The sequence below is a fragment of the Vicia villosa genome, unplaced genomic scaffold, assembly GCF_029867415.1.
Source record: "Vicia villosa cultivar HV-30 ecotype Madison, WI unplaced genomic scaffold, Vvil1.0 ctg.000011F_1_1, whole genome shotgun sequence".
NCBI classification, from domain to species: domain Eukaryota; kingdom Viridiplantae; phylum Streptophyta; class Magnoliopsida; order Fabales; family Fabaceae; genus Vicia; species Vicia villosa.
The window spans coordinates 22,947-75,397 of NW_026704941.1; the positions used below are offsets into that span (position 1 = coordinate 22,947).

The 52,451-nt window shown below is 39.4% G+C and overlaps 1 protein-coding gene and 1 pseudogene across 1 annotated transcript; both read left to right on the forward strand.

The window, feature by feature from the left end:
- Positions 1-17,343: 17,343 nt before the first annotated feature.
- Positions 17,344-22,236, forward strand: LOC131621732 (mediator of RNA polymerase II transcription subunit 8-like; annotated as a pseudogene).
- A 5,219-nt stretch (positions 22,237-27,455) lies between these two features.
- On the forward strand, positions 27,456-33,587 carry LOC131621779 (WRKY transcription factor 71-like). Its single transcript, XM_058892823.1, has 3 exons — positions 27,456-27,664; positions 27,972-28,364; positions 33,533-33,587. Exons 1-3 carry the CDS (start codon positions 27,528-27,530, stop codon positions 33,585-33,587), a joined length of 585 nt encoding a protein of 194 aa, XP_058748806.1. The 5' UTR covers positions 27,456-27,527.
- The last annotated feature ends 18,864 nt before the right edge of the window (positions 33,588-52,451 follow it).

Consider the following 52,451-nt stretch of genomic DNA (forward strand, 5'->3'; position numbering starts at 1 on the left):
GTTATGAGGGTGAAACCCCATACAAACTTGAACCTGTTGATGAAATGAAAATTACATACAAGCCATTGTATGATCAGTTCAAGTATGGCCACTCACATGATATTAGGCACACCTCACATGCACAAAGTTTTCACATTACACACACTAAGAAGCATGTGACACAACCTAGGAAATATCATGAAACTCACATTAAGAATTATCATGCTGTTCCTCCTATTGCTTACAATGTTAAACCCAAGTTCAATCAGAACTTGAGAAAATCTAACAAGAAAGGACCCAAAAAGATGTGGGTACCTAAGGATAAGATTATTCCTATTGCAGATATCCTTGGCTGCAAGAGGGACAAAGCACAACATGTCATGGTACCTGGACTCTGGATGCTCGCGACACATGACAGGAAGAAGGTCTATGTTCCAAGACCTGGTGCTTAAGTCTGGAGGAGAAGTCAAGTTCGGAGGAGATCAGAAGGGCAAGATAATTGGCTCTGGAACTATAAAATCTGGTAACTCTCCTTCCATCTCTAATGTACTTCTTGTAGAAGGATTAACACATAACCTTTTATCTATCAGTCAATTAAGTGACAATGGTTATGATATAATCTTTAATCAAGAGTCTTGCAAGGCTGTAAATCAGAAGGATGGCTCAATCCTATTTACAGGCAAGAGGAAGAATAACATTTATAAGACAGATCTGCAAGATCTTATGAGTCAGAAGGTGACTTGTCTTATGTCTGTTTCTGAAGAGCAGTGGGTCTGGCACAGGAGATTAGGTCATGCTAGTTTGAGAAAGATCTCTCAAATTAACAAACTGAATCTTGTCAGAGGACTCCCTAATCTGAAATTCCAATCAGATGCTCTTTGTGAAGCATGTCAGAAGGGCAAGTTCTCCAAACCTGCATTCAAGTCTAAGAATGTTGTTTCTACCTCAAGGCCATTAGAACTCTTGCACATTGATCTGTTTGGACCAGTCAAAACAGCATCTGTCAGAGGAAAGAAATATGGATTAGTCATCGTAGATGATTATAGCCGCTGGACATGGGTAAAATTCTTAAAACACAAGGATGAGACTCATTCAGTGTTCTTTGATTTCTGCATTCAGATTCAATCTGAAAAAGAGTGTAAAATCATAAAGGTCAGAAGTGATCATGGTGGTGAATTTGAGAACAAATCCTTTGAAGAATTCTTCAAAGAAAATGGTATTGCCCATGATTTCTCTTGTCCTAGAACTCCACAGCAAAATGGGGTTGTAGAACGAAAGAATAGGACTCTTCAAGAAATGGCCAGAACCATGATCAATGAAACCAATATGGCTAAGCATTTCTGGGCAGAAGCAATAAACACTGCATGTTATATTCAGAATAGAATCTCTATCAGACCTATTCTAAATAAGACTCCCTATGAATTGTGGAAGAATAGAAAGCCCAACATTTCATATTTCCATCCTTTTGGATGTGTATGCTTTATTCTGAACACTAAAGATCATCTTGGTAAGTTTGATTCCAAAGCTCAAAAGTGTTTCCTTCTTGGATATTCTGAACGCTCAAAAGGCTACAGGGTATACAATACTGAAACATTGGTTGTAGAAGAATCAATCAATATCAGGTTTGATGATAAGCTTGGTTCTGAAAAACCAAAGCAAGTTGATAATTTTGCAGGTTGTGATATTGACATATCAGAAGTTGTTGAGCCAAGAAGCAACGCATCAGAAGCAGAGCTCCTCAGAAGCAAAGAATCTGAAGATCAAGTAACAGCTTCTCTGGAGGATCTAAGTATTTCTGAAGAACCATCTGTCAGAAGATCATCCAGACTCATCTCTGGTCATTCAGAAGATGTCATTCTTGGAAAGAAGGATGATCCAATCAGAACAAGAGCATTCCTTAGGAACAATGCAGACTGTCAATTAGGTCTTGTATCTTTGATCGAGCCAACTTCTGTTGATCATGCTCTAGAAGATCCAGACTGGATAATTGCTATGCAAGAAGAACTAAATCAGTTTACAAGGAATGATGTTTGGGATCTTGTTCCTAGACCAGATGGATTCAACATAATTGGTACAAAATGGGTCTTCAGAAATAAGCTTAGTGAGAGAGGTGAAGTGGTAAGGAACAAAGCCAGACTGGTGGCTCAGGGTTATAGTCAGCAAGAAGGGATTGACTACACAGAAACCTTTGCACCAGTGGCCAGGTTAGAGTCTATTCGTCTATTAATTTCTTTTGCCACTCAACATAACATCACTCTCTATCAGATGGATGTTAAGAGTGCCTTCTTAAATGGTTATATAGATGAAGAAGTTTATGTCCATCAACCTCCTGGTTTTGAAGACTCTATGTCTCCTAATCATGTTTTTAAACTTAAGAAATCATTGTATGGATTGAAACAGGCTCCCAGAGCTTGGTATGAACGCTTAAGTTCTTTCCTTCTAGATAATGGTTTCACTAGAGGAAAAGTGGACACTACTCTCTTTTGTAAAACCTTTGAAAAGGATATTTTAATTTGTCAAATATATGTAGATGATATTATTTTTGGAACATCTAATGCTACACTTGGAAAGGAGTTTGCTGAGTCTATGCAGGCTGAGTTTGAAATGAGCATGATGGGAGAACTCAAGTATTTCCTTGGAATACAAATAAATCAAACATCAGAAGGAACGTATGTTCACCAAACCAAGTATGTGAAGGAACTTCTGAAGAAGTTCAATCTTCTAGACTGCAAAGAAGCCAAAACTCCTATGCATCCAACATGCATCCTAGGTAAGGATGAGGTAAGTAAGAAGGTAGATCAGAAGCTATACAGAGGTATGATTGGATCTCTTCTATATCTGACTGCTTCTAGACCTGACATTCTGTTCAGTGTTTGTTTGTGTGCTAGATTCCAATCGGATCCTAGAGAATCTCATTTAACTGCTGTTAAGAGGATTCTAAGGTATCTGATAGGTACTACTAATGTTGGTTTAGTTTACAGAAAATCTAAAGATTACAACTTAGTAGGATTCTGCGATGCTGATTATGCTGGAGACAGAATTGAAAGAAAAAGTACTTCAGGAAGTTGCCAATTTCTTGGAAGTCACTTAATCTCCTGGTACAGCAAGAAGCAAGCAACCATTGCTCTATCAACCACAGAAGCAGAATATGTCGCAGCTGCTAGTTGTAGTACACAGATGCTCTGGATGAAGAGTCAGTTAGAAGATTATCAGATATTTGAGAGTAACATTCCTATATTCTGTGATAATACTTCTGCTATATGTTTATCTAAGAATCCTATTCTTCATTCAAAAGCTAAACATATTGAGATAAAACATCATTTCATAAGGGACTATGTTCAGAAGGGTGTTATATCTTTAAACTTTGTTGATACAGACCATCAATGGGCTGATATCTTTACAAAACCCCTGGCTGAAGATAGGTTTAAGTTCATTCTGAAGAACATCAGTATGGATTTATGCCCAGAATGAGAAGATGAGAATTTCTCATGTATGAGTATCTTCTGAAATGAATGTGGAACATTTTTTTTTAATCAGAAGTTCTGATTGAATTCGTTTAGAAATTATGATTCGGTTATTACTAACGTTTCATTGTCTAAGTTGATTCAGAACATCTTGTAAAGCAAAACAGCTGTTACGCTTTATCTCGGGATGGTAAACCTGCCGTTACTATTCATGGATAAGCGCGCGTGCAGTTGAAGGGACGCCGACCATAGGTAACTGTGCCAGTCACTTCATTTGTCTTTATTATCTCTCCTCACGTCACGTAACATTAAATGCTTTTCATCATTCGTTTCATTTTATTTTCCTTTAAATACTCTTCAAAATGGTTTTCGGTTTCCTATCTCTTTGTTTTCCTCTTAAATTTTTTCTCTCTCTCTCTCTCTCGTTTTTCTTTTCTTCTCTCAAAACCTAGCATTCACCTCAAGCCTGTTGAAGCTCCATGACTCAAAGGCGACAGATCTCTGTGCATCTCGGGATGGCTCTTCTAATACCGCTCAAGTCAGATCCTTCTTTGATGTTGTTATCAACTTTCATCCAAAGACAGAAGACTTTCTTGAGTTGTGGGAAGATAGGCTCAACGTCTATGTTGAGGGAAAGCCCCGTTTGCAACATTAGCTCTCTGTCTGTGAACTGTCCCTCACTTCCTCCTTGGTTCTGGGATCTCTCCTACAGTGGAGGTTTCAGTCTGGAAGACAAGAAGTCCTCCGGGATTCTTGATGGGTTGACACAGAGTGTGTCTTGCTAGGGCTCTGTTTTTAATTTTTGTAGTGATTTCCTTTTTGGAAATCCTTTTTTGTATTTGCTAGGAATGTTTTTCATCTTGTTAAACATAGGAACCTTTTGTAATATCTTTTGATTATCAATAAAAAAAGTTTCCTTGTGTTTTACATTCCAGTAAATGTTTTCTTTTGTCGTTTTATACATCTGAATCTTTTTATATATACTTTTTGATGTTATGACAAAAAGGGGGAGAAAGATAAATGATAAATGATTTGATTAAATCTATCAGTTGCTGGGTAAAGGCTCCCACACATTCACTAACATAAACTGCAAGTTCTATATGGTTTAAGTGTTTTGCAGGTACAAAGAAGTGAAGTGAATCTTCAAAGCAAACACTAGAAGCAAAACCATTGAAACTGAAGCAAGCTGAGTGCTGTCAAGCTTCAGAGATCAGAAGCAAGAAAGAAGAATGAATCAGAAGCACTGATAATAGAATTTGAACATTCCTGTTCTGACAAAATTCTATTTGCCCTGATACACATAATGTTATGGCTCTGATACATTATTTGCTCTGATACATGTTTTTAGCCTAAAATGCTCTGATACATTTGGCTCTGATACATATCATGTATTTGAATATACATTTTATGTTCTAACTCGTTCATGCTGACTTTTGTCGTTTAGTTTTTGTTCTGTAACATTTCAGGATGTAGAGATGCTCAGATGATGCTCTGGTACATTCAACAATGTTCTGATACAAATCTAGCATGAAGTGATGTTAGTAGACATTCAAAGTTCTGAAGCTATCCGAGGGAAGCAGAAATCAGAAGATGTGAATGTTCTAAAAGATCCAGAAATTCAAGTTCTGAAGCTGTCCTGAATGGAAGCAGAAGTCAGAAGCTGTGAATGTTCTGAAGATCAAAGAAATTCAAGTTCTGAAGCTGTCCTGAATGGAAGCAGAAGTCAGAAGCTGTGAATGTTCTGAAGATCAAAGAAATTCAAGTTCTGAAGCTGTCCTAAATGGAAGCAGAAGTCAGAAGCTGTGAATGTTCTGAAGATCAAAGAAATTCAAGTTCTGAAGCTGTCCAATGGAAGCAGAAGTCAGAAGCTATGGATTCTCTGAAGGCAGAAGCTCATATGATCGTCTCTACCGAAATAATCAGGGAAGTCTTTTATTAAAGTTCTTCGAGTATTTATTTCAGGGGGAGATTATTTATCTCAGGGGGAGATTGTTAATCTCAGGGGGAGACATATTCATATGCTTATGCTATAGCTGTGTAATTTGTCTTTTGCCGTCTACTCTTTCTGATCGCAAATTCATATCATTTATATATGTTTTTGTCATCATCAAAAAGGGGGAGATTGTTAGAACAAGATTTGTTCTTATCAATTATCTTAGTTTTGATGATAACAATAATATGAATTTTGCTTAAGATAATATGGTACTCTAATCCAATGCAATTTCCCTTTCAGGAAATATATATAAAGAGTACGCATAATTCAGCGCTAAGAAGATGTGTCTCAAATGGTTCAGCATGCAACATCAGAACATGGTCTGGCAAGACATCAGAAGATGGTCGAAGCAGAATCAGAACATGGGTCTATGGAAGCATCAGAAGAACATGAGATCAGAAGCACTGAAGATCAGAAGATGGTATCACGCTCAGAAGCACTTCAAGGTCAGAAGATCAGAAGATGCTGTGCACCAAGCTGTTTGACTCTGATGATATTCAAACGTCGTATTCACAAACATCAGATCAGAAGGAAGTACACGTGGCAGACTACGCTGACTGACAAAAGGAACGTTAAAGCTACTAAAGGCTACGTCAGTAGACACAGCGTGAACAAGGCTCGAGGTAGTTGACAAAAGCGTATAACATTAAATGCAAAGCTGTACGGAACACGCAAAGCATTAAATGCATTCAACGGTCATCTTCTCAACGCCTATAAATATGAAGTTCTGATGAGAAGCAAGGTTAACGATTTTCGCACCAATACAATTCAAATTCACTTGCTGAAACTCTGTTCAAATCAAAACTCAGAATCTTCATCTTCATCAAAGCTCACTACATTGCTGTTGTAATATCTTAGTGAGATTAAGCTTAAATTGTAAGAGAAATATCACAGTTGTGATTATCGCTTTTAAGAAGCATTTGTAAACTCTTGAATAGATTACATTAAGTTGTAAGGAACTAGAGTGATCAGTTGATCAGTATACTCTAGGAAGTCTTAGCAGTTAGCTGAGCAGGAAGTCTTGGCAGTTGGCTGAGCAGGAAGTCTTGGCAGTTGGCTGAGCAGAAAGTCTTAGGAGTGAACTAAGCCTAGAGTGATCGTGTTGATCAGTAGACTCTAGAAAAGTCTTAGGAGTGAACTAAGCAGTTGTTCCTGGAGTGATCAGGTTGTGATCAGAAGACTCTAGAAGACTTAGTTGCGGCTAAGTGGAAAACCATTGTAATCCGTGCGATTAGTGGATTAAATCCTCAGTTGAGGTAAATCATCTCTGCGGGGGTGGACTGGAGTAGCTTCGTTAACAGCGAACCAGGATAAAAATAATTGTGCATTTTATTTTTATCGCTCAAGATTTTAAGTCACACTTATTCAATCCCCCCCCTTTCTAAGTGTTTTTCTATCCTTCAACAAGGACCCAACGAACCTCTTCGGGACTACCTTGAAAGGTTCAACAAGGAGGCCGTCCAAGTACAAACGGCCGACTACATGAAAAGATACCTCTTGGAGCGAGGATTACTCCCCGGCAGTGACTTCAAAAAGGCCATCAAGATCGAGAAGGTACACTCGATGAACGCCCTCCTTCGCAAAGCAAAGGCATTCATCGACTTTGAAGAAGGCGAGGCAGCCGCAGTCAAAGCCTCGAGGGGCAGTGACGCTGCTCGTAGTTCAAACCTCGACGACCCGGGGTCGCGCCGAGGACAAGACAAAAGGAGGGACGACAGGTCCCGAGATGTCAAAGAACGACGAGGACCGGCGGGACGATTCAACGACTACACCCCGTTGAACACCTCCCGGGAGAAAATCCTGAACGACTGCCAGAACGCCGAATTCAAAAAATCCAACATCAGGCCCCCGAAGTCAAATCCTACAAGACCGGGGACGGACAAGTCCAAGTACTGCAAGTACCACAAGAGCCACGGGCATCTGACCGAAGAGTGCATACACCTTAAGGATGCCATAGAGACCTTGATCAAAGAGGGCCACCTGGCGAGATACACGAAGAGGGGAGAACCCTCCAGAAGAGACGTCCCTCGAAACTCCGACGACGGGAACTCGCCGGACAGCAGGCCTCTTCAAGTTGCGCTGTCCATAACCCGACCGGAAGACTTCGTCCCATCGGTCGGCGTGACGACGGCTTTCAGCGTCTGAGAGAATTTCCCAACAGCAATGGTCATCTCCAACGGCGGCGACCCCGGCTCCCTCACCATCAGCTCGGTAAAAAGAAAATTTGATGAGCTGATCAGCGCAAACTCGGATTTCGCCCCCACTCTGCGGAAGTTTAAAGGGAAGTCGGACCCGATCACGTTCTACTTGGAGGAACTACCGGGCGGCGCCCCGAACGCCACAATTCCTTTACTGGTCCGAGCCAGAATGGCAAATTTCGACGTTCGGCGAGTCCTGGTGGACGAAGGGAGCTCGGTTGACATCATGTACTCCCACCTGTTCCGGACACTTCAACTAGACGACTCTCACCTCACCCCCTACGTGGGTTCCGATCTCCAAGGCTTCAACGGTGCTACCACCAAGCCATGGGGATACGTCGAACTAATCGTCACGTTCGGGGAAGAAGAAGCATCTAGACAGGTCAAGACCAGATTCTTGGTAATCGACTGCAAGACCCTCTACAACTGCATCATCGGACGTCCTACTCTGGCCGAGCTCACCGCTGTCCCCTCCACCGTGCACCTGAAGATGAAATTCTACACCAGGCGAGGACGAGTGGCCACCATCAACGCCGACATCGAAGCAGCCAGAAGAATCTTTGACGCCTCCGTAAAAGGTTTGCAGCTGATCGCCCCTCCAGCGGACCTAAACAAGAAGCCGAGGGTAGAAGAGAGTCATCCTCAGGAAGATCAAGTTCCGCCGGACGTCAGCTCCATCGACTTGGACGCTCGGTTCACTGACGAAGAGCTGAAGAATGCCGAAGAAGGAAAGCCGAATTCGACTCATCCCATCAGGCCCGTCCCAGACGGAGAGTTCGACCTCATCCCGCTGGGCGACAACCCCGACAAAGCGGTAAAGATCGGCAAGGACATCCCAGATCTTCCGAGGAAGCAGCTCGTAGCATGTCTTCGAGCCAACGCCGACCTATTCGCCTGGAGCGCAGCCGAGATGCCCGGACTCGACCCTGAGGTCGCCTGCCACCACCTCTCCATCGATCCAGCCGTGAAGGCAGTAGTTCAACGTAGGCGTCGGCAGTCTCCCGAGAAAGCGGAGGCTGCCGAGAAAGCTGTAAAAGACCTCCTAGAGGCAAATTTTATTTCCGAGGCCAAGTATTCAACTTGGCTCTCAAACGTTGTACTCGTTAAAAAATCTAATGGAAAATGGAGAATGTGTGTTGATTATACTGATGTTAACCGGGCATGCCCCAAAGATGCTTATCCTTTACCTAACATTGATAGACTGGTCGACAACTCGGCCGGTTACAAATTATTATCGTTCATGGACGCCTATTCAGGTTACAACCAAATTCCCATGGCGAGATGCGACAAGCAATGCACGGCATTCATGACCGAGTCGGGCAACTATTACTATAATGTAATGCCGTTCGGACTCAAGAACGCCGGAGCTACATACCAGCGGATGATGAACAAGGTCTTCCGAGGAGAAATCGGCGACACCCTCGAGGTGTATATGGACGACATGATCGTCAAGTCTCGAGAAGACGCCGATCACACGGCACACCTGGAACGAGTATTCAAACAAGCTCGGTCCTGCAAGATGCGTTTCAACCCTGAAAAATGCACTTTCGGAGTGCGGGCGGGCAAGTTCCTCGGTTTCTACCTGACCGAGCGAGGAATAGAGGCCAACCCCGATAAGTGCCGAGCGTTCTCGGAACTCCCTACCCCCGTCAATAAAAAATCCATCCAAGTACTGAACGGAATGCTAACGGCACTATCCCGCTTCGTCGCGAAATCCGCTCAGCATGCTCTCCCGTTCTTCAAATTACTTCGGAAAGAAGCGACCTTTGAATGGTCCGAGGAATGCGAGCAAGCGCTTTCCCACCTCAAACAAGTTCTCTCCAAACCACCCGTCCTCTCCCGACCAGATAACAACGAGATTCTGTATCTCTACCTGGCCGTCTCGAACGAAGCAGCCAGCGCGGCCCTAATCCGAGAAACCGAAGACGGGCAGAAACCAGTGTACTTCACGAGCAAAGCCCTGCAGGGACCCGAGGTGCGGTATCAACAGATAGAGAAAGTCGCCCTGGCCCTAATAACAGCTGCTAGGAGACTAAGGTACTATTTCCTCGCCCACACCATCGTCATCCGGACAGACCAACCCATCAAGCAACTTCTCAGCCGACCAGACATGGCCGGACGAATGCTGAGATGGTCCCTCGAACTGTCCGAATTCGACATACAATACGAGGGCAGAAAGGCACTAAAAGCCCAAGCGCTCGCTGATTTCGTGGCCGAGATGGCCACCATTTCCAACTCCCAAACCCCAACTGAGAACAAATGGACCATCTACGTGGACGGCGCTTCGAGCTCCTCAGGGAGCGGAGCCGGCATTATCCTGGAAAATGACGAGGGACTCATCATCGAGGTATCCTTGGTCTTATCTTTTACCACGTCGAACAACCAAGCCGAATACGAAGCTCTCCTAGCAGGTTTACGTCTGGCCGAGGACATAGGAGCTCGAGAGGTCGTGATCTACACTGACTCCCAGCTCGTCGCTTCCCAAGTCAGCGGCGACTACCAAGCAAAAAACGACACGCTGGCCGAGTATCTTACTCTCGTCAGAGAGAAAATAAAAAAATTCTCAAAGGTCAGCGTCGAGCATATTCCCCGGGAGCATAACTCGCGAGCCGACATACTGTCCAAACTCGCGAGTACGAGAAAGAAAGGCGGAAACAAGTCGGTGATCCAAGAGATCTTGCCCAGACCGAGCATAAGCGAGAATGCCCAAACCTTGCAAGTGTTAGCCATCGGGGACGACCATTGCTGGATGACCCCGGTATACAACTTCCTCACCAAGAACGAATTACCTGCCGACGCGAAGGAAGCTTCGACTATCAAGAGACGAGCCTGTTCGTATACGATCGTCGAGAACAAATTATACCGACGGGGTTTCTCCATCCCTCTCCTTAAATGCGTCGACACCTCACAGGCGTCCGAGATACTCCACGAGCTCCACGAGGGGATCAACGGCCAGCACCTAGGCGGCCGATCACTAGCAAGGAAAGCCCTCCGGGCTGGCTACTACTGGCCGACCATGCAACAAGATGCAAAGGAACACGTCCGTAAATGCGACAAGTGCCAGCGTCACGCCGACATGCACTTGGCTCCCCCAAACGAGCTCAAGTCTCTATCATCGCCTTGGCCTTTCTCCACCTGGGGAATGGACCTCCTCGGACCATTCCCAGTCGGCTCATACCAAAACAAGTATCTCGTGGTTGCTGTCGATTACTTCACGAAGTGGATCGAAGCCGAAGCGCTCGCCAAAATCACATCTCAAAATGTACTCCGTTTCTACAAACGAAATATACTCGCCCGGTTCGGGGTCCCCCAGGCCATAGTCACCGACAATGGCACCCAGTTCACCGACAAAAAATTCCAAGAGTTTGTAGCCAAGCTCGGCACAAAGCAACATTTCACTTCTGTCGAGCACCCTCAGACTAACGGGCAAGCCGAAGCGGCGAACAGAGTCATCCTCCGAGGGCTAAAGCGAAGACTCGGCGAAGCCAAAAAAGCCTGGGTCGAAGAGCTGCATAGTGTGCTTTGGGCATACAGGACGACCCCCCACTCGAGCACAGGCGAGACTCCATTTAGACTAACCTACGGCACCGAGGCCGTAATTCCCGTAGAAATCCGAGAGCCTTCTCGACGCACCGAATCCCCCCTCGACGAAGAGCTCAACGACGAAGCGATGAGGGAGGAGCTCGACATGGTCGAGGAGATCCGCACGGGATCTTCCCTCCGAGAAGCAAAACTGAAACAGCAAATAGCTCTCCGCTATAATGCCAAAGTTATCAAGCGCGAATTCGAAGTCGGCGCCCTAGTGCTCCGCAGGAACATGAAGGATTCACGCGAGGGCAAACTAGCCCCAAACTGGGAAGGCCCATACCGAGTTTATGACAAAACCGAGAATGGCGCCTACTACCTCGAGGATCTCCTCGGAGTAAAACTTGCTCGGCCTTGGAACGCTGAAAAGCTCAGACGTTACTACAGTTAGATCCGACCTAACACCCCCGGACATCCGTATCCATCACAGGTGCTAACCGGGCATGGAACCGCGTCATCGGTACGAACGCGGGAACTCCACGACAGCGACGGTCGGAACCGACCACCAGATGGGAGAACCGACCACACGGAAGACTCTACACCTAGACCCTCCGTGGAAGTACCTGCACGGCAGAACCCCAGCTCGCGATGGGATCGTTCACGCCGCGAGAACTTGGCCGTAATCACGGTCTCGTACTCGCTAACAGCGCACACCTGCTCTGCGCACCCGGACCGTAGCCAACACGCCCGGGCAATCATGCCTAGCCGAGCACAGTTCATAAAAACGAAAATGTCCCAAGTGTGGAGGTAACTCCTCGGAGCATACGAATATAGACCAGCAGTTACCTAACACAAAAACCTTCCCGGCGTACCCGAGCATAGCCAGATGCAAACCAGAAAATCCTAAGTATGGAAGAAACACCCCGGTATCCGAGCGCTAATAAGTGTTATCAAATACGAGCATACAACAGTAATACTTTAAAAAGCGAGTAAAACGAATATAGACAAGCAAAGTTATAAAGCATTAAGGTTGCCGACCAAATTGGCCGGTGGTGTTCAAAGATTACAATCATTGCCGGGCACGCAGGCCCCAAAAATTATCCGGGCATAGCCCAACAAAAAGAAAAATGAAACGCAGGCCGGGAAAGACGGACACGCAGGCCCGGAACTACATTTTCTACTCCTCGCTCTCCGGGGACTCAGGCACCAGCACGCCATCCACGATCCTCGAAGAGAGCCCGACATTATCCTCCTTCAAGCCAGGGTTCAGAAGCCTCAGCTGTTGAAGGGCACGCTCGAACCCGACGTCGGCCATGTCGGCCAGGCTTACCTTCAAGCTGTCTATCTTCTCCACAAACTCGGCCCTAGACTTTAGAGTTACCACATCCGACGACTCATCAGACGAGGGGGCCCATTCAAGTTGAAGATCAGCCAGCTTTTTCTTCTCAGCCGCAACCTCCGCGTCTTTCTGCTTCAGGAGCGCGTCAACCTTCTTCCTCAACTCCTTGCGCTCGGTCTCCATTGTCTTCATCTTGTCCTCGGCCACCTTCTTAGCCGCCTCGGCCTCCTTCAGAGCCTCGGTCGAGCCCGAACCTCCACTGGCCAGCACTTGGGCCATCCCCAAAACCCTCATCACGGCGGCACCATCGCACGCCAACTGTTTCTGGAGGGACGAGGAGCCCATGTCACTGATTCGACGAGCTTCGTCCGGGGAGACAGCCAAGGGGAACTTCTCGAAATAACCTCCATCCTTGTAGCAAGGAGGCAACACGAAGGCGCGCCCGGGACCTAGGGTCGACTGATCCGGATGTACCCCCTCGGAAGGACGAGATCTCTTGGTAGACCTCTCGTCGGCATGAGTCTTGTGAGGAGAGCCTGCCGAGCCTGAGTTCTCTCCAGCTCCGGTTCCCTGGTTCTTCTTCTTCCTCCTCGCGTCCAAAGCCTGTTTCAGAATATTATCCTCCTTCTCCGGCATAGCCTCTGCAAAGAAAAAATAAAACAAGTTAGCAAAATACCGGACAGAGATCACAAAGCAGGGTAAATGGGCACAACCTAACAACGTCCTGGTCTCCTCGGGAGTCCGACAAGCTAGCAAAGCCTTGGTATTAATAGGCCGCTGCTCCGTGACCGGTACACCCTCCTCGTCCAATACGAGATCCCCGTTCCTCGTCACCCAACGAGACATAGTAAATCTGTCTACGTATTTGCAGAGGACCGAGTAGGACTCCCGGTCTTGATCATCCAAATCATCGTCCTCCCAAACATAGTGTTTCGGGGGAGAAGAGAAGTGACCCTTCCACCAGAAGAACGGGAACCTTGTACAGAGCTCCCTCACCACATGTCCGTCCTCGTCCCTTAACACCTCCCCGTCTTCATCACGCATGACCACGAGGTCCGATACCTCCGAGTAGGTTGTTCGGCTGATCGGCTGGATGACAAAATACCGATCCTTGAACCCTTTCACGGAGTCAGTATACATCCCGAAGAGCTTTCGCTCAGCATTTCTGAACGAGACCCAGCTATATCGACCGTTTGCCGCCTGCCTCTGGACGCGGAAACACCGGCCGAACAATGCGGTCGTGGCACCAATCCCCAGATAGTTACAAACGATCTCGAATGCTCGCATGAAAGCAAAGGCATTCGGATGCAGTTGGGACGGCGCCAAGTTTAGAAATGCCATCGTAGATCTCTGGAAGTCGGAGAACGGCAATCGGAAGCCGAGTTCCTTGAACACATACTCATACATTGCAAAGCCGTCCCCGTCAAATCGAGAACATATACGCTCGTCCCTCGACGGGCAGACCACTCGGTAGTTCGGCGCTTCACCCTCCCTTAATGTCTCGATTTCTCTGAACGCCCCATCCAAAGACCCAGTATACCGAGAGGCGACCGTCAAGGCCTCGTCGGCTATCCAGTCGAACGCGACCGTACACACGTAACTAAATAAAGGCATGGGAGAGACCCCTCCCTCGGCATCCGAGCCCAGTGACTCATCATGGTCCTCTGGAGAGGGCGCATTTGGGTCTTCGATGATTTCAACCCCAGAGCTTGTGGCCGTCGAGTCGTCCGAACTACTCGTCCACGAGCCAGATTCCGAGCCAGATTCCGAACCAGACTCCGAACTAGCACTCGATTCAGATTCACCTGCAGGCAGAAGGGAAAAAATGAATTCGACGGTCATCAAATCCACCCCTCCACCGCGATACAAGCGAAAGGGTAGAGCAGGAGCATCTGAGCCCCCGGCTAAACCCCCATCGAGGAAAACGCTCGTCTGCCGAGGGCTCACCAATGACACCAATGGAAAACGTATCTAAACGACTTAACACCAACGCCCTTCGGTCTGCCGACCCACACTAACCCCCGGGCATCGCTTAGATAACCCGGGGAAGACGTTGGTGGCGAAGGCCACCGAAGCAGAATGCACAAATCTCATGAAAAATAGTAAAGCAAGGACGAGCTAGACGAACTTACTATTAGACATGACGACGATGGCCGAGGAGAATCCTTCACTGGGAGACGACCTTGGTATGATGAACGAGCCGGGAAATTATTCTCCGAGGAACCCTTGATCGAAGCCGAGCAGATAAACAGAGAAAGGAAAGTTCCCAAATGAGAGAATCCGCCCCTTTTTATAGGTAAAAAGCTCGGAAGGCGAAGCGTCACCTCTCCTGACAGGCGCCGCCTCCTAGACCCTAGGCCATTATTACCTATGCCACGTCAGCGCGTGCTTCCTACGCGCGACGTTTCGTCCATCACCGGACCTTCTTCCGAGCACGAGGCTTACGAGGATCAATTCACCGAGCAACTACGAGGATAGGGGTCCGAGCATTGAAATAAAGTCACAGCTTCTTAACCAAAAAACTCCGACTTGGGGGGCTCCTGTTCTGGACTGGGCCAAGATAGGCCCAACACCGCTTCCGGCCCAATAAGCCTTAGAGGTCCATGAATAGTTCAGTGCCTCCCCAGCACGCCTTGCTCGGCACTAACACCCTACTCGTCCCGGAGATCTTGCTCGGCGTCATCCTAGCCGAGGACCCTGCTCTGCGCAGGGCTCCTTCATATCCAACCCTCCGAGTATCCCGGATCCCACGTGGCTCCTAAAAGACCGCGTCTTCCCTTGGACTTCGGAGCGGTTAACCAGGACAGAGGGCGTACGCGCACCTCCGATATTTCCGCTCAGGAAACCTGGCAGTCTCCTAGTTGGGCTTGGGAATCCAACCCAATAGCGAGATCATGGCCCAGCGCTGGGGGCTATATATACCCTCTTTAACTAGAGGGTCAGGTATTCACTTCTTTCTAACCTTTAGCTAGTACTTGCACTCCCTTGCTCGTCTTCTCACTTTGGCATCGGAGTACCTTGCAGGTACACCCCCCCTCTCTCCTTCCTAGAAGATCTAGTCCGAGCAGCCTACGACGATCCTTCTGGTCAGGTACGATCAGGTACCAAGGCTATTACTATAATAAATAATTTGACTAAAGGATTATTTCCCAAAATAATGGTGCCAAATGGAGCTATTGTAACCTGTAATGACTTTTAGACATGTTTCTTATCTATTATACTACTTTTATGGTTGTTCTGAAAAGGCCTGTACTCGTAGTTTTTTGAGCTAAAGTTATTCGAAAGGGATCATACTCTGTATGTTGTTATTATAATTATGAGAAATAACCTTCTGCAGATTTAGACGATACTTGGTATCCTCTCAGATACTTTTACTTATATTTCTTTCTTTCATGAAAAATGTTATAACTGCATAACTTTTTTGTTTGTTTTTGAAAATATCTGTATAACTTGTGTATATGAACCTACTTTATCTGCTGCTTGTTTGACCTCGAGCAATTTCATTTTATTGAAATATACGGTTGCTAAATGATGAGTTTGAACTGTTCCTTTTTCATCCATGGATTGTCAAATAGATGAACGTCAGAACGTGGATTACTTTACGTTTGCATCTACAGTCCTTTCTCATTAGACTTACATGTATTCGAACATGTTATATACTGGTATTTATTGAAAAGTCTGATCTTTTGATCCCAAGAGGAATAAGCGAAATTATCATCATTTTGTTATGGAACTTCGAGGGATAAGAATAAATACATTATGAATGAAAAGGTGTTTTTTAATGAACATTTTTTAAAAATACATTAAGAATAAATTACCACATCAAAAAAAATACAAGAATGAACTTACGGCGATTTGTTTATTCTTACTAAACTCCTTTTCGATAAATCGCCATAAGTTCATTCTTAGTGTATTTTTTTGTGATGCTTATCAACATGGTGGTTAAAATCCTGATTTTAATAGTAAAATAAAATCCCATGATTTTGCAATTATACTTGCCCTTAACAATTATGACTTATGAGTTTATGCATAATCTTATTTTGGTGGGATCGGGTGCAATTGCCCCTGTTAATCGTTGAATCACATACTCTACGATCTTTAAAATGTTTATATGATTATGCTTATGAATAAGGGTGATTTATATAAGTATTTGAAGGGTGTTTGAAGGATTTATTTATCTTACTTGTGAGCTATGCTTATGAATTTAAATTTATGCAAGTGTTTCAAGTGATTTAAAGTGTTCACTGTCTTACTAATGCTATTTTATATGCATATATATGAATTTATATGCATATTTATGTGTTTCAGAATTTTGTATAATCTTACAGTTATTGTTACGATTTTACTTCCCATTTCCAATTTTGCGTGAAAAAGAGGGCAACTGGGTATAACAGCCTCTAACCAATAAACACTATTACTCATACATATATAGGCTTAATATCCAACTGTCCTCCATCATATTCAGTTTGATATCATAGAACCCTCTTTAAAAATCCACAATGCATTCAAAACACTTTCTGTTTCATAAGAATGATCTATGAATTGAAAAAGTGGAAACTACTATTAGTTCTGCCTTTCTCCATATTTGGTTAAGTAGTTGTTGGACACTTTAAAAAAAATGACAAAGATAACTTTATTGTAAGATAATATAACACTATAGTCTATAGATAACTTAGTTGCTAGATTTATCTGTGCGTTTGCTTTTGTTTTCGCTTGATTTGGGAGTTGTAGTGCTTTAACTTTCAGTCTGTCTTCAGGTTCATCAGACTTTTTGTTTCTTTTATTCACTTCAATTGATTTGAAAATTGTTTTTCTGATTCTTTTAAATGAGTAGTCAATTGATTGATGTTCATAAAATAGGAGAAGAATGGAGGGTGAGTTGGTGCAGCAGCCGCAGCAGCAGCAGGAGAGACTGAATCAGGCAGTGCAGCAGCAGCTAAACCTAGAACAAGTAAAGACGCGTGCTATCAGCCTGTTTAAAGCCATATCGAGGATTTTGGAAGACTTCGATGCCTATGGTCGTACCAACACCACTCCCAAATGGCAAGATATTCTTGGTCAATATTCTATGGTCAACCTCGAGCTCTTCAACATTGTTGATGATATCAAGAAGGTCTCCAAGGCATTCATAGTCTATCCCAAGAATGTCAATGCCGATAATGCTACAAGTATGAATACATATCTATATAATTCTAGTATCTCATGTGTATCGTATGCTTTCATTCATGCACATTTCAAATCACCATTACCGTGTTTTCTCAGTACTCCCTGTTATGCTTTCCACAAAACTACTCCCTGAAATGGAGACGGAGGACACCTCCAAGAGAGATCAGTTGCTTCAGGGGATGCAGAACCTCCCAATTGCCACTCAAATTGACAAGTTGAAGGTCATTCCCACTTTCCATTTCACACTTACCTTCCCTCTTCCTTCTTCCTTCTTCATTTTTTATTTCCTTTTGCAGGCTAGAATTGATATGATTGCCGCAGCCTGTGAAGGTGCTGAAAAGGTATTGGCAGACACTCGTAAAGCTTACTGCTTTGGAACTCGTCAAGGCCCTTCCATTGCCCCCACTCTCGACAAGGGCCAGGCTGCCAAAATTCAAGAACAGGAAAATCTACTTCGAGCCGCCGTCAACGTTGGTGAAGGTAATCATTTTACCTGCTGCCTTTTATTATATTAAATATATTACATATATTTCACAACCATTGATCACCCTGATTCGATACACATAGAGATCTGAAACTGCTTTCATATGGATAATTATGCTTTTGTAAACTTGTACACAGTTCACATTAAAACTTAGTAAAATTCTTAAGCACTTCTTGAATACAACAAGGTGCTATTGGTTGGCTTGCTTTAAAGAACGCTTTTGTATACTGAACTCAATAAACTTTCATGTCAATCACTCTCCAACTGTGTTCTTTATAACGATCATTTGGATATAATGGAATTTCATGCAGGATTACGGCTACCTGTAGACCAGAGGCATATAACTTCTTCGCTTCCGATGCATTTGGCCGATGCATTCACTGTCAACGAGACTGCACAACCTTTTCCTGATGGTTCTAGCAATAGTAAATCACTCTTAACTCCTCATCTCTAGAATATTGTGGGTTTTATATTTTTGATGCCAAGTGGCACTCATGTATGTTACTTTCAGATGTATATATGAAGAATACCCCATTGTCATCAAATAATATGGGAGGCCAGAATACGATGTTACAGGTGAGGTCATTCACATTTCCATGAAAATTTTATAAATGTGTATTGACTATCTTCACTCTAGTTTTTTAATACTGTATATGAACTGTGATTACTTGTGATCTTGGATTTTCTTCCTTCAACATTATTTGCATATCTAGTTTTGTGTTTGAAATATTCCTGTGCCACACTCTCATATTTTACTTTTATATTTGAGAACCCAACTAATCCTTATTAGGTTGAACTTGAAGGACATTAAAATTTGTTAAATTGCACAGCTCCTTTAAGCCATGCTGCACCATTAATTCTTCATCGTTGAAGTATTCTATAGTTTCAGAGTATCTTTATTCCAATGAAAATGTACTCTTTGTATTGGAGAGGGGAGTACATAAATACACTCCACAAATTAAGTAGTTTAAGGAATTAAAATAAAACACAGTATACATAAAATCAAATAGTATCGTGAATAATAATGGCTTACTATTTCAACACTCATCTAGCCTTATTTGTCTTTGCCTATTTGATATTTATCTCACGCACTTTTCTCACTGATGAACTTTTAAACCTATGAAATGAGTACTAGTTACTTCATTTGGTGGTTTGAAATTATGAAAAATATTTATTCTTCTACTTCTAACCTTTTTAATCTTCTCTCATTATTGCGCAAATGTAGGCAACAGGATCACAACTTTTGGGAAGATCAGCTGCATCTCCTTCTGCTGCAACAAGTGCCACTTCATTTGACAATACAACAGCTTCACCAATTCCATATGCCAATTCACCGAGGTCTTCTACAAATATGATGAATACACCATCTCCTCAGCAGCAAACCTCACAAATGCAGCAACAACAGCCAACAGCACAGCAACAGCAACAGCAACGGCAGAAACTGATGCAGCAGTTACCTCAACAGCAGCAACAGCAACTTCTTGCTCAGCAGCAGCAACAGTTCAGGCAATCTGCAATGCAAGGAATGGGGCAGGTAACATTTTCAAGATTAGTGTTCTGCATTGAGCGAATACAACCTTGAAATGACCTAAAGAACTATGGTTGAAAAGGCATTCAAATTGATAAATTATGCATGTCAGTAATTTTTCAATCATATGGTGGCAAAAGCATAGACAATAGACATCATTAATTATGTTTTTTTCCATCTAGTAAAAATGTTTTTATTCAAAAGCTTAACCAAAATAGCTATTTCATTTTTAACATCAAAATTATTTTTGAAAATAAGCTTAGACACTAACATAACTAAAACATAAAAAATGGTTTGTTAAGAGTTTTAAACAAACAGGCCCAAAGTATATTGTTAAATATATGTTTTCTAACTTATTCAAATCTAATAATCATTCTGTGGACAAGCGACGCTCTTTGGAGCATGTATCTGCGCTGGTTTTTAATATTAACTTGTACTCTAGTCAAACATAAAAGTTACTTTTGAAAGCCTGACTGGCCGGTTGGACTCGATTAATCAGGACTTAGTGTTTCACTAAATTAAACTTTCTTTCTAATAGTTTCCTCTTATTATTTCTAAACTATGGTGTCTCTTGATGCACTTAGACATGTTCGTGTTGTTACAGTAAATTATGAGTGTGATCAAAGGAAAAAAAAGTAATAACTTGAGGATATACTGTTGGGAAGTTTAACCACCATAAATACATGTATAGACATATTAGCAGTGAACTAGAAACTCTTTCTTTCTTGGCAGTAACAAGCTTTTCTTTCCTTCACAGATGCAAGGGCAACATCAGATGCAATTTTCTCCACAACTTGGGCATCAGCAATTTCAAAGTAGGCAGCAGCTTTCGTCGGCGCATATGCAGCATAGCCTTGGTCAAAACCAACTCAATCAAGGAAATTAGATGACTCGTTTAAGCCAGTTTTCCGGTCATGCTAACAATGCATTATTCAGTGCTGCTCAAACAACACCAAATACCCAGATGGTATGATTGGCATGTCATATATAATTTAAATCCAATAAGTAAACAACAGCAAAAAATCTCACCTAGCAGAGTTGCCTTTATTCTAGCAATAACATTCACTAGTACCTAATTTTTTCCACTTTGTATCTGTGTTGGTTAATATTTGTGTTTCTTGCTAATCCTCTTTTCGGACAGGGGAAATTTGTATTATATCTATGTATCAGTCCCGTGTGGGGCGTGTAATTACAGACTAGATATGGCTTTTCAAAAGCTTCTAGTCTCTAAGGCATAATCAAGCATTTTCGTTATTTTATTACAAGTTTAGGGGTTGTGTTAAAAGGATGGAAAACAGCTAATCATATTGGCTCCCCGTTACAAAATTTTACAGGGAGCAAGTTCTTTTTTATATTGCTGAAGCATTCCACAGGAAAATGGCTTTAATATCTCTTCTTGGGTGAGGAAATTGGGCCATGATGAAGCTGTTCTTGTTGAAAATGGAATTTTACATTTAACTTAACTGATGCATAATTTGTGGCTGACCAGACAAAATCATATAGTATCTATCTAGTAGCCATACTGTTAGTGCTTGCTCGATGGAAAATATTTATTTATTTAAATAAATATAAATTCAGCTCTCTGAAACCATTTTGCAGTACTCATGAGATCAAATATCATTGTGTGTTTTTGGATTTGATTTATGCATTTTGGGATGTTAATTTTTTGCCTTTCTGTACTCTTCACCCTGTTTGAAAATATTACTTTTTAAATATTTTTGATGATGTGCTGTTCTCGTGTTTCTGTGCTGCACAATCTGTTAATTTGCTTACCTTCAACAATTACTTCTATGATAATTTTTGCTTCATAATCTCAGATTCCCAACATTTCAGCCGGTATATCTTCACAGTCTCATCTGCCACGGATGCAGGTTTGTCTTTCATGTTCTCTGCCACTTCAAGCATCATTTTGTTTTTCATGAATAGTCGTGTTGGTTTACTTATTGAAACTTGTTCTGCATTTTTCATTTTCTCAGTACGGATTATCCGGAAACAATCCTCAGCGAAGTCATCCTTCCCAAATGTTGAGTGATCAAAGTATTTACTTCATTCCTGAATGTTATTTATTATATGTTTTACTCGTCTTATTGCTGAAATCATCACTTGGAATTTTTATTGTAGTGTTCAACATGGGAAGTGGCAACCAGGGCGGTATGATGTCCTTACAACAGCAGCAGCAGCAACAACAACACAATTCACAAGGTTCATTTGGTGGCATGGCATCAAATGCTCAGAATCTACAATCTGGTATGATGACACTTCAGAACGCACAACAGAATCATCCCAATTTCTCTCAACAGAGACAACAAAATCAACAGTGATAGAACTGGGCATGGTTGGATTCGGTATAGGATAAATTATCAAACCATGTTGCTCTAAAAACATGATTCACAAAAACAGAAGCAAAGTGTTTTGTTGTTGTCTTTGTTCTCTTGGATTGCCAAACTGTTACGATTTTTGTAAAATAGAACTCAACTAGAAAAATATAGGATTCTTTTTGGGATTCTGAAAAGGATAGACGAGATAAGATTTATGCAGATTAGAGTTTCATCTGTTTTTATTTATTGTTTTTAATATCTTTTTAATTATTTTATAAGTACTTAATCTGATTTTAATTTGAGCCTAAGTACTGAAATCTAAAGGAAAAAAAACAGCATCTCTATTTACTACCTCAGAAATCCAACTTCACAAAAATAAGTACTTTATAAATTATATCATAGTATTCACCTAATGAATGAATAAGAGAGAAATATAGTGATAATAAATATAGAAAATATCTCAATCCACCCCATATCTCAACAGTGAAAATATCCTAAATTTATTTTGAATAATATTTAATTGAATTATTATTAAATTAATATATTATTGTTTTATTTGAGTTAATTAAATACTTTTAAAATTAACTGGTTTTTTAAATTTTTAATTTTTAAATTAGTGTATTATTTAAAATAAATAAATATTTACTTGTGTGTTATTTAAAATAAATAAATAAATTAAATTTTATTTTAAATTATTAAGTTAAGTATTCATCATTAGAAATATTAATAATAATTTATCTAGTTGTAAAATAATTACCATTATTTAAATTTAAGGGACTTGGGTTCGAGATCATAGTTATAAATTTTGTATTGATATATTATTGTAAATCATGAAAGTTATATGTAATTAATGTATTTTTGTATATTTTTTATTTTAAATTTAAAATTATTTAATATTATTATAAATTATGAGAATTATTTATTACCAATGTACATTGATTGACATAGTGGTAAAGGTATCTGACTTAAAACTACATTCTTGAAATCTAGATTGTCTAAAGTTAAAAATTAAAATTAAAATATGAAAAATAAAAATATAATCAAATGTGGCATTCCGAATTTTATAAAGATTTTAATTGAATCTTTTTTTTGTCGAGAATTAATTTGAGTTATGTAATTTTATGAAGGTTTAAAATATGCTTTCACTATTGAATTTAAAATATAAAAAAATCAAAATTATTTAAATTAAAAATAAAATAATTAATTTCATTTTAAAATAAGATAATTAATTTCGTGAATCAAATAAAATTAGTTACCTATATATTAAAAATTTATCTATTCTTGAATAAATGGCTGTTTTTATTGATGGGTGACACAACATTTATGGTCATTTAACTAGGTGAGTAATAGTAAGAAGATATTTTAGTTAACTCAATGAGAAGTTAGATACTTGTCGTAACCAAAAATGAGAGAAGTTAGATCCTTCCAGCTGAATACTAATAAATTGCCCACCCAACATTTAACTCTCTAGGTCCAGTAAAAATAAGCATTTAAATCTAGGAACGAATTTATTATTATTACTCCACCCATCGCACATGGAACATAAAGAAGAGTTAAAACGAAACAGTAATTCCATAGAGTTTGAGAAAACCATTGCCAATATCTTAATTAAGAAAAGTTTTTCTTAGGAGTGTAAAAACTCTCAAAAAATACCAGTTTTTTTGGTAAGAAAGATTTTTTAAAAAGGGTATAAAAATTAAAGGAGACAGAAGTATACTAAGAAAAAACAAGTTAGAGGGGATTTTTTAATTGAATGTCTCCAATCACAAAATTTACAAGAAAATTTGAGAATTTCTTCACCCACCTCCTAACCTTCTTGTCCACCCCTGGTGAATTTACAACATTACCCCTTGTTTCGGAAGTTCATTTTCGAAACGGTATTTTTTTTTGAAAAAAATGTGTTTTCGGAAATGAACTTCCAAAAACGTGTTTTTTTTAATATAAAATATTGATTTCGGAGATGCATCTCCGAAATAAAGTTACATTTTCAGAAAATGTGGTGTTTCGGAAGTTCATCTCCGAACTCACCCCCCATGATGGAATTCGGAAATGAACCTCCGAATTTATGTCTGGACAGAAGAAAAATGAAAAACAACAACGATTCGCTTTCGGGTGAAGATTACAACGATAATATTACTGAAAATTAAAGTTACATATTGTTGAACACAGGTAGGTGGGGATGAGTCAACATTTTGATAACGTCGTCCGCCAAATTATGCAGAAACAGACTTAAATTTTACATTTTGTTGATTGCTTAGTGGGGGAGTTCAGTGAAGCAACTATCACATGATGAGTGCTGCAATTTTTGGACATCTATCTCAAAACTTTTGAACCCAATAGAGGATAAAAAACTCGCTGACAGTTTGAAGAAACTACCTACGACATCAGGAAATAATGATATACTTCTGGCCGATAAGGAAGATGCTTTTATTCCAGATAACCTTCATATGAAGAAGCTTTTTGAGAGTGAGAAAGTTTTTGTATGGTATCCTAAGCATAACATGACACCATTGTTCAAGAGTAAACTATCTGATATTTACAGAAAAGTTGGTGCTAGAAATATCTCTGAGTCACTATCCAAAGAAGAATCATCTGTTGTGAATGATGATGTTGAACTCGAGCATGTTGATCCAAATAATATTCTCAACTTAAGGGGGTTGGTTAAGCTTATTCTTGGTTTTCTTGCATGTTGTAGCCTGAAAATGGAACAAAGTAAGAGACATGAAGCTGTTCAAAGTCTTGTCAACTTGAGTTTCCGCGAGACAAAGGAGCCAATCAATGTAAGCTATAGTTTATCATTATCATCAGGGGACGTCATTACAAAAAAATCAAACAAAGGGGTGCGCTGGGAAAGTCAAAATTCTATGTTTATAATCCAGAAGATGGATAGTGTTCGCGGTGATGAAATGAAACATGCTTCAAATTTCTCTGAAGCAATATCTATGATTGGTGGTAATAGCACCTTTCATGCTAACCTTCACAATTTTTTATGGTAAATAATAGTGATTTTTGCAGTTTAGGTGTATGGAAAGAGGATAACAAGACTTTGTTTGTCATTCACCAACGTGCTAATGCCAAACATGACGAAGAATAAGAAGAAGACCAAAACAGTGAAGAAGAAGCAAATGTGGCACAAGAAAGCTCTAGTTCTAACTCTAAACTATTGATGTTGATGTTGACAACAATTAAAGATGGAGGGGATTCGATGGCTTAGTACCTTGACACAAGGTGCTCAAATCATATGAGAAGAAACAAGAAACTATGTACTGAATTTGATCATATAAAAAAAACCAAGATGAAGCTGGTTAACAACAACTTAACGGAAGCAGAAGGCATGAAGAATGTACTGTGGATTTGCAAGATGGAAAGAAGGCATTGATAAGGAAGGAGTTTTGCATTCACAAGAAGGCATTGATAAAAAAGGTGTTATGTATTCGCAAGAAGGCAACAAATCTCCACAATTGCATTATGGTTTTGGATATGATCAAGTTAGTAAAAAGTATAAGGTGTTATTAGTTGTGGACAAATCCCCACAATTGCATTATGTATTCGCAATTCACCCCCCATGAGGTGTTTTCGAAAGTTCATCTCTGAAGACACCCCCCATGAGGTGTTTTCGGAGATGCACTTCCGAATTATGGAAATTTTTTATAAAAAAAAAAACGCTTCGGAAGTTCATTTCCGAAGCAGAGGTATTTTGGGATTTTCGCTGGGGGTGACCCCCATAGGGAGGTGGCTAAAGAAATTTTCAAAAATTTCTTTGGCCACCTCCCAATTTTCTAGCCCACCTCTGGTAAAAAACCCAAACTACCCCTGACTTCGGAAATGCATCTCCGAAATGCAAGAAAAAGGTGTTTTCGGAGATGCATCTCCAAAAGCGCTTTTTTTTTTTGAAAAAATTGTCTTGTTTCGGAAGTTCATTTCCGAAAACAGCATTTCGAAAATGAACTTCCGAAATAATGCGCGTTTTGCAGATTAAGCAAAACAGCCTCCCTCCCCCAAATCATTTACCCTAATCTTCTTCCAAACTCAAACTCTCTGCAAAAATTCTGCAAAAGCAAGTGTGAAGTATTAGAGGTTGCCAAATTCTTCTTCCAAACTCAACCAAACTCATCATCAAACACTAATTGGTAAGTTTATCATTGTTTTTTTAAGTTTTATATCCATTTGAATAAACTCTATTAGGGTGTTTAGAAACTGAAAAAATCACATTAAGATAGGTTAGTACTGATATTAGGATGTTTAGTAGGCATAAAAATAGTTTTGGTTTAGGTTTTTGGGGTCTGCCATTGGAGGTTGCAGAGAAGTTCTGCGTAGGGGTGTTTCGGAAGTTCATTTCCGAAAACACCTCCATCCCAGTTTTCGGAAATGAACTTCCGAACTATATCAGAAGTGCATTTTCTTTTTTTTCATTTGTCTCGCATATTAATCGATTTTGATTGTTTACAGGAACATGTCAGGCAACCAACCAGCACGCATCAGACAAGGTAGGGAGACCCAGACTGTGTCGGCTAGACGCGAGCGGGCGGCGGCGCAGCTGGCGTCGACCCAGGGACGGGGGCAGGGTCGGGGACGCCGTGTGCGAGTTCCCGTGGATGTGGGAGAGGGTACATCTGCTTCAGGATCTAGGAGTCGGCTGGCTCGGGCATCTTCTTCCTGCCAGTGAGAGGAGGAGGAGGAGGAGGTGGCGATAGTGCCTTACCCCGAGCCGGAGGGGGTACCGGATGTTGACCCTCCAGCCGGGGAGGATGATGAGCAGGAGGACGGCTATCCGGGAGGGCCCTTTGACACTTCCGTGCTGATTAACTACCACGATCACGTCGCTCGGCGTATTTGGGAGGGAGAGGTATTTTTTATAATTTAACCGTTTAATTGTCACCATTTTTTATAATTTAACCGTTTATTTGTCGCTTATTTAATATAGGGTTAAATATGTTTTTGGTCCCTATAAATAAGTCAAAATCCAGTTTTAGTCCCTATAAAATTTTCATTCAAAGAATGGTCCTCTTAAATTTTTCCGTCTCCATTTTTAGTCCTTGCCGTCTATTTGCTCTAACGGAAGCAGACGTGGCACGCCACGTGTTACGCCACATCACTAAAAGTCAACATTGTAAAAAAAAATGTTAGATTGTGGGGGTTTTAAACCTCCCTAAATTTGATTTTTTTTTGAAAATTGTTACATTCCAACTTTTTCTTACCTACAAATATCAGTATTAATTAAAGTCTTGATTCATATATTCCCCTTCTTCTTCACACTACAATAAAATAATAGATTAACTACCAAATTTAACTACAAATTATTTTTATAGTTGATTTTAAGTTAAAAAACGTCTATTTAACTCTAATTATTTTTAAATTTGAAATAAAATAGATTATTATTGTATATTGTTTTGGTATTGATAAACATTTAAAATGGGTATGTTTTTGTTTTTCATCCTCTCCTTAACATTAAACCCTTGAATTTAGTTTCCGGTGCAACAACCATTACTAATTATATCTGTGTTTTTTTGGAATAATTTACAGGAACAACAAGATGGATAAGAAAGGAGAGAAGAAACAGAAGGAACCAAGGTTTGCTTTCATGACAAAGAGTGAAGTTGATCAACTAGAAGATGGATATAGATGGAGAAAATATGGACAAAATGCTGTTGAGAATAGTCCATACCCTAGGTAAACTATAAGCATAAACCTTTTTTTTTTCTTTAATTTTCTTCTTTCTTTGCATTCAATGGAAGAAGATAGATCCAAAGATTCCAAATCCAAACACTATTAACAAAGTCAATCAATAGTTTCACATAAAACTAAATCAACATTCACCTATATACTATAGTCCTATAGATCTGCTTGATGTAGATGTTACTACTACTATAGATCACATGAAAACAATGGATGTATATTTATATAATCTTTAGCATTAATTAATGATGAATATTTTGATTACTATGATTAAGAATCAAAAAATGGAAAAAAATTTCAGGAGCTATTATAGGTGTACAACACAGAAGTGTACAGTGAAAAAACGCGTAGAAAGATCATACGAAGACCCAACAACTGTGATAACAACATATGAAGGTCAGCATAATCATCATGTCCCCACTTCTCTACGAGGCAATGCGGCTGCAATGTTCACACCTTCTTTGCTATCTGCACCTACCCCTTTTTCATATGGATCAAACTTCCCTCAAGATTTTCTTCTCCATATGCACCACCATCATAACAACAACACCTTCAATCTCAGTTCTCAACCAAGTAGTGCTAATTCTGCTTCTGTTGCTGGTTCTATTTACTCTCACAACAACAATGTTAGCAACTCTCTTCTTCATCAGTATCAACAACAGCTTGTTCTTGATCAATATGGATTGCTTTGTTGGTGCACAATGAATAAAGATGGTGACAAAGAGAATAATAGAATAACGGCGCAAAAGAGATGAGAGAATAAATGTTGTATTCTATTTTGCGTTGTTAAATGATAGCTACTACAAGGCTATTTATAAGAAAAGAAAAATCTTGCCACATAAGCCCTAAAACAGTAAACTTAGTGAACAAGTCTAAAGTACAAACAGTACAGTACTACAAAATACTAAAGTACCCTTACTACTAAACAGCTAAGCTAATGGGACCCAGACAGCATCTTCTGGTCAATACTATCTTTTGAGTAACCATCAGAAGATCAGCCCACATCACAACTTTTGATGCTCATCTTCTGAATATTGAATTACTCTTCAATACCATCCCTTAATTCATATTCTTCAATCAAAGCTGACAACGCCAATTCCATCCCTCAAGAGCAGAAATTGATCCGTCTTGATCGCCTTCGTCAGAACATCTGCCAACTGCTTCTGGGTACTGCAGTGCACAACTTCTAATGTTCCATTCTGGACTTGGCTTCTCAAGAAATGATACTTAGTCTCAATATGCTTGCTTCTTCCGTGTAACACCGGATTCTTGGCAAGATTGATTGTAGACTTGTTATCAATCATCAGCTTCAGAGGCTTCTTCACCCTAATCTTCAGGTCTTCTAATAGATTCAGAAGCCACACAGCTTGACATGCAGCTACAGCACCTGCGATGTACTCAGCTTCACAGGTTGATAAAGCAACAACAGGTTGCTTCTTGGAACTCCAAGAGATAGGGCCTCCCAGAAACATGAACAAATATCCAGAAGTACTTCTTCTATCAACTCTGTCTCCACACCAATCAGAATCAGAATAACTCAATAATTCTGATTCTTCCTTTCTCCCAGAAGGAAACAATATGCCAAACTTCAGAGTTCCTTTGACATATCTCAAGACTCTGACAGCAGCTTGGTAATGGGACCACTTAGGTTTACTCATGAACCTACTAACCAATCCAACTGCATAGCATATATCAGGCCTGGTATTACACAAATACCTTAAAGAACCAACCAGCTGTTTGAATACCGTAGCATCAACATCTTCACCTTCAGAATCCGAGTCCAACTTCTGATTCACTTCTGACGGTGTAACAGCTGCTTTGCAATTCTCCAACTTGAATTTCTTCAGAAGTTCTAACTCATACTTCAACTGATGCAGAATGATACCATCTTCTGAGTACAGAATCTCCATCCCTAGAAAATATGACATTTTCCCAAGGTCTGTAATCTCAAACTCATTCATCAGCACCTTCTTGAACTTCATCAGATCTTCTGGACAACTCCCCGTAAGCAATATGTCATCAACATAAAGACACAACAGAATCATATTGCTTCCAGAATGTTGCACATAAACTCCATATTCCATCTCACACTTCTGAAACCCTTGCTTCTTAAAAAATGAATCAATCTTTAAATTCCAAGCTCTGGGCGCTTGCTTCAATCCATACAGAGCTTTGTGTAATTTGTACACCATCCCTTCCTTATTCTTTTTCACAAAGCCGGGGGGTTGTGACACGTATACTTCCTCTTGTAATGGACCGTTCAGAAATGCAGACTTTACATCCAGATGCATCAAGGACCATCCTCTGTTCGCAGCTAACGCAATCACCAGCCTGATTGTTTCATGTCTAGCTACAGGAGCAAACACCTCAAAGTAATCTAGTCCAGGTTTCTGAAGAAAACCTCTAGCCACTAGCCTTGCTTTGTGTTTGCCAACTGATCCATCTGGCTTCAGCTTTACTTTAAAAACCCATCTGACGTTGATGGCTTTCTTCTTCTTTGGAAGTTCTGCCAGCTTCCAAGTCTTGTTTCTTTCTATAGCCTCAAGTTCTTCTTTCATGGCATTCATCCAGACCTTCTTCTTGAGCGCTTCTTCTATACTCACTGGTTCAGAATCTACTAACATGGCGCACTGAATGACCTCTCCTTCTGAGTCAACTTCTGTGTCTTGCAACATGTCAAAATATGCAAACCTTCTTGGTATAGTTCTGACTCTTTGTGGTCGCTGAGCTACTTCAGAGTCAGCTACTCCTGAGTCACTACCTCCATGATCATCTCCAGAAGCTTGTTCTCCAGACCCTATGTCTTCAGAGTTTTCCCTTCCAGAATCATGACTAGCACCAGAATCTGGATCATCATCAGAATCTGGATCAGAATCAGATTCTCCTTCTGACTCATCTTCAGAAGATGCTTCATCTTCTGACTCGTCTTCAGAAGATTCATCTTCTGACTCTAACTTTTCTTCAAAAGTTATCTCTACATCAGAAGTTGGTTGAGACTTTCTCCAATCCCAAACTTCTGATTCCTTCACAATGACGTCTCTACTGACTTCAACTTTGTTAGTCTCTGGACAATAGAGCTTGTATGCACCTGTACTGTGGTAACCCACCAATAACATCACTTTGCTTCTATCATCCAGCTTCTTCCTTCTAGCTTCTGGAACGTGTTTGTAGCACACAGAACCAAAAACCTTCAGATGACTAACACTCTGCTTCTCCTTAGTCCACTTCTCTAAAGGAACAATTTCCTTCAGCCTCTTCGTTGGACACCTGTTGAGCACATATGCTGCAGTAGCAACAGCTTCTCCCCATAGATTATGAGGAAGCTTCTTCTCTTTAAGCATACTTCTCGTCATATCAAGCAAAGTACGATTTCTACGTTCAGCAAGACCATTATGTTGAGGAGTATAAGGAGCAGTAACTTCATGCTCAATTCCATTATCATCACAGAACTTCTGGAATTCTGTAGAGTTATACTCGCCTCCACCATCCGTTCTGAGAATCTTTATCTTCTGACCACTCTGCTTCTCAACCTTCACCTTGAACTTCTGGAATTCTGTAAACACCTCATTCTTAAACTTAATGAGAGTTACCCACGTCATTCTTGTGAACTCATCCACAAAAGACACAAAATACCTATTTCCTCCAAGTGAAGGTTCTGGAAATGGTCCACACACATCAGAGTGCACTACTCCCAGAGCATGCTTTGCTCTTGGAGCAACTTCTGATACAAATGGCAATCTGGGTTGTTTGCCTTTCATGCATACCTCACATGACTTCTCAGGCTTTACAATCTTAGGAATGCCACGTACGAGCTTCTTAGAACTTAGATGCCCCAAACTTCTATAGTTCAAGTGCCCCAACCTCTTGTGCCACAGCTTACTATCACCTTCTGAGCCTTCAGCACTCAGACAATCTGTTTCAGCTGTTTCAACATTCACCTTGAATGTTCTGTTGATTCCCTGTTCAGATTGCATAATCAACTTCTGATTGGAATCATACAACTTCAAGAGGTTGTTCTTCATAACAACTGAGAAACCTTTCTCAATGAGCTGACCCACACTCATCAAATTGCTTCTGATTCCAGGAACATACCAAACGTCTTTGATCAGAACAGTCTTTCCATTCTTCACTTTGACTTTGACATTTCCCATACCTTCTGCATATAGGTACTTATCATCAGCACATCTGATCTTTGTCCTCCTTTCAGAGTCAAAGTCTATCAGCCATTGTTTGTTTCAGTCAAGTGATTTGAACACCCAGTGTCCATATACCACCATTCTGACGAACATCTTTTGTCCGACTCTGAAGCCATCAATAGCACAGGTTCATCATCTGATCCACCTCTGGCTATATTTGCTTCTTCTGATCTCCTTCCTTTGTTTGCCAAACAGTCTCTAGCAAAATGGCCAAACTGTTTGCAACAGTAACATTGAACTTTCTTCTTATCCTTTCCCTTCTGATATCTTTTCTCATCAGAAGTTGAGGCTTCCTTCTGGAATCTATCACCACGTCTATGCTTCTGGTCCTTCTTGACAAAAGAAGCCTTCAGAGCTTGCTCAACTTCTCTCTCAGAAGTTCTCTCAGTCAGACGCAACTCTTGTGCTTCTAAACTGCTTTGCAACTCTTCTATTCTCATGGTTTCCAAATCTTTAGAATGTTCAATGGATACAACAATATAATCAAATTGAGGAGTAAGTGACCTCAATATCTTCTCTATGATTACTTGTTCAGAAAGAGTTTCTCCACAAGCCTTCATCTCATTAGTGATAACAATCACTCTAGAGATATACTCAGAGACTTTCTCATTGTTCTTCATGTTAAGATTCTCATATTGCTTTCTCAGGGATTGAAGCTTCACCTTCTTCACTGATACGTCACCACCGTAACACCTGACCAGTATATCCCACGCCTCCTTTGACGTCATAGAATCAGCAATCTTCTCAAACACATTCACATCCACACACTGATGGATGAAGAACAACGCCTTTTGATCTCTCTTCTTCGTCTCTCTCTGTGCTTCTCTTTGTTCTTCCGTTGCATCCGCTGCAACCGGAATATATCCTCCAGTGACAAGATCTAGAACATCTTGAGCACCAAATAATACACGCATTTGAATCATCCATCTATTCCAGTTTTTACCATCAAGAACTGGAAGTTTGGTATTCAAGTTGCTTCCACTCATCTTTAAACTTGTGCAGACAAAATAGATTTCACTCACACTCACACAGTGTTTCCCAACCCACAAACAACTAAGAAAAATGTGATTCAACACAACTTTGTTTCCCAGAAACAAAATCAATCACACAGTCACACAAACTCACGTTCACTCGTGTTTCCCTGTGTTTGGAACCGGAGCTCTAGATACCAATTGTTGGTGCACAATGAATAAAGATGGTGACAAAGAGAATAATAGAATAACGGCGCAAAAGAGATGAGAGAATAAATGTTGTATTCTATTTTGCGTTGTTAAATGATAGCTACTACAAGGCTATTTATAAGAAAAGAAAAATCTTGCCACATAAGCCCTAAAACAGTAAACTTAGTGAACAAGTCTAAAGTACAAACAGTACAGTACTACAAAATACTAAAGTACCCTTACTACTAAACAGCTAAGCTAATGGGACCCAGACAGCATCTTCTGGTCAATACTATCTTTTGAGTAACCATCAGAAGATCAGCCCACATCACAACTTTTGATGCTCATCTTCTGAATATTGAATTACTCTTCAATATGCTTCAAGATATTGTCCCTTCCATGTTCCTCAATACATCCAACCATAACTGATCCATATGTACTCTTTCTCTCTCTATCTCTCTCTTTATCTCTATCTTATAACTTATGATCTTTTTTTGTAAATATAGTTTAGAGTGCAATAGATACTTTAACCCAACACAAATAGTGCAAACAATTTCATAATATAAATAGTTCTTTAGGAGAAATACTTGATACGAACCTAAATCCTTATTTTTAGGCACAACCAATAAAAAGTGAGAAAATTGACATTTGTTAAAAATTTAATTTTGTTTTTAATTGCTATCATGGGGGGTGGTTGGTTTAATGGAGGAGAGAGACAATTTTATTTTATTTTTTTAATTAATAAAAAAACATGATTGGCTGTGTGTAAATCCATGTGTTATGGTTGTGTCCACCTAAGAATTTCTCGTTCTTTAGACCCTTATTATTTCTACAAATTTTATATTTTCATCTCACTCTTACTCTTACTGATTTTTTACAAAACTATATTGAACAATGTAAAACCATTTTAGCAATCATATTTTACAAAATAAATTTTTGTTATTTGAAATTATGTTTGTCGTCTTATTATTTATTAAACAGTAAGATTTTTTTGTGGTGTAGGAATTTTAGATGTAATCGTTTATAATAGAAATATTGAAGTTTTACTTTGGTTTGTCCATTTTAGATGTTTATCAATACCAAAACAATATACAATAATAATCTATTTTATTTCAAATTTAAAAATAATTAGAGTTAAATAGATGTTTTTTAACTTAAAATCAACTATAAAAATAATTTGTAGTAAAATTTGGTAGTTAATCTATTATTTTATTGTAATGTGAAGAAGAAGGGGAATATATGAATCAAGACTTTAATTAATACTGATATTTGTAGGTAAGAAAAAGTTGGAATGTAACAATTTTCAAAAAAAAATCAAATTTGGGAGGTTTAAAACCCCCACAATCTAACATTTTTTTTTTACAATGTTGACTTTTAGTGACGTGGCGTAACACGTGGCGTGCCACATCTGCTTCCGTTAGAGCAAATAGACGGCAAGGACTAAAAATGGAGACGGAAAAATTTAAGAGGACCATTCTTTGAATGAAAATTTTATAGGGACTAAAACTGGATTTTGACTTATTTATAGGGACCAAAAACATATTTAACCCTTTAATATATGTTGCTTATTTGTTTTTTTTGTAACAAGAGCGAGAGCCGTTGAAAATGGTGAACCATGCCCGGAAGATTTTCAGTCTGTTTAAACCAACAGCTGAGTGGTTTAACGACCATGTGCGAGGTTCAGGGCTTAGCGGGCTCTGCATGACGGGGTACACCACCATCAGCACCGGCATGCAAGGGGCATTTGTGGAGCGCTGGCACAAGGAGACGTCCTCTTTCCACTTGCCGGTTAGGGAGATGACGATCACCTTGTGTCATACCCCAAAATTTGCCCTCCTGATTTTATTTCTACGGGTTTATGCTTTGCATATTATTTGCGTAATTGTGCAATTATTCATACATACGTTCATTTTACGCGTTTCTATTCTAGTGTATGATTTAATGGCTGTAGTTTTATTTACTAATTATCGTGGTTTATGAGTTTAATATTTAATTCAATCTTAATTTAAAATTGAATTTTAAATTAAAACTATTAAACCATTTTAATTCGTTATACTAATATTTGATGTTTGTCTGCCCTTACTAATGTGTTTAGGTACAAAAAGAAGAAGCCCAATCTTACCTCCAAGAAAGCCCATGACCCTAAGAGAAGCTTTTAAATCCATCACTTTATTTTTTATGATTTTATTTGTATTTATGTGAATTTATATTCATTTAAATATTAAATAAATCACTAAAAATATTAAATAAATGGATATACCACAAGTGGTGAATTGAATAAAAAATAATAAAAAAGAGGTCATAAAAATCTGATTTTGGGAAGAAAGAATCGTACAAGCTTGATTGAAAACCAAAAGAGAAAGATTCAATATTCTTGCTAAAATCAAATATCAAAATCTTGATTTGCAAAGATTGTATTCCATGATTCTAACCTAATTCAAAGCAATATAAAAGCACAAAGGTGATCAGACTAAAAGGATTTTTTTTGGACAAGGTTTCTGCCACAAAAAGTGAGATTAAAGTTCTTGAAAATTCAAGAAAACGTGAGAGATTGAATTCGAAGGTGGAGGCTAATTCAAGGATTTCTGGAGGTTTCAATCTCTTCCTAGGGAATCACAGAGAGGTTTTCGTTCAGTCCCAAGGCTAAAACCTCAAGAACATATCTTCCATAGCTTATGGTTTGCACATTCTTACTTAAGCTTGATTTCAATCATTCATGCATTATCTATGAATTTCCATCGCATATTTGTATTCATTACTATGTTGTGATTAATTCTGGAGATTTACGTGTATTTATATGACAATATGAATGATACACCATTGTTGATTTCAAGCTTTTTTTTCTTGAATTTTTCGGTTTCACACATGAAGGTAGATTTCGTTGAATTTGATGGCATATACGTGATTATAATCTTGTTCCCATGATTTCTGGACGATTCAATTGAATTTTTTAGCGCAGGAAGAGAACATCCCCATAGTTAGGGTTTCGACCTAACGATTTGGGGGCCATTGTTAGAAGCGATCTTAGGCCGAATTGAGGGGTCCATCGAATCTGTATGGTCATTTACAATCGATATGGGTTTTTGTTGTGCGTTTTTTGTGATTGTTTCGCAGGAATGGAAGAGGTTTGCAGAGTCGGCCATGGATATCGCGATAACGGAGAAGATGAACAGTAGTAGCGCGCAGCCTGTTCAATTTTAATTTCTTGGAATTATTTTATTTTTTTGTATATTATTTGTATCAGGTAGCTTCTTGACAGCAAACAGCACATGGCCTGATGGTAAAAGGAAGCGCGTATGGACGTCATGCAGCAGGGAGCGGGTTCGATTCTCGCCCTCCACACTATTTTGTTTCTTTGTTTCTTGGATTCCTTATAGTTGTAGATCCAGCGCATCTCAGCCTAGGCGCACTCATGATGCACCCTCAGCCTCAACCACAGGATCTTCATGAAATCAAATCCTACGCCTCTAAAGACGCAGACATACCATGGTCCTTCCCAGGCCCACCACACCAGAATATTCAGCTAAGTTTTCTAATTTTCTTTTATTTTAATTACATAATTTAGTTTTTTATTTTTGTTTTGATTATTTGTTTTAAAACCCTTTTAAACAAATTTCTTTTTTACATAAAACTTAATTTCTTTTTTCTAAAACATAATAAATAATAAAAATATATTTATTTGTTTTAATTGTATTTTAATTGTTTTTTAGTTAATTTAAATTGTTTAAATTGTGTAGTTGATTATTAATTTTATCCATTGATATAAAATACACTTTAGGATGAGATATTTAATCGAAACCTTATTCTTGTCGATTTAATTAATTAGGTTGAAAACCAATAATTAATTAAAATTGACTTTATTTATTATATTTCTTATTCGTACCCTAATTAGGGATTACTAAGATCATTCCATACACTGAGATATTTGTTTCTTTGTACCTTTTCAGGGTTATCCTTCAAGTGCCTTCCGACTACAAACCACATCAGATCAAATCAAAAGCTAAGTCCTATTTCATATTTATTTTAAAATAATCATTCTATTTTATTTTGTTTTTATCAAATTAGGGTTAAATTTGGTTGCCATTGAATTAGCCATACGCTCACTTCCTCTTATTTTTCTATTCAATTATCAGATGGTCAGAGTCAATGCTTCAATCTACCTCCAATTCTCAACCTTCATCAATCGAAGCTAAGTTTCTTTTACCTTTTTTTTCTGTATTGTTATGTTTATTTCTAGGGTTAACCCTAGTTGCCTCTGAACAAATAATACACTCACTCTCTTCTGTTTATTCTTTCCTTTTCAATTTTCAGGGTTTGTTGACCGCCAAGGCTATGAGTGTTGGTAACCCTAAACTCTAACCTTTTATTCTTCTGTTTTTAATTATTACTTATGTCAAACCCTATTAAGGGATCCGCTGGTTACAATTTCCCTCCCCCATATCTGTTTTGGTTATACTATTTAAATGCGTGGTTAGTAATCCTAGGGAGTGCAACCTTTGAATTGAACATAGAATCACTAATTTTACAAGATAATATAATTGAATATAATCACATGATTGGTGCACACACGCACGCTTTTGGGTAACCCTCTCTGTTGCTTGTTGCCTTGTTGCCTGTTGCCTTTGTGTTTTTGCAAAATAAGCCACGTCCCTCGAATACGAGGATACCTCAGCCATGTTGCCTCGATAAAAAGGTCACGACCCTAAATGATGCTGCCTTCGATACACAAATGACCTCGACCCTCGGAAGTTGCCTACGGAAAAGGCTGAGGTATCTTCTGGCTGCCTACGAAATGGCTTATTCTGATCCTTGCCTTAGACTACCTGCCCTTCTATGGCATGGGACAGTCTTATGGCAAAGGATGCTTCGATGACCCTTCAACCTCCAAACGAAAGGCTTCCTGCCCTCTTATGGCAAGGATAGACCCTTTCATTCTGAAAGGCTAAAAAGAGACCTATTATCTGAGTTTAAGGTAATTGCCCCTAATTGCCTTGCAATGCTCAAACCTTTTTATTATATTCTTTCTCATAATTTTTCAAAAGGGCAACGCTTATTCACAAGCTAAAGTCCCTATCTCTTTCATCTACATTTTCTAAACAAACGAGCAAGCAAAGCAATTAAGAGCCCATGGAAAACCATGGATGCAAAGGGTGCCTTACACCTTCCCTTTGCATAAATTACCCCCCGAACTCAGATTTCTTAAAAGGTTTTTTTTCTGTTTCTTTTTGCCTTTCTGAATTTGTTTGGATAAAATAAAAGTCGGTGGCGACTCTTGCTTACCGCGACATTCCGATTAATAAAAAGTCAGTTCACCGTATTACAGAACTGGCGACTCTGCTGGGGATTTTCCGATAAAAGAGGGGTTACCTTAAAAGTTTAGGATTCACTTAAATGTTTTCTATTGTTTGTTTTGTTTGTTTTATTTTTCAGGGGCGTTTTGGGAAAATTGAAGGACGAATCCTATTCCCGGATTCAAGAACACCTAAGTTTAGGAGTGGCATAGTCATGGCGACCTCTTTCACATATGTGGGAGATGAGTCAATATGAAGTTCACGCTTGAGTTAGGACTCCATAGCATATGCACACCTTTCTCAAATGAGGGGGGTCTATGTATGTGTCTGTGGGTGCGCCGGAGCTCAAGGACCTTTAGTTACCCTTAACCCATCCTGGCCTTTAGGAACGTAGTGGGGGGACTACCCTTGACAAATGTTAAGGACTAGTCGCTACCCGATACTACAATTCAGATAGGTTCTTTCTCAAAGTATCATTGCATGGTGCAAATGCATCATGTCCGAGGGTGCTTTAGAAGGGCTGACAATTCTGGATAACTTGTAGAACCCGTTGCTGAAATCTCCTTATCCATAGAAATACCCTTGGGAAGGACACCTGATCGGACTCCATGCAAGCCTTAAGCCAAAAATTGTGTGACTCGTGTGACTTGTTTGTGTTTACTACTAACCTTCATTTCCTCGCAGGTTTTGTTGAAAGGATTTGTTTGTCCTTACCATCTCGCACTAAGTCCAACGAACTGCATTCGCATAACATCATGACATCATGACATCATAAGCATAACATGATTTAACTAACCCTTTCAAGGATCTTAGGGATTTAGGGCGCACAACTTCAGGTGCTCTTATCAAGAACTGAATTCCTATCTAGGGGCAAAAGGATTTATTTTCCTCTAGCCACATGCCTTCCAATTCAGAGACTCAGTACCTATCAAGGGGCAAGAGGATTTATTTTCCTCTAGCCATGTATCTTCAAATTCAGAAGTATCCCGAATCAGAGGCGATGACCCACTCGATATGGTGAGCTTGATTCTCAAAGAAGGACGTCCAAAGACGAAAGCCAGAATTCTCTGGACATAGCTGTGTTTGATTCAATGTCTAAACGTTGCAAACTAAATTCCCTATAGATCCTTGAAAGCATTGCATTTGCATTCATAACATCGCATAACAGGTTTCTTACAATAGGTCTCTCATCTTTCCTCGCTGTTTATTTCAGCATCATGGATCTCGAACAATCAGTTAAGGATCTCCAAGCTCAAAACACTGAGTTCCAAGCCTTGATTCTGAATTTGTCCAAGGGGCAAGATGAGCTGAAATCCCTTCTGACTAAGAAGGAAAAGAAGACCAAGAAACCTAAAGGTGTTCTCAATCTGGGAAGAAGGTTCAAAGGCCCTCTCAAAAGGGTTGAAGAAGCTGAAACTCCCAAAGAGGGTAAGAAGACTCGAGTGAAAAAGCTTAGACCAATCTTGCAACTCGGGGATGCTGAAACCTCTGAAGACAGTGGTGAGGATGAGCAAGATGATGATAGTATCAAAACCGATGCAAAAAGTAACCACGAGTCTGCCAAACTCTCTGAAGAAGAAGAGGACTATTACCATGAGGACGAACATCCCGATGACAAATACAAGATGTTAGAAGAGCGTCTGAGAAGCGTGGAAATTCAGAAGATACCTGGGCTGGATTTTGAAGAGCTTGGACTTGTTCCTGGGGTCGTTATTCCTCCAAAATTCAAAACTCCCGCCTTTGCTAAGTATGATGGAGTCTCTTGTCCTAAATTACACTTGAGGTCTTATGTAAGGAAGATTCAGCCTCACACTGCTGATAAGCGGCTCTGGATCCATTTCTTTCAGGAAAGCTTATCTGGAACTCAACTCGAATGGTACTATCAACTGGAAAGTACCAACATTCATACCTGGGAAGATTTGGTTGTTGCTTTCTATAAGCAATATCAATATAATTCTGACCTCGCACCAACTCGCATACAACTACAAAGCATGTCTATGGGCTCTAATGAAAATTTCAAAGAGTATGCTCAAAAATGGAGAGATCTAGCTGGAAGAGTCAAACCCTCCTTAACTGACAGAGAATTGGTCGATATGTTCATGAATACACTGACTGGACCTTTCTATAGTCATTTGCTGGGAAGTTCACAATCTGGATTCACTGAACTCATACTGACTGGGGAACGTGTTGAAAGCGGTATTCGAAGCGGTAAAATTCAAGTGGCTACGTATGCTAATACCTCAAAGAAAGCGCACAATGAGAGGAATGAATCTAATACTGTGGGGACGGTCCTAGCCTCCAATCAAGTGCCGACACAACAAAGGGGCAACCAACGTAAACAAGGTGCATCTAAAAGGCAATTCACAAGGATCAACATAACTTTGGCCGAAGCGTTACAACAGTTGCTTAAAGCAGGGTTGATTACTTTAAAGGATCCTCCTCTGAAGCCCAACACCTTATCTCATCAATATAATCCTAATGCAAGATGCGCTTATCACTCTGATAGTATTGGACATGACACTAATGATTGTTGGCCATTAAAGAACAAGATCCAGGATATGATCGACGCCGGAGAAATTGAGTTCGACCCCCCTGTAACCATGCCCAATCACAACAAGATTGTTAATACTATGGATGGCTAAAAGGATGAACTATTTAGATCATTAGATTTACTTTCATTTGCAATTTCTATTCTATTTGTTTAAACAATCGACTTATGATAGACACTATCTGTTTTAATAATTATCATCAGTGCATTGCATATGTTTGTCTTGAGTACATTATTTCGTTTATCACTCATTTTAAATTGCGTATTTACTTTGCATATGTTTTATGTTTATTCAACTCTTGCTAAGTTGTAAGCCTTTTGAGGGAGGATGACGAAAACGATACCGCAACCTCATACAGTATGCTTTTGAATGGACTATGCTGATGATGTACAGGCATTATTTTAATTCCTAAACAGTGGAGATATAAGGATGATAATCCCCTCGTCAACCCCTTTGAGCCTAAGAAGTAGAAGTTTCTTTCTTGTACTAATTAAAACCCTTGATCATAACCTGGGGCAGGGTAGTTCTCAATTAATTTGGTTGTGCATTCTATTTTAAGAGAATAATTCAGCACATCTTTCAACAAAGGGTCTAATCACAAGCATTCATCCGCACGCATCAAAGAAGTGTTGGAGATGTCAGTCAAAAGCCAACGATGTTTCATCAATCATTAAGCAAGGCAGTCATTATCTTTCAAAAAGGAAAAAATGAAAAACATATATACAAAGAAAAGCCTGCTAAGTCAAAAATAAAAAAGATGACTTAGGCAAAAATCAAGGCATCCCGCTGACTGTAAGCTCACAATAGACAGTTCACGCAAAAGTTAGGGATATCAAAAAGACGAAAAAGGGGAAGTCAATAAATTCTTGAACAACTCAAAGTTGCGACTACCACAAGGAAGAAGTGACTGCCATCTCAAAGGTGCAAATCCAAAAGTCTCTTGGAACCTGAATGCATAAGTTGAATTAACTGAGCTTAGGACTGAAGAACATCACGAAGAAGGGGATGGGTATAAATAAATTTTGAGCCATTATCCTTTGTTTCTTAAACCGTGAACCAAGCCACGTTACAACCCTTGAAAGTCCTAATTGAAGCATGATTAGTTCAAAAGCATACTGTCACCAAAAGGGTATCCTGACTCCTTAAGGATTACAAAAATGTTGAGTGGATATTTCATTTTACAAACATCACGTTGTTACAAATATCATGTTTTTACAAATATCACGCTTTTACATCTCTTGTTTTAATGTGTTTCCAAAAACTCAAGACAAACGTATGCATTGCATCTCATGAATACATTATTAAACATATTCTGCTACATAATTTCAAATGTTAGCAACAGAAAGAATTTGCACAGGGTACAACTAATGATTGAAAGTTATCCCGACAGACAAAATTACTCCAAGGAAGCCATGTCTCTTACGTATACAAGGGGCATGACATGTTTCGTCCAATCAATCTGGGGCAATCAAGTCAAGATTCCGAGAATCTCTCATGGATGCTCGAACAATCAGGGGCATGCATCCAAGCATATCTAAAGCTACTCCCAAATCAACGTGAGACATTGTCATGAGCCTATGATTACTGGGGGCATATCGCCCATAGTAAACATCTCATAAAGTCCTCACGAGGCGAATCTTTCCAAAGTTCCTGTTAACTGGGGCAAATCTATGCAAGTCCAAATTCAACATCTTGATCAATACTCAGTGGCGTGTCCTGAATCAAGTAGTAAGTTACTATGATACTGGGGGCAACTTTCAAGACACCCATGTCTCCCCACAGAGCCAGGTTCACAAAACCACCTCCCCGCAGAGTAATCATTAAGAAGACATCTTCAAACATATTCGTCTCAACAAAGACATGACTCCCCAACAGAGTTTACATCTTCCGCATTACCGGTCATCCAATATGTTGCTCTTCTCCAACATGGTTTATCTCTAAAATCAGGGTACATCAAACTACTAATCATCCCCAAGCAGAAACCATAAATCACCAGCTGAGCATCTTCAAGACAAGATCCGACAATAAAATCACAAGGATATAGAGATTTGTTTTCTCAATCAGGACAACATAAATCATATTCGCATATCATATGTCATAAACATATTCATGACATTGCATACTTTGTTTTCATGACATTGCATACTTTGTTTTCAGGTTCCGCCTCGACAATCATTCCTCTCAAATATAATCGAGCTGGAGATTCATTCTGACAAGCCTTTTTACATTCCAAAACTTCGTCAAATAACTCATCAACCCTAACAAACAAACACTCTCTATCAGATATGGTCTAATATACGACCCGTTCCGGTATTCTTAATCAGATATGGTCTAATATACGACCCGTTCCGGTATTTTTAGTCAGATATGGTCTAAATGTATGACTCGTTCTGGCATTATCCATCAGATATGGTCTAATATACGACCCGTTCCGGTATTTTTAGTCAGATATGGTCTAAATGTATGACTCGTTCTGGCATTATCCATCAGATATGGTTTAATGTATGACTCGTTCTGGTATTCACCCTCAGATATGGTTTAATGAATAACTCGTTCTGATATCCCTCCTCAGATATGGTCTAATGTACGACTCGTTCTGCTATTTCTCTTCAGACATGGTCTAATGTATAGCTCGTTTGATATTCCTTTTTAGAGATGGTCCAATGTATGACTCATTCTGACATTCCTCTACAGATATGGTCTAAATGTATGACCCGTTTCTCTCATCACGAACAATGCTAACACGATCAATCTCTAACAAATACTTCTCGAAACACCTGGATGGCATCTTCAAGCCCATCTCCGACAAGAGTCCCTACCGCAGCTAGGGCAAATTTCTGGGTATTCTAGTGTTCAATCCTCTTCTACCTTCAGACTCCGACTGGCACACATGCCAGTCTACATCTTCAGATATAAGAAAATTGAACAGGGGCAGCTGTCATACCCCAAAATTTGCCCTCCTGATTTTATTTCTACGGGTTTATGCTTTGCATATTATTTGCGTAATTGTGCAATTATTCATACATACGTTCATTTTACGCGTTTCTATTCTAGTGTATGATTTAATGGCTGTAGTTTTATTTACTAATTATCGTGGTTTATGAGTTTAATATTTAATTCAATCTTAATTTAAAATTGAATTTTAAATTAAAACTATTAAACCATTTTAATTCGTTATACTAATATTTGATGTTTGTCTGCCCTTACTAATGTGTTTAGGTACAAAAAGAAGAAGCCCAATCTTACCTCCAAGAAAGCCCATGACCCTAAGAGAAGCTTTTAAATCCATCACTTTATTTTTTATGATTTTATTTGTATTTATGTGAATTTATATTCATTTAAATATTAAATAAATCACTAAAAATATTAAATAAATGGATATACCACAAGTGGTGAATTGAATAAAAAATAATAAAAAAGAGGTCATAAAAATCTGATTTTGGGAAGAAAGAATCGTACAAGCTTGATTGAAAACCAAAAGAGAAAGATTCAATATTCTTGCTAAAATCAAATATCAAAATCTTGATTTGCAAAGATTGTATTCCATGATTCTAACCTAATTCAAAGCAATATAAAAGCACAAAGGTGATCAGACTAAAAGGATTTTTTTTGGACAAGGTTTCTGCCACAAAAAGTGAGATTAAAGTTCTTGAAAATTCAAGAAAACGTGAGAGATTGAATTCGAAGGTGGAGGCTAATTCAAGGATTTCTGGAGGTTTCAATCTCTTCCTAGGGAATCACAGAGAGGTTTTCGTTCAGTCCCAAGGCTAAAACCTCAAGAACATATCTTCCATAGCTTATGGTTTGCACATTCTTACTTAAGCTTGATTTCAATCATTCATGCATTATCTATGAATTTCCATCGCATATTTGTATTCATTACTATGTTGTGATTAATTCTGGAGATTTACGTGTATTTATATGACAATATGAATGATACACCATTGTTGATTTCAAGCTTTTTTTTCTTGAATTTTTCGGTTTCACACATGAAGGTAGATTTCGTTGAATTTGATGGCATATACGTGATTATAATCTTGTTCCCATGATTTCTGGACGATTCAATTGAATTTTTTAGCGCAGGAAGAGAACATCCCCATAGTTAGGGTTTCGACCTAACGATTTGGGGGCCATTGTTAGAAGCGATCTTAGGCCGAATTGAGGGGTCCATCGAATCTGTATGGTCATTTACAATCGATATGGGTTTTTGTTGTGCGTTTTTTGTGATTGTTTCGCAGGAATGGAAGAGGTTTGCAGAGTCGGCCATGGATATCGCGATAACGGAGAAGATGAACAGTAGTAGCGCGCAGCCTGTTCAATTTTAATTTCTTGGAATTATTTTATTTTTTTGTATATTATTTGTATCAGGTAGCTTCTTGACAGCAAACAGCACATGGCCTGATGGTAAAAGGAAGCGCGTATGGACGTCATGCAGCAGGGAGCGGGTTCGATTCTCGCCCTCCACACTATTTTGTTTCTTTGTTTCTTGGATTCCTTATAGTTGTAGATCCAGCGCATCTCAGCCTAGGCGCACTCATGATGCACCCTCAGCCTCAACCACAGGATCTTCATGAAATCAAATCCTACGCCTCTAAAGACGCAGACATACCATGGTCCTTCCCAGGCCCACCACACCAGAATATTCAGCTAAGTTTTCTAATTTTCTTTTATTTTAATTACATAATTTAGTTTTTTATTTTTGTTTTGATTATTTGTTTTAAAACCCTTTTAAACAAATTTCTTTTTTACATAAAACTTAATTTCTTTTTTCTAAAACATAATAAATAATAAAAATATATTTATTTGTTTTAATTGTATTTTAATTGTTTTTTAGTTAATTTAAATTGTTTAAATTGTGTAGTTGATTATTAATTTTATCCATTGATATAAAATACACTTTAGGATGAGATATTTAATCGAAACCTTATTCTTGTCGATTTAATTAATTAGGTTGAAAACCAATAATTAATTAAAATTGACTTTATTTATTATATTTCTTATTCGTACCCTAATTAGGGATTACTAAGATCATTCCATACACTGAGATATTTGTTTCTTTGTACCTTTTCAGGGTTATCCTTCAAGTGCCTTCCGACTACAAACCACATCAGATCAAATCAAAAGCTAAGTCCTATTTCATATTTATTTTAAAATAATCATTCTATTTTATTTTGTTTTTATCAAATTAGGGTTAAATTTGGTTGCCATTGAATTAGCCATACGCTCACTTCCTCTTATTTTTCTATTCAATTATCAGATGGTCAGAGTCAATGCTTCAATCTACCTCCAATTCTCAACCTTCATCAATCGAAGCTAAGTTTCTTTTACCTTTTTTTTCTGTATTGTTATGTTTATTTCTAGGGTTAACCCTAGTTGCCTCTGAACAAATAATACACTCACTCTCTTCTGTTTATTCTTTCCTTTTCAATTTTCAGGGTTTGTTGACCGCCAAGGCTATGAGTGTTGGTAACCCTAAACTCTAACCTTTTATTCTTCTGTTTTTAATTATTACTTATGTCAAACCCTATTAAGGGATCCGCTGGTTACAATTTCCCTCCCCCATATCTGTTTTGGTTATACTATTTAAATGCGTGGTTAGTAATCCTAGGGAGTGCAACCTTTGAATTGAACATAGAATCACTAATTTTACAAGATAATATAATTGAATATAATCACATGATTGGTGCACACACGCACGCTTTTGGGTAACCCTCTCTGTTGCTTGTTGCCTTGTTGCCTGTTGCCTTTGTGTTTTTGCAGAATAAGCCACGTCCCTCGAATACGAGGATACCTCAGCCATGTTGCCTCGATAAAAAGGTCACGACCCTAAATGATGCTGCCTTCGATACACAAATGACCTCGACCCTCGGAAGTTGCCTACGGAAAAGGCTGAGGTATCTTCTGGCTGCCTACGAAATGGCTTATTCTGATCCTTGCCTTAGACTACCTGCCCTTCTATGGCATGGGACAGTCTTATGGCAAAGGATGCTTCGATGACCCTTCAACCTCCAAACGAAAGGCTTCCTGCCCTCTTATGGCAAGGATAGACCCTTTCATTCTGAAAGGCTAAAAAGAGACCTATTATCTGAGTTTAAGGTAATTGCCCCTAATTGCCTTGCAATGCTCAAACCTTTTTATTATATTCTTTCTCATAATTTTTCAAAAGGGCAACGCTTATTCACAAGCTAAAGTCCCTATCTCTTTCATCTACATTTTCTAAACAAACGAGCAAGCAAAGCAATTAAGAGCCCATGGAAAACCATGGATGCAAAGGGTGCCTTACACCTTCCCTTTGCATAAATTACCCCCCGAACTCAGATTTCTTAAAAGGTTTTTTTTCTGTTTCTTTTTGCCTTTCTGAATTTGTTTGGATAAAATAAAAGTCGGTGGCGACTCTTGCTTACCGCGACATTCCGATTAATAAAAAGTCAGTTCACCGTATTACACCTTGCATAACATGCAGTGTCTTCTCCACCTGCCGATCAGGGGGCCGCTGTTGCACCAATCCAAGATCCAGAGGGTCGAGGCCATTAAGTGGATGACGCTTTATTTGGGCATGGAGCACGAGGTTGCTCACTTTGAGTTCGTCACGACATCTGGGCCTCATGCCCGATTCACCACACTGAGCTGCTATTTTGAGCACCCCCTGGACGCGGCGGTCGAGGGTGAGGGTGACGAGCTATTCACACAGTATCACCGCGGCTGCGCTCTCCGGTGCTGGTACATGCATGTGGTAGGCGCTGCATGCTTTGTGGACAAGAGTGCAAGGTACGTCGACGTGACCTACCTCCGCTACTTCACGGACCTGGAAAGTGTTCACTAGTGGAACTGGGGGGCAGCTACTCTGGCATACCTCTACCAGAAGCTGAATGAGGCCTCCAACTGGAGGACGAGGCAGTTGTTCGGATCCTGCACACTACTTACGGTACGTTTTATTTTAATACATTATCGTATTTATTTATTTATTTATGTTTCGTATTTATTTTTAATACATTATCGTGTTTGTGTTTCAGAGCTGGATCATCTCCTACTTCTCCCGCATCCACGGCTTCCGCTACGATCCTGCATACGTGGACGCCATGCCCAGGGCCGCCAGATACGCTCTCCAGAGGGGGAACGATGTGGTGGGACCATACCGTTTGTACTTGGACCGCACGATGCACGACGACGTCACCTGGAGGTCGTTCGTCGACTACGCTCGGATTGTCCCCTTTGACGACATTGCTTTATATTCAGGCTGGTTGGCATGCGGGACCGGCATCATGGTCCAGTATCTCCCTGAGCGATGCATGCGTCAGTTCGGATTCGTGCAGCGGATACCCAGGTCACCTTTTGAGGCTGCTCCCGACACAATGACCCGAGTGCAGCTCACTGCCATATGGGCGGACTGACAGCATCATGTGGTACCGCAGGTGTACCGTCTCACTCGGGTCACACAGGACTGGCACAGTAAGGAGGGGTACGTCACATGGTTTTATCGGGTGTCCCATCCTCTACTGAGACCCGACGTTCTCGGCGCTCCTAGGCCAGCACACGAGGAGATCCTGGAGAACCAGCAGGCCGAGGATGACCACGCCATTGATCTCATGCCAATCTGCCAGCGGATAGAGATGCTTGGGCGGGACGCGTTGGATCGAGGTATCGTTGATCAGGGCGGTCCAGATGCAGTCGCCGTGATGGAGATGATCGTCACTGATGCGGGCCGTGCGGCGGGGTACAGGCGGTAGAGGAGGGCCCAGGGTGAAAGAGTTAGGCACACCCAGTAGTGGTCGGGTTTATTTATTTTTTGATTTCGGATTGTATCTTTCGCACAGTATTATTATTATTTTCGGCTTGTATATATTATTTGGATTTGATTTATCATATTAGTATTTTCAGTTTATCTGTTGCTTATTTTATTTGGCGTTTGCGTTTAATTAAAATGCGATACTGTTAAAAAAAACACAAAAAAAACACAATTTCTGCATAATTCGAAAGTTCATTTCCGAATTCACCCCCCATGAGGTGTTTTCGGAAGTTCATCTCCGAAGACACCCCCCATGGGGTGTTTTCGGAGATGCACTTCCGAATTGTGGAAATTTTTAAAAAAAAAAACGCTTCGGAAGTTCATTTCCGAAGCAGGGGTATTTTGGGATTTTCGCTGGGCGTGACCTCCATAGGGAGGAGGCTAAAGAAATTTTCATTCACAAACTCTCAAATTTAGATTATTACTCTTCTGGCCAATCATGAGTGCATTGAAAAGAAATTTATCTTTTTTTGATAAAGCTCCTGATTTCCTTGTTGATCGGTTAGATCTTGATGCTGTGATGGTTTCTATTCCTTTAGTCGCCTTGTAGTTGTTTTTCTTTCGGGCATTTTAGCCCTCTGTATTATAAAAAAAAATATTACTCCATTCATTTTAAAATAAGTGTTATGTTTTAAATTTTTTTTTGTCATAATATTAAATGTTACTTTTAATTTTTAATATAATTTTAATTTTTATCTTTCAATTATAATATATAATTAATATTTTATATTTATTATTCTATCACTTTGTATAAATAATAATTAAAATATATTTTATTTTTGTTATTAGTATAAAAAGTAAAAAATTCTTAAGTATGTCACCTTTTAAAACTGAGAGACTAATAATTATTCAATCAAAATTTGATAGCTTATTAAAATATATGTTAATAAATTATCAAATGAAACTAACAATAAAAAGATACAAGTAAATTATAAAAATGTGATATACATTCATATGAATTTGGAAAAATGTCGCCTTTCCAAACAATCAATCATAATACTTTATTAATTAAATAATTAAAATAATTTTTTTTCTAACCACTCAATCACAATCACTTATGAATCCAATTAAAAAATAAATTAAATTTAAAATAAATTAAATTTAAAATAAATTTAAATTTTCTCTATTCTTATTGGTTGTTTCAAACCCTAAAAATTGGTTGTTTCAAACCCTAAAAATTTAGGTTCGTATCCATGAAAATAAATTTAAATTTTCTCTATTCTTATTGGTTGTTTCAAACCCTAAAAATTGGTTGTTTCAAACCCTGAATATCATCCTGATATCTCTGATCCTGTCTGGCCCATAAAGTCCTCATTTAAGTTCTCCTATTATGCAAATATTGGGTTTTCTCTATGAAGTAGGTCTCCATAGTAACAAATGTGGGAAATTGTTCCCGCAGGTTCTGGACCTAAATGTGTTCTGTTTGATCATCATATAAGCTCTGAAAGCTTATTATAAATCTTGGTGGGCTACCATAAAAAATGGGCGAGATTTTATTTACCCAATTTGTCATACCCACACCGTACTCCTCAAGCCTTTACAAGTAGTTAAGTTCTTGCCGGTGACGTGGGGCTCATTCTGGTTGATTAATTTCATGACGGTAGACATTTGGATGTTCTTTCTCGTGTTTCTTCTTGTAATGGAGGTGTCGGGATTCGTCTCATGGCACTTGTGTTGATTGTTATTATTGGACCAACCATTACATCATAAGGTTGGGCTTGCACTCCAGCTAACCCGCATAATTTATTAATAACACATAAATATTTACAAGTTCTTTGTGGAGCGTTATCCATGTATTTGATGTTGTATGCAATCAACATCCCAACATCAACTGGTTCATTATTCAGAATAGCCAGCAAAATATGGAATCTCTTCACAATAAACTTAGCTTGCTTGGAAGCTGTCTCTAAAGTTTGAAAAATAAATGATGTCCAGGCTCAAAGGATAAGTCGCATGTCATTACTGTGCAATTACAACATCTTCCCTTGAGCAATTACCCACTAAGACCCAGGATGACAAAATTCAGCTAACATTATCTCCTTCACACTCTCACTTAATGCAACATCTCTCATCTATTGAACATAAGATGTGTAATATTTGAACTGGCGGTGAGCGGAATTTGCATATACTCTAGCCCAATAGATTGGTTGGCCTTTTTGATCGAACTATTGTATTGAGTCTAACCTCTTGTTCCTAACACATTAACCAACTCCTCATAGCCTTCCAAGTTATCAACCTCAAAAGCTCTCTCCTTTACTACACTGTAGTGTCAGATCATATTCTGTTTTTTTTATGCTTTTAAAAGGCGAATAGGTAAGATGAAAAGGTTTGGGCGTTAGAGGAAGTTGAATGATGAGGTATCTTGAGTTTTGAAGATTCCTTTGGGTGCCATATGGACAAGCTCAAGAACACAAATAGCACAAAAATTGAAATAAAGTTAATAGAATATGAGTATAAGAGAGGAGTTTAGAAATCTGTACGGATGAAATAGCTAAAAGTGGCAAAGGTAATGTGGCATCGTGCCTGCGTTCCATGTTATCGCGCCACGATGGTTAATGGTAGGCCCAAACGTCTATATTTCGTCTCTCTAAAGTCAATATTGCACACGCGGTGGGGTGTATCGCCTCGCGATGGGATTTTTCTTTTCCATGTTCATTCCAGTCCCCTTTTCCTTCAATTCTTTCTTCTTTTCTCTTTTTCCACTTCTTCCTTCTATTTTTTCTTTGGCATTATTTTCCTTTTTCTTCAACAACAAGCTATACATGCAACACACATTAACAGATAAATGAAAATTAATTGGTTAAAATTCTAAATTGCGAGGAACATGAAAATGATGGGTTGCCTCCCATTAAAAGCTTGTTTAACGTCACTAGCTTGAATCTATTGTCTAAGGCTCTGCGAGCATTAGAGAAATCGTCTCCGATGCTTTTCACTTCTTTCATAGGAAATCAACTTCCTTCCTTTCACCACAAAGGTGCACGTATCGCATGGATCAATGAATTCAATAGCTCCACCTGCAAAAAATCCATTCACAATAAAAGTACCAGAAGTTCTAGCCTCCCACATACCTAGCAATCCATTCCAGCGAGATTTATACAAGACAACTTCCCGGTCTACCTAAAATTACACTCTTACCATTTTCTTCCCTTTGAGATTTTTCAGTTTTTCTTTCATCATGCTTACTTGGTAGCACTAAGGATTTTCCTTGTGGCACTTCAACGCTTCAAACACGTTGAAGACAACTTTTTCTTCGTTAAATCTCAATATCAATTCTCCTAGTGCCACATCGATGAGAGCTTTACTTGTTGCCAAGAATGGTCTTCTAAATAGGAATGGTATTTATGAATCCTCAAGCACGTCAAGAATTACAGAATTAGCTTGAAACAATAACTCATCAACTCTAACCGGGACATCTTCCAACACTTCATATGGATACGTGATCGAACGATCAACTAAAGTCAAGGTCATTTGTGTTGGCTCTATCATGGATAAAAACATAAGATTGATGCTAGCTCCTAAGTCACATAATGCATGATTAATTTTTAGTGAACCAATTAAGCAAATAATATTAAATCTACATGAATCAGTGAATTTTTGTGTGGAAACTTCCTCTGGATGATTGCACTACACTCTTTCGCCAAAGCGATATTTTCATCATATTTCAACTTTCGTTTTCTCGATAAACGAAAGTTCACATAATCTGTGATTAAAATACTTTTCTACAAGCTCACATAACTCAATCAACCGAATCAAAGGTCTTCTAGAAGTCAACTTATTTTTTTTTCTCTTACCTTAATCT

What these genes read in the sequence shown, in the direction of transcription:
- LOC131621779 (XM_058892823.1), top strand. Translation starts at nt 27,528, where the DNA reads ATGGATAAGAAAGGAGAGAAGAAACAGAAGGAACCAAGGTTTGCTTTC. An exon ending in GAGAATAGTCCATACCCTAG is followed by an intron (nt 27,665 to 27,971) that starts GTAAACTATAAG and finishes AAAAAATTTCAG; the next exon opens with GAGCTATTATAGGTGTACAA. An exon ending in CAATATGGATTGCTTTGTTG is followed by an intron (nt 28,365 to 33,532) that starts GTGCACAATGAA and finishes TTGTAAATATAG; the next exon opens with TTTAGAGTGCAATAGATACT.